Here is a 72,089-nt window from a genome sequence, read left to right on the forward strand (position 1 = left end):
GCACGCAAGGTCCCCCTGCTCAAGCCAGCGCATGTCCAGGCCCGTCTGAAGTTTGCCAATGACCATCTGGATGATCCAGAGGAGGAATGGGAGAAGGTCATGTGATCTGATGAGACAAAAATAGAGCTTTTTGGTCTAAACTCCACTCGCCGTGTTTGGAGGAAAAAGAAGGATGAGTACAACCCCAAGAACACCATCCCAACCGTGAAGCATGGAGGTGGAAACATCATTCTTTGGGGATACTTTTCTGCAAAGGGGACAGGACGACTGCACCGTATTGAGGGGAGGATGGATGGGGCAATGTATCGCGAGATCTTGGCCAACAACCTCCTTCCCTCAGTAAGAGCATTGAAGATGGGTCGTGGCTGGGTCTTCCAGCATGACAACGACCCGAAACACACAGCCAGGGCAACTAAGGAGTGGCTCCGTAAGAAGCATCTCAAGGTCCTGGAGTGGCCTAGCCAGTCTCCAGACCTGAACCCAATAGAAAATCTTTGGAGGGAGCTGAAAGTCCGTATTGCCCAGCGACAGCCCCGAAACCTGAAGGATCTGGAGAAGGTCTGTATGGAGGAGTGGGCCAAAATCCCTGCTGCAGTGTGTGCAAACCTGGTCAAGAACTACAGGAAACGTATGATCTCTGTAATTGCAAACAAAGGTTTCTGTACCAAATATTAAGTTCTGCTTTTCTGATGTATCAAATACTTATGTCATGCAATAAAATGCAAATTAATTACTTAAAAATCATACAATGTGATTTTCAGGATTTTTGTTTTAGATTCCGTCTCTCACAGTTGAAGTGTACCTATGATAAAAATTACAGACCTCTACATGCTTTGTAAGTAGGAAAACCTGCAAAATCGGCAGTGTATCAAATACTTGTTCTCCCCACTGTATGTGAGAATGCTATTCATTGACTACAGCTCAATGTTCAACACCATAGTGCCCTCAAAGCTCATCAATAAGCTAAGGACCCTGGGACCTAACACCTCCCTCTGCAACTGGATCCTGGACTTCCTGACGGGTCGCCCCCAGGTGGTCGCACACATCAGCCACGCTGATCCTCATCACAGGGGCCCATCAGGGGTGCGTGCTCAGTCCCCCCCTGTACTCCTTGTTCACTCATTACTGCATGGCCAGGCATGACTCCAATACCATCATTCAATTTGCCGATGACACAACATTGGTAGGCCTGATCACCGACAACAATGAAACACCCTATAGGGAGGAGGTCAGAGACTACAGCAAAAAGAGGACAGAGCATGCCCCCATTCTCATCGAATAGGGCTGCAGTGGAGCAGGTTGAGAGCTTCAAGTTCCTTGATGTCCACATCACCAACAAACTAACATGGTCCAAGCACACCAAGACAGTCATGCAGAGGGCACGACAAAACCTATTCCCCCTCAGGAGACTGAAAATATTTGGCATGGGTCCTCAGATCCTCAAAAGGTTCTACAGCTGCACCATCGAGAGCATCCTGACTGGTTGCATCACTCCCTGATATGGCAACTACTCGGCCTCTGGCCGCAAGGCACTACAGAGGGTCGTCCAAACGGCCCAGTACATCACCGAGGCCAAGCTTCCTGCCATCCAGGACCTCTATACCAGGCAGTGTCAGAGGAAGGCCCTAACAATTGTCAAAGACTCCAGCCACCCTCGTCATAGACTGTTCTCTCTGCTACCGCACGGCCAGCGGTACCGGAGCGCCAAGTCTAGGTCCAAGAGGCTTCTAAACAGCTTCTACCCCCAAGCCATAAGACTCCTGAACATCTAGGCAAATGGCTACCCAGACTATTTGTATTGCCCCCCCCCCCCTCTCTCTCTTCACACCACTGCTACTCTCTGTTGTAATCTATGCATAGTCACTTTAACAACTCTATCTACATGTACATACTACATCAACTAACCGGTGCCCCCGCACATTGCTTCTGTATCGGTACCCCCTGTATATAGTCTCGCTATTGTTTTTTTACTGCTGCCATTTAATTACTTGTTACTTTTATCGCTTATTCTTATCCGTATTTATTTGAAACTGCATTGTTGGTTAGGGGCTTGTAAGTAAGCATTTCACTGTTAGGTCTACACCTGTTGTATTCGGCGCATGTGACTAATACAATTTGATTTGATTTGATGTGATTTGACTAAAAGTAAAGATACCTTAATAGAAAATGCTCAGACATAATTTACAAATGAAGCATGTGTGTTTAGTGAATCGGTCAGATCAGATGCAGTAAGGATGACCAGGATTTTTCTCTTGATAAATGCATGAATAGAACAATTTTCCTGTCCCGTTAAGCATTCAAAATGTAAGGAGTACTTTTGGGTGTCAGGGAAAATGTATGGAGTAAAAAGTACATTATTTTCTTTAGGAATGTAGTGAAGTAAAAGTAAAAGTTTAAAAAATATATAAATAGTCAAGTAGGTACAGATACCCCCAAAAAATACTTAAGTAGTACTTTAAAATATTTTTACTTAAGTAACCGCTGCCAAGAACATGAGTGATGTACTTGCGCGCTGTGTGAACGAGAGCACCATGGAAGTGTGCATGTTTAGGTAATGATATAACGAAGCACTATATCCACTGAAGTTCATGGAAATGTCATATTGTTATGATGAACACGTTTTCCAGCGACACGAGCAACTCTCCAAGTAATGCTGTTCATTGAAGAAACATGCACACGCACACACAACCCGCGCACATACACATGCACATGCGAACTCATGCGCACACGCACACACAGGAGAAATGTAATCCTGCCGTCACTGCCTGGACGCCCTACCCTGGGGGGTGAAATGTATAACTGCCGAGTTATCCTTCACTCAAGGGGAACAGGATGAGCTCAGACAAACTATGGAGGGCAGAATGTTGATCAGCAGTCCAACCAAGACCTGGGTTCAAATCGTATTCTTCTATTTTGAAGTACTTAAGCTGCACTTGATTGAGGTTGCCTGGCACAATGGAATCAGTGGAATAGTCCCAAAAGTGCAGCTGCAAACCCCGCTCATCGGGCATTCCAGGTAGGGCTCAATCAAACAATAAGTGAATACGAAAAATACTATTTGAACCCAGGTCTGAATGGGATGGATTGGGATGGGACAGAATGTTTTAACAGGACAGTAGCCCCAGTTGCACATAAAGGCTTCTGACTGGGAACTGTAATGAGGCGGTGGCTGTGACAGCTGAGCGTCCTCAACGCTACATAGGAAAGTGCTGGACACGGGGTTACATTTCAGACACTCTTACCAGTTTGGACAGGGGGGGGGGGGGGGGTATCCACTATCCAGCGTGTATTTAAAATCTAAAAAGTAATAACAGTTGATTTAGCGACAGGAGGAAAACAGATGCAGGGGGAAATATACCTTAACTCTTTTCCATTCCTCTTTTCCATGTTTTAGATGTACTGTAGTGTTTAGAAATACCGAAGTGAGTCGGCTGGATAATTGGATTTGGATATGAACTGTACTACTGTGTGCTTGAGGCAAGAAGTTCTCCTAAATAGCGTTAGTCTATTTCCTCCTTAAAATGAATAACATGTCAAATATCAACTTTGTAAGTCACCTTGTATGGTCAAGGGTGTCTGCTACAAGAGGCAGAACAACGATAGAGGTTGCTTTCACCTAGACCTGTCAAAGTGCACCACACAGTCACATCACAGACCATGTCAATTTCATTTCCTCGTTTTAAAGTTGCTTGTTACCGGAGGAGACTAGATTCATTGTTCCTTAAAGAACTTCACAGAAAAGTGACACGTTTGTCCGTGGAAGTTAATACGTTCAAAGGACAGCAAGAAAAGAAAATGTCTGCTTCTGTCTAGTTTCCAAAAGTGGAATAATACATTTGGAGGGAAAAAAAGTATGTTGGATTGGATAACAGTAGTGTTCTGCTGACATAGCACACTCGTAAATACATTCCCTCACATGTTCTGTAGTCATGTCCAGAGCCTACAAATGGACAGATTTAGAAACCATTATGATTTAAAAAAATAAAAAAAAATAAACTGATGTGCACTTGGTGCTTTAAGGACATGATGAAAAATGGAGATGATTGACAGGTGGCCATCTTGGAAGGACATTTCTGAAAGAGTTATGTTGCAGCCCCTCCAGGCTCCAGTTATCCGTATTCATGGTCCATGGGGAGGTGTTCTGCATTGTTCCGAGGAGCTGCCTCTAGCCTGCAGACTGGCTGTTGAGGTTCAGGGTGACTGACATTGTGTCGTTAGTTATTGCATTATTCTGCATGAGCAGAAAAGCATCCAGCATCCGGACCCCTGACAGACATCATTAAGTCATTTCATACCCCCTTCTCACCCATATGCCACAATGAATCAGGGAATTAAAGACAATATTTTAGACTTGTTTTGAGGACTAACCCTGGATGTGTAGCCTAAGGAGTGATCGTTTTGAATCAGATATTATCAAACTATTACCTGTGATATAAAAATGGGATGTAGGCCTATGCTCATTCAGCCCGTGCATAAATAGCCATACTTCTCATACTTCCCATGCAATATGCATAGAAATATATAATCCAGTCCTCTTTCTTAGGCAATATCACGGCTAGCCTATACTCCTCAGCCAAGCATCTTGCTCGATGCTTTTGTGTGTTTTTCTCCACTTAGGTATCTTTTGAAACGCAACTGCAGAAAAAAGGGAGTGCAGATTGAAGCACAGCATGTGTGTTGCCGCTTGTGAGTCCGGCAGCGACTCTGCATTCTGCCTCGCACCATTTTCCCAGAGCTTGTGTCCCCTCCGCTGCTCTCTCCCTGGTGGCTCATAACGACCAATCCCCCCCCCCCCCCCCCCCCTTGGGGGACAGCAGCAGCTGCACAGAGTCACTGGGGACTTACAACTTTACAACTAGGACCCAGAAGGCCATTTTCACTCAAACCTACAGCTCTGGGTTGGGGCCATGACTGACAGTGTTTTTGTTGCAGTGGTCATTTCAACTCACTTGTGGTTTTGGATTTGTTATGTTTCAAATATCTCTGCCAAATTTTTTAAATAATGCTAACACATCTAACAGTATGTACCAGAGCTACAAAATGCACAATTAAGTATCTATTCTATTATATTCTAGCTATTATACACTACATGGCCAAAAGAATGTGGAACCCGCTTCAAATTAGTGGATTTTACTATTTCAGCCACACCCGTTGTTGACAGTTGTGAATGAAAACAAGCACACAGCCATGAAATCTCCATAGACAAACATTGGCAGTAGAATGGTACTGTACTGAAGAGCTCAATGACTTTCAACGTGGCACCGTTATAGGATGCCACCTTTCCAACAAGTCAGTTCGTCAAATTTCTGCCCTGCTAGAGCTGCCCCGGTTCATCTGTAAGTGCTGTTATTGTGGAGTGTAAACATCTAGCATAAAAATCGTCTGTCCTCAGTTGCAACACTCACTACCGAGTTCCAGACTGCCTCTGGAAGCAACGTCAGCACAAGAACTGTTCGTCAGGAGCTTCATGAAATGGGTTTCCATGGCCGAGCAGCCGCACACAAGCCTAACATCACGATGCGCAATACCAAGCGTCGTCTGGAGTGGTGTAAAGCTTGCAGCCATTGGACTCCGGAGAAGTGGAAACACGTTCTCTGGAGTGATGAATCACGCTTCACCACCTGGCAGTCCGGCGGACAAATCTGGGTTTGGCGGATGCCAAGAGAACGCTACCTGCCCAATGCATAGTGCCAACTGTAAAGTTTGGTGGAGGAGGAATAATGGACTGGGGATGTTTTTCGTGGTTCGGGCTAGGGCCCTTAGTTCCAGTGAAGGGAAATCTTAACACTACAGCATGCAATGACTTTCTAGATGATTCTGTGCTTCTAACTTTCTGACAACAGTTTGGGGAAGGCCCTTTCCTATATCAGCATGACAAAGACCCCATGCACAAAGCGAGGTCCATACAGAAATGGTTTGTTGAGATCGGTGTGGAATAACTTGACTGGCAAGCACAGAGCCCTGACTTCAACCCCATCGAACACCTTTGGGATAAATTGGAACGCCAATTTCCCAACATCATTGCCCGACCTCACTAATGCTGTTGTGGTTGAATGGAAGCAAGTGCCCGCAGCAATGTTACAAAATCTAGCAGAAAGCCTTCCCAGAAGAGGGAATGCTGTTATAGCAGCAAAGGCCGGACCAACTCCATATTAATGGCCATGATTTTTTAATGAGATGTTCGACGAGCAGGTGTCCACATACTTTTGGCCATGTAGTGTATTATATTCTACTGAAGGGTTTAGTTTGCATGTAGTCTGGCTTCAGGTTGTATATGTCAGCGATATAATACTGAAATAGTCTAAACATCAACTGAATATTAGGCTATGGGTAAAATATATACACTCGCGGTGACACTGGCATGCGTGTTGAGTGTGTGGAAACGGGCGCGACTCCCTCTCGTGGCATCGCAGTTTTTAGGCGACGCGTCACTTAATCCACTTGCTAGGGAGGAGCGCAGGGCTCAGATGCTGGGGTCCTAGGCAGGCTGAGACTCTGTCTTATGGGTTGGACTTCTTACTAAAAGAATACCAACAGTGGACTAGAATCGGACCATCCGGTGCTATGGAGCTACAAAAATATACTTACTGATACTTCATTTGAGATTTGACATTTTTACTACCTCAAAGAACTCAAAGAAAGTCCCTGGCTGGAGCAGTCTTCAGTTTAAAAAAAAAAAAGGAATAGTTGATCCTGCATTTTCAGACAGAGGGATGGTGCTGTTATTGCGCATCGGTTTTTATTTTTGTTGGGGGAAAATTACGCATTTAACAGATGAAGCAATCTAGATTACACTGGAGATGTTTATAAATTCAAGACAATTCACATATGTGAGAAGAATGTCCCATTTCATCTCGTTTTCTTTGCATACTGGAAACAAACAAAACATTATGAATACCACTTTGTTTTCCCTTGGAATCAAACTATAACATTTTCTTTATGGAGTTTCAAAATGACATATTCTAATTTGATGAACGAAAGCAATGATGGAATATATTTTGAAAAAGCTCTCAACGAATCCTTCCTGGACCAAATCTTATTCACAGACAACAGCACCAACTCCATCAGCTGCACGAACATCACACTGGACCCCCAGGTCATTACGGTCGGGGTCTTTCTATCCGTGTTCATCTTGGTGGCTATCGTTGGGAACATTTTGGTTATCCTCTCGGTGCTATGCAATAGACACTTACAGACCGTCACCAACTTCTTTATAGTCAACCTGGCCATAGCGGACTTGCTATTGAGCATTATTGTGCTGCCTTTCTCCGCGTCTTTGGAAGTGCTGGGATGCTGGGTGTTCGGCCGGGTCTTCTGCAACATCTGGGCAGCGGTGGATGTGCTCTGCTGCACCGCGTCCATCCTCAGCCTCTGTATCATCTCCATAGACAGGTACATCGGGGTCAAACACTGCCTCAAATACCCCACCATCATGACGGAGAAGAAAGCCGCTGTCATCCTGGTGGTGGTCTGGGTCTCCTCCATGGTCATCTCCATAGGACCGCTGCTGGGATGGAAGGAACCGCCGCCGACCGACGAGAGCGTCTGCAGCATCACCGAAGAACCGGGCTATGCCCTCTTCTCCTCGCTCTTTTCCTTCTACCTCCCGCTTATGGTCATCCTTGTGATGTATTTCAGGGTCTACGTGGTGGCCCGGAGGACTACCAAGAGTTTAGAAGCGGGGGTCAAACGGGAGAGAAATAAGTCGATAGAAGTGGTGCTCAGGATTCACTGTCGGAGCATGCTGGAGGATACTTCCAAGAGTAAAAACCACCCGTTCCGGAGTTCGCTGTCCGTGCGCTTGATGAAGTTCTCCCGGGAGAAGAAGGCTGCCAAAACCCTGGCGATTGTCGTCGGGATGTTCATCCTGTGTTGGCTACCGTTTTTCTTTGTTTTACCACTGGGTAAGTGTTGGTTTGCATTATCAACATTTAACTAGCAATTGATTGGGGGTTAAAGAGGTCCACAATAGAGGCTACAGTCTAATTGCTTCTCTGTTTTAACCATATGTAAAATATGTGTCTCAGAATCTGTACGTTTGTGGGTGCGCTCACTTGTGTGATCAGTAGGATTCGCTGTATTGATTGACGAGTGTGCGTTTCACTGCGAGGATGTAGCCTATACCGCGTGTCCACATCACTCAAATACGATTAAATTACTTTAAAGTTATATCTTGTTCACTGTGCTTATGTTTACATATCGAAGTGCACTATTTAGAACGTGAAACATTATTAATTAAGCAAGGATGTTTGAAATTCATCCAAGTGCATAATTATTATGAGAAGGTTGCGCGCATCGTGCAAACTTCCAATAAAATACAGTCTTTTCATTTCTGAAATTGTGAGGTATTGGTTTTTCTTTTTTTTTCTTCTCTAGAAGATCAACGTAGCATACTGAGAAAATCCACAATTACGCACAATTACGCACTACATATATTCGGTAACAATGTACTAAAAACTATCATGAAGAGTTGTAATTCTGGCATGCGGCATCATTACACATAACTATAAGTCCGATTTTTCATATGCCTATATACATGTGCAATTCATCGATGTATTGTTTGCAGTCCATAGACATAAAATGTCCTTCAAAGGCGTCATCAATTGTGCTTAAAGCCCTACTGTTTGGTAGCAGTATGTTGAAGAGCAAATACAAGCCATTCCTATTTCTTTCCTGACATAAAAGTACACAAAAAAAAACTATTTTATTTATCCTAGTGATTAAGGAGTCACATTAAAATATATAATATTCCCCACCAACATTAGACAACCATACAGAACATTTGAATTGCTTAAATAAGTACATGAAATCAATGATTACGAGAATAGTCAGATGAATTGATAACTGACACAGACATGGTGGTGTTGCAGGAAGATTGGCATGCCATGAACCAAGAGGTTGTGTGTTTAAATCCCAGGTGAGGACATGTTGAATCATAATGTATAAATGAACATGCACCATGTAATCGTGTGTCAACTATGTACGTTTAAAAAGCTGTGTGTAATCAGCTGCACAGCTGTATTTAGTTAAGATTCCCAAACAATAGTCTCTACTTGAATGAACATATGAGTTGAGAAAACATCATTTTAAATTGACAGAATTTTTGGGGACAAAGTTTTCTCAAGTTGGAGCTTAGTTTGGGCCAACGAAAAGTTTTTTAGTTCAGGTTAACACTTGGACAAGAAAAGTTGAGCAAACAGAAAAAAGGCTGTGTAACCGGTTACTTAATAATAATTAGTTGAAATAACTAGAGTTGTGGGTGTTTGTTCTACAGTGAATCTCTCTGCAACAACAGGTCAATGGAAAAAGGAGTCGAAAGGGTGTAGGAGGTGTTCAAACACAACACATAGATACACAACACATAGATACACAACACATAGATACACAACGCATAGATACACAACGCACAGATACACAACGCACAGATACACAACACAATATACTATACAGATCATCAAACAGCAAAAAAAACTATGTGCAAGAGGAAAGTGCAAGAACCGTTGTCTGATGGTGATTTGAGAAACAAACAGGTGACTTGCTCACAGAGCAGCAGACAGTCAATAAAATGCTAATGAGTTGAAAAGTGCTTTACTGGTGAAATGGGGTCAGATGTAGAGACGAGAGGCACAACAGGAGTTAATCAAATACCACCCTAATTATCTCAGGTAATAGGTTTTATAAGGAGCATCAATGAGAATGACTGGGGCATAGCGGAGCCATTTATGATAACATCCCACTGGGCAAAAACTGGTTGAATCAGCGTTGTTTCCACATCATTTCAACCCCTCCCAAAATGATGTGATGACATTGAGTCAATATGGAAAACTGATTGGATCAATGTAAAGGGCATTTCATATTTTTGTCACCCAAATTTTAACCCAAGTCCAATGACATGGTGACATTTGTTGTTGATTTCACGTTGAATTCACGTTAGTTGACAACTCAAATCAAAATTAGATGTTGAAAGACACACACACTGTACACACCAATGGCGATCAGTGCCATTTAAGATGAGGGAGGACACACCTTTCTTTTCATGAGCATGGCCTCTTACAGCATGTTGGATGGCTGTCATTCATAATCCATTCACCCAGTTCAATGTAACAGAGATAGGTTAAGGCTACTACATGATACTGACGTTTTCCCTATACCCATCATGAGGTTGCTAAAACCTAGCCTATGAATGAAAGTTTACAACCTAGGTGCACACAGGTCGAGGGAACATTTCCGAGGTGACAGAAAGTGTCATATGGACAGACAGTGACACATTCAATACTGCCTTGCACACTCTTGCCTGTATCTAGCTGATCTAGGGTGTAATCATTAGTCCAGCAGTTGCAAACAGAGAGTTTCTATTGCACAAATTCAGGAAAGTTTATCCCCGTTTCGTTCTGATTACTTCCATTTAAGAAACGTTTTTCAACAGAATATGGCTAAATGAATACACCCCTGATCACACGTAAACACTGTTCACTTTCATAGCAGCCACGTTGTATCCCTTCTCGCATCTATGCGCTCTCCTCTTACCTTTTCACTTCGTTTGTGGACTTCAATCCAAAACACATCTGCTAAGTCTATGACATTAAAATATCTATTTATTCTGTTCCGTCTGACTGCGCAATCCACTGTTTCATCAGACTAGCCAGGGAATGTATAAACTTGATCTCCACTGTAAAAAGCATCCAGACATTTTCTCACATTTCTTTTAAACTAACATTTAGTTTTCAATGGCGGAAATATGTATAAACCTTGCTGTCTGTCTCTATGACATTTACAACATTGTTTCAATATTCAAATTCTATCTCCAGCTGACCCATAGTAATGAATGTGTCGGGAGTCGAAACGAGACAGACAGGCAGGCAGCTTTTCCCAGCCAGTCAAAATCATGAATCAGCTGGCATAATTTTTATGGATATACAGTGCATTCGGAAAGTATTCAGAACCCACTTTTTCTACATCCTGCCTTATTCTGAAATTGATTAAATTGTCCCCCCCCCCCATCAATCTACACACAATAGCCCATAATGACAAAGCAATAACAGGTTTTTAGACATTTTATCAAATTCATCCCCCCCAAAAAACTTAAATATCACATTTAGATAAGTATTCAGACCCTTTACTCAGCACTTTGTTCAAGCACCTTTGGCAGCAATTACAGCCTCAAGTCTTCTTGGGTAGGACGCTACAAGCTTGCCACACCTGTATTTGGGAAGTTTCTCCTATTCTTCTAAGCAGATCCTCTCAAAATCTGTCAGGTTGGATGGGGAGAGTCGATACACAGCTATTTTCAAGTCTCTCCAGAGATGTTCGATCGAGTTCAAGTCTGGACTGTGGCACTCAAGGACATTTAGTGACTTGTCCAGAAGCAACGCCTGTGTTGTCTTGGCTGTGTGCTTAGGGTCATTGTCCTGTTGGAAAGTGAACCTTCACCCAAGTCTGAGGACCTGAGCGCACTGGAGCAGGTTTTCATCAAGGATCTCTTGGTACTTTGTTCTGTTCATCTTTCCCTCGATCCTGACTAGTCTCCTAGTCCCTGCCACTGAATAACATACCCACAGCATGATGCAACCAATACCATGCTTCACCTTAAGGATGGTGTCAGGTTTCCTCCAGATGTGACGCTTGGCATTCAGGCCAAAGATTTCAATCTTGGTTTCATCAAACCAGAGAATCTTGTTTCTCATGGCCTGAGAGTCTTTAGGTGCCTTTTGGCAAACTCCAAGCGGCCTGTCATGTGCGGAGTGGCTTCCATCTGGCCACTCTACCATAAAGGCCTGATTGGTGAAATGCTGCAGAGATGGTTGTCTTTCTGGAAAGTTCTCCCATCTCCACAGAAGAACTCTGGAGCTCTGTCAGAGTGGACATCGGGTTCTTGGTCACCTCCGTGAACAAGGCCCTTCTCCCCCGATTGTTCAGTTTGGTTGGGCGGCCAGCTCTAGGAAGAGTCTTGGTGGATCCAAGCGTCTTCCATTTAAGAAAGATGGAGACCATTGTGTTCTTGGGGACCTTCAATGCTGCAGAAATGTTTTGGTACCCTTCCCCAGATCTGTGCCACACAATCCTGTCTCTGAATTTTATGGACAATTCCTTGGACCTCATGGCTTGGTTTTTGCTTTGACATGCACTGTCAACTGTGGGACCTTATATAGACAGGTGTGTGTCTTTCCAAATCATGTCCAATCAATTGAATTTACCACAGGTGGACTCCAATCAAGTTGAAGAAACATCTCAAGGATGATCAGGATGCACCTGAGCTGAATTTCGAGTCTCATAACAAAGGGTCTGAATACGTATGTAAATAAGGTATTTCAGATTTTATTTTATTATAAATTTGCAAAAAAATCTAAAAACATGTTTTCGCTTTGTCATTATGGGGTATCGTGTGTTGATTGGTGAGGACATTTTTTAATAGATTTTTTTTTAATATAAGGCTGTAACGTAACAAAATGTGGAAAAAGTCAAGGGGTCTGAATACTTTTGGAATACACTGTATACAAAGAAATGTCAATTGAAAAAAATGTTAAATTAAACAAAGTGTAGCTAGTTTGCAGTCTTTCCAGCTTCAGTTGGAAGTGATTGTTTTATCTGTGTTGTTGGCTAGCTCCTCGGAACAACAGTGTCCTAACAAGTGAGCACATTTTCTATGCCAGGCGAAATCGCACCTCATAAACTCATTTTTATGGATGCATCCAAATAAATGTCACTAGAAAACAGCTTAAACAAATGCAAATGCAGCTCCTGTTGCTGTTATTCTGACTGCACTTTTTGAAGTGACTGCAAGTTAGTCATAGTTGGCTAGCTAGCAAACAAGGGATAAGAACGTTGCCAGCCAGTATGGCAATGGAACATTTAGAAGGAACAACTGGGTTTGCTAGCTAAGTGATTAAAATTGAAAGTGAAAAACAAAAATATGAAATCCCGCTATCTCTCTCTTGCTTTTCCTTTATGTTGGAAGAAATGTATTTGTTCAAAACTGTTAAACTATTGTCTTTCTCTCTCTTTGAGTCAACTACTCACCACATTTTATGCACTGCAGTGCTAGCTAGCTGTAGCTCATGCTTTCAGTACTAGATTCATTCTCTGATCCTTTGATTGGGTGGACAACATGTCAGTTCATGCTGCAAGAGCTCTGATAGGTTGGAGGATGTCCTCTTGAAGTTGTCATAATTACTCTGTACGTCTATGGAAGGGGGTGAGAACCATGAACCTCCTAGGTTTTGTATTGAAGTCAATGTACGCAGAAGAGAACAGAAACTGTAGACCTTCATTGCAAAACAGTGTATTTTAATCAATTATTTGATGACGTGAATATATTTAGTCTAGTTTTATCTAAAAAGGATAACTTAGAAAATGTTTTTTACTGAAATTCACTGAGGAGTACAGTCCTCCCCGTCCCCTTCTGAGGAGCCTCCACTGGTACACACACACTCTATACCTCGTCCTTTCTATTGCATTATTTACAGTATGTATCAGGAAAATCATTCAAAAGATGGCCAGCACCACTTCATTAGTTACACCCAGCGCTCAAATGTTTGGCTGCAGTTCTATACTCTTAACAACAGAACAACAGAACAAATGGACTGTGCCCCCAAGATAGACAAAAGATTTTAGAGATGGGTAATTCTAAAAGCGATATTCTGGCAAACATTGCTTTTGGAACAATGCGGGAGTTTAGTCAGGCAGGAGTTTAGAGAGGGTGGCATCTTTTAGAAGTTTGCAATAGGGCTTTCTATAATGGGAAATCCTATTCGCTCCACAGATGTTAGGTTGAAAAGGAAAGTGTGTTTAAAACCATTGGGGATTTCCATCTCAATGGACCACTGTTTGTAACATTGTTGCAAGCCACCACAGCCTTGTTTTGTATAAGCCTACACATAACATACTATGCCTACTAATCAAGTTGAGTTCCTTAGATTTCATTTCCTACAATCCCCCGGAATGTTATTGTGCGTACTTGGCTGTTGGCTGGCTGATAGCGTCTCCTGGCACGGCCCCAACCAGCACGCTCTGCTACTTGTGCCAGGCTAGCTGAGGCCCCCCCAGCCCCAGCCTTCCAACCTCCCAGCCTCTCAGTCCTCCAGCCCTCCAACCTCCAGTCCCTCAGTCCCCAGCTCCCCAATCCTGATTCAATTACGTTTAAGTTATATATCTCTTTCACTGTGCTTGTGTTGACATATTCCAAGTGCACTATTAAGAAAGTGAAATATTAAACAAGGATATTTCAATTTCATCGACACGAAAGAGTCTATTAAGAGAGATGGGTAATTCTAATTGGAGTAGTCAGGCCGCTGACCCCAGGAACACAACGGTCCACTGCCCTTATGACAGCTGTAATTGAATTCCTCCCATAGTCTCAACAACACACGCCCAACAGCCAGGATGAGGGGAATAAAAAGGAGGAGGGGGAAGGGAGGAGGTAAAGATGGCACCATTCCACACGTACAATACCCCTCTCGTTCTTTTGTTCTCCCCCCCTTCTCAAAACGTCTCTGCCTTTCCTGTTCATGTCTCTGAGTTAGCCACGCAATGGCTTGGGTAGAACGAAGTGAGAAGCATGGCTTGGTAACCTCATGATAATGCACAGAGCGAGGAAGTCAACTACCAAGACATTTCATTCAGGGCGCAACAATAAATCCACAATAAGCAACCACTGAAGGCATTGTCATCATCTTAGGCTAAAGAAATGTGGCTTTGATGATGCTCGTGACTCAATTTCTGTGGCTCCAGTCCCCATGACACATCTATTTGTGTTGGAACACAAGCTTTTAGCATTTGTCCGAACACACAAACGCACACGCAAACGCAAACGCACACGTACACAAACACACACACGTACACACATACAAACACACACACACACACACACACACACACACACACACACACACACACACACACACACACACACACACACACACACACACACACACACACACACACACACACACACACAGCCTTAAATAGTTACCAAAATCTTTCAAATGTTATCACCTCACCACTCAAATGTAGAGCGACCCTCCAATTCTAGGAATGCAGAGCAGTTCAAAAGAGATAATGTTTAACACTTCTTCTACGAGCCTTATCGCTGTAGGAATGTCCGTGTTAATGTGGTGGCGGAACTGCGACAGACTGACAGCAAGAGAAAATAATGTAATACAGTCAGCCCAACGTTTCACTTTTTCCAATAAACAAAATGTCAGTGCTGTCCATAGGTCTAATCCGAAAAAACGGAGAGAAATATAAACTTTGGGGCCGTGTGCTGTTAAAGCCGAGGAACAAAACAAAAAATGAATCTTGAGGCCGTAATGTCTCTGCCTTAAGGAGATGAACTAGTCATATATTATACGCAGTAGGCAATGTGTATAGTAATGTGACAAAAACCTTGATAATGGATACACAGGACGGCATAGCACGCTCTGAGGCATTACAAACATTAGTAATACAACTCTAACCATATACAGTACCAGTCAAAAGTTTGGACACACCTACTCATTCAAGGGTTTTTCTTTATTTTAACTATTTAACTATGAAATAACACATATGCAATCATGTAGTAACCAAAAAAGTGTTAAACAAATCAAAATATATGTTATATTTGAGATTCTTCAAAGTAGCCACCATTTGCCTTGATGAAAGCTTTGCACACTCTTGGCATTCTCTCAACCAGCTTCACCTGGAATGCTTTTCCAACAGTCTTGAAGGAGTTCCCACATATTCTGAGCACTTGTTGACTGCGTTTCCTTCACTCTGCGGTCTAACTCATCCCAAACCATCTCAATTGGGTTGAGGTCTTCACGATTATTCTACAATGTAGAAAATAGTAAAATAAAGAAAAACCCTTGAATGAGTAGGTGTCCAAACTGTTGACTGGTACTGTAGATATCCGAACTCCGTACTTTTACAAACAGAACAGACACGTTGTACGTAACCTGAAACTGTAATTACGTATCGCTTCTGATTGTTACAAAGGCATCTGATGATGGCCTCGGCACCAGTATCAAAATGTTATTGAAGACACTGATGTTGTAAGGAAGGAGGCCTTTCACTCCAAGCAAAACGAGACTACTGTATGGATTTGTCCCAAAATGGGCTCCTGAGTGGCGCAGCAGTCTAAGGCACTGCATCTCAGTGCTAAAGGCAACAGACCCTGGTTCGATTCCAGGCTGTATCACAACCAGTGATTGGGAGTCTCATAGGGCAACGCACAATTGGCCCTGCGTCGTTAGGGTTTGGTTGGGGTATGCCTTCATTGTAAATAAGAATTTGTTCTTAACTGACTTGCCTAGATAAATAAAGTTTGCGCCATCTCCTACATAGTTCACTACTTTGACCAGAGCCAAATGGGTCAAAAGTAGTACGCTATATAGGGAATAGGGTGCCATTTTGGACATACCACATGACCAAATATGTTGTTGCGCTTTTTTCGCATGATACCATTATGAATATCCCCATACCCGTGGCGGGGGAGAGGTGGGAGGGGGCAAGGGGAGCTCTGCTTTGCCAAAGGAAATAATTAGCTCAGGAAAAACAGGCCTGCACGATGTTATCTTTGAGGATTTTTTTTTTTTTCATTTCACATTCTTGATAGGTTCTGAGAATACTTTGGCCAATAGCGAGAGGGGCTTTGCCATTTGTTTCTCTCATCATCTATTTGAAAGAAGACAAATTGTGAGGGCTTGTCAAATTTAGTAGGTTGTGTCCAACAATAGGCTACCTCTGTAAGCATAGCCTTCCCCCTTAACTATATATATATATATAATTATTCTTGCGTCTGATAGGCCTACAGCAGGTTGAATATTGGACAATGTGGGTTATTGAATATTGGACAATATTCAACCTGCTGTAGGCCTATCAGACGCAATAATAATTATTCTTCCATACCTTTTTTGTACAGCCAAATGGGTGGAACACTTAGAGGATTTGTCCACTTACTCCATTTGTACAGAGACGGATCTTTCTTAGCACTTGTAAGCATTTCCGCAATCAACTCCTTTCTCCGTGGCACTCATTTGTTCACTCTGATTCATAATGGACCACTATTCCCAGAAACCAAAACTAGTAAAAACAGAAAGTTGAATCAGAAGTGTGTCCTACTATGTCCTCTTGTGCTTTTCTCAGCCACATCTCTAAAGGACATCCAACATAACTAGTCTGGAACAAGAATCTTATAACTCACCTTCAACACGCCATAAACAGACTTAAAGGGATACTTCATCCAAATGACAAAATGACACATTGGTTTCCCTACCCCGGTCTATGGACATGGAGTGCAGTGTTACCTTGTTCATAGACTACTCACAGGGATAAGAAAAACAATGTCATTTTTTATTTGGTTGACTACACCTTTAACACTCTCTTGAATGGGGCGGCAGGTAGCCTAGTGGTTAGAGCATTGGACTCGTAACTGAAAAGTTGCATGATCAAATCCCCGAACTGACAAGGTAAAAATCTGTCATTCTGCCCCTGAACAAGGCAGTTAACCCACTGTTCCCAGGCCGTCATTGAAAATAAGAATTTGTTCTTAACTAACTGAACATTTTTACAAAAATACTCTCTTGAAAACAGATACCCTATGAAGGCTTACAGAAAGCGTAAGTAAAAACCGCAAGTTAGTATTCAAAGTATCTAAGTATCATATGGCCCAGCCAGATCCATCAGCCAGACCTGTACGTGACTCACTCCAAGTGAGTGGCACCTGTCAAAGCTTGCACAACACTCATTACACTGTAGCACAGTCCTTTGTAGCCCTCTCCACTCAAGGTTTCAATTACAAAGCATTGATTCATAGAATAATGACCTTTACATTGAGTGTCGTCTTAAATTAAGTAATCCTCTCCCCCAACACTACACCGCAGTTGATTGACAGGTAGGTCATTTGCTTATTATAAATGGCTGACATACTGAATAGTTTCCAGGTAACAATTAACTTAAAACCTGCCGTTAAAATGCTTTCTAACTTTTTGTAAGCATGTATCAGCCATTATAACTGTGTCACAATGTATTATATCTGCTGGTTCTAAGTATGACAGAGTTTCTCCTGGAATTGGGAATATTACAGCTGAGATGTCACCAGCTCCTCACGCACTTGAAAGTTTACAAACCTGCATTTTTCAAAGCATTCAATTTATAGCTTAAATTGATGTATACAGGGCCTTCAGAAAGTATTCACACCCCTTGACTTTTTCTGCATTTTGTTGTGTTACGGCCTGAATTTAAAATGGAGTCAATTGAGATTGTTTGTCACTGGCCTACACACGATACCCCATAATGTCCAAGTGCAATTATGTTTTTAGAAATGTCTTGAGTCAATAAGTATTCAACCCCTTTGTTATGGCAAGCTTGAACAAGTTCAGGAGTAAACATTTGCTTAAGAAGTCACATAAGTTGCATGGGCTCACTCTGTGTGCAATAACAGTTGAACATCATTTTTGAATGACTACCTCATCTCAGTACCCCACACATACAATGATCTGTAAGGTCTATCAGTTGAGCAATGAATTTCAAACACAGATTCAACCACAAAGACCAAGGATGTTATCCAATGCCTAGTAAAGCAAGGCACCTATTGGTAGATGGGTATAAATAAAACAACCAGACATTGAATATCCCTTTGAACATGGTGAAGTTATTAATTACACTTTGGATGGTGTTGCCGGAGAGGAAGGAAACCGCTCAGAGATTTAACTGTGACTTTAAAACAGTTACAAAGTTGAATGGCTATGATAGGAGAAAACAGACGATAGATCAACAACATTGTAGTGACTCCACAATATTAACCTAATTGACAGAGTTAAAAGAAGGAAGCCTGTACAGAATACAAATATTCCAAAAAATGCATCCTGTTTGCAATAAAGCACGAAAGTAAATTCTAATTCACATTTCAGAAGGACCATAATTTAAAACAGAAGGCCAAATCTACACTGGAGTTGCTTCCCAAGAAGACAGTGAATGTTCCCGAGTGGCCTAATTACAGTTTTGACTTAATGCGGCTTGAAAATCTATGTCAAGGCTGTCTAGCAATGATCAACAACCAACTTGACAGAGCTTTAAGAATTGTAAAAAATAATTGACAAATGACAGAGTCATCCATGATTCACCAAACTATATTTTGAAAGAGGAAGCAACGTACTTTAAGCATATGTTTTAAGTTCAGTCTCCTCCATATCCACTAACTGAAGTTACTTGAAAGGATAAAAAAAAAAAATAATAGTGTAAAATGAACAGCTATACAGAAAGACTCATTGGACGCCTAATTACAGAGGAGGAACTTCTAGATGCAATTAAAGCCTTCAAGTCCGGGAAAACTCCAGGTCTGGATGGCATACCAGTTGAGGTACAGTACCAGTCAAATGTTTGGACACACCTAGAAAGAATTTATAAATATTGCACAATCCAGGATTTTGCAGCTGGTCTGTGTTTCATTTTCAATACATTTTCTAACATTTCAAAAACCTGTTTTCACATTGTCATTATGGGTTATTGTGTGTAGACGGGCGAAAAAATTATCATATTTAATCCATTTTGAATTCAGATTGTAAGACAACAAAATGTGCAATAAGTCAAGGAGTATGACTACTTTCTGAAGGCTGGGACTCTGGGAACTCTGTTAAACTGTCACGACTGAACTTTTCAAAACCATATCCTCACAAAATACTAAAACAAAACATCTTCTCGATAGAGAAGCTCCACATAAAAGAGACTCCGTAATCTCCTAAAAGCAGTTTAAGTACTATAAAGTAGTTATTCATCTCCGGCTGCTGATGTGGTCATGGCAACAGCGGCGATGTGTCAAGGCAACAAGCCAAATCAATCCAGGCACTTCCTAAGTAGCATATGACTCGTGACTACAATCGGAATTCATCGCTCAAAGTTGATGTCATTTTGCCAATTAGAATCAATACACAACTACTTTGTCCCATGATGCCTTGTGTCTGATAGTTCATTTTAATGCTGTGTTGTCGTGTTGAACCAGTCAGCAGTGAAGCCTCTGGGAAGAACAGGACCAAAGGGACATAAATCTCTCCTTCTGGCAGATGTAAATTGGCATGACTCATTCTTGAAACACGATTCCTAGCTCCGCACCAGATGAAAGCCAATGTCAAACTGGACAGATGAGGGCAGACTAGGGGAAGGAGGGTATATAGTTGTTTATATGACACACACCCCCTGCGGCAAAGTTAGAAGTGTGTGCATGTGAGTGTGAATAATGAATCTGTGTGTACTGTATACACAACAGACCTGGGTTTGAAATCTTTTCAAATACTGTGAACGTTCCCTTGAGTCTGCCTGGATTGCCAGATGGGCACACTTTAGGGACTAATTCATTGGTTACATTGCGACAGGCAAGCTCAATCACAGCAAACAGCAAACTATTGTATAGTTCCCCAAAAAACTGGCAGAAAAGAACATGCGCTGTATACAACACACTGATAGTTGTATCTTTGTTTCATCATCAGCCGTCTACATAAAGAACACAACACTAATAACGAGAGAAAACGAAGCAAGCCTCAAACAATGAACCGCCGGTTAGTTTCACTCTGTCTACATCACCCACCTAATGGTACCGAGTCTTCCTGTGGGGCCCCTCTATGGCCCTGTCTAACAACAGTACAGTAGTAGCCTAATGGGCCACATACATCCAACAACAGTACAGTATAATGGTGTCATCAGTCAGATCCCACACAGGGGGTCACACGGGGTTGTCTGGTTCTTTAAAGGGATAGTTATGTACAGTAATGCCCCAAAACTCCGGCTTGGTGGTGGCGGGTTCCTCAGAGCAACACTAGCACACCAATTACCCGTTACACACAAGCACACGCACGACACACCAATTACCCATTACACACAAGCACGCGCAGACACACCAATTACCCATTAGACACAAGCACACGCAGACACACCAATTACCCATTGCGCACACACACGTATGCACACACACACACCAATCATGTCCAAAGGAACACGCTTTCATCTCAGAGACCTGACTACCACCCAAATTACCACCATACTGGCCAAGAGAGGAGGCCTGTTGTGACCCTATGTCAGGTTGTTAAAGCCACTCCAGTGGGTGATGATGGCTGATGATAACCTCCCCTCCCTCACTACGCTACCTCCCTTCCTCTCTACTTGCAAGTGTCCCTCTCTTTTGCTATGTACATCTTTGCTACTGGTATAGTGCCTGTGAAGCCGGTGCAACGCTGACACTTGCAAGTAGACTGTGTGTGCGTGTGCGTGTGTGTGCGTGTGTGCGTGTGTGTGCGTGTGTGTGCGTGTGCGTGTGTGTGTGTTTTCCTCACAAGCATAGTAAAACAAGGAACATTTGGACAAGTGGGGACATTTCACCTGTCCCCACAAGGAAAAAGTCTATTTTAGGCTTAAGGGTTAGGGTTAGGGTCAGGGTTAGGGTTAGGGTCAGGGGTAAAAGTAAGGCGGTACGGTCCGGTACGGTGACCCGGCAAAATAAATAATGTGGGTACGTCGTAGCAGTAAAACATGAGCCTATCACAAAAATGTAAATCCAAATGTCAAGAAAACTGTAGGCTATTACATCAATTGGCTATTGCACCAATGCATAGACAACGAGGATACCGCCTACAGGGAGGAGGTCAGAGACCTAGTCGCGTGGTGCCAGGACAACAACCTCTCCCTCAATGTGATCAAGACAAAGGAGATGATTGAGGACTACAGGAAAAGGAGGACCGAGCGACGGGGCATCGACGGGGCTGTAGTAGAACAGGTTGAGAGCTTCAAGTTCCTTGGTGTCCACATCACCAACAAACTATCATGGTCCAAACACACCAAGACAGTTGTGAAGAGGGCACGACAAAGCCTATTCCCCCTCAGGAGACTGAAAATATTTGGCATGGGTCCTCAGATCCTCAAAAGGTTCTACAGCTGCACCATCGAGATCATCCTGACTAGTTGCATCATTGCCTGGTATGGCAACTGCTCGGCCTCCGACCGCAAGGCACTACAGAGGGTAGTGTGAACAGCCCAGTACATCACTGGTGCCAAGCTTCCTGCCATCCAGGTCCTCTATATCAGGCGGTGTCAGAGGAAGGCCCTAAAAATTGTCAAAGACTCCAGCCACCCTATTCATTGACTGTTCTTTCTGCTACCGCACGGCAAGCTGTACCGGAGTGCCAAGTCGAGGTCCAAGAGGCTCTTAACAGCTTCTACCCCCAAGCAAGACTCCTGAACATCTAGTCAAACGGCTACCCAGACCCCTCTTTTACCCTGCTGCTACTCTCTGTTTATAATCTATGCATAGTCACTTTAACTCTACCTACATGTACATATTACCTCAATTACCTCGACTAACCGGTGCCCCCGCACATTGACTCTGTCCCGGTACCCCCATGTATATAGCCTAGCTTGTTATTTTACTGCTGCTGTTTAATTATTTGTTAGGGTTAGAATTATGGTTCGGGGTTAGGTTTAGGGTTAGGAGTTAGGGTTAGGTTTAAAGTTTTATTTTTTTTAAATGTTAAAAATATAGAAATGTCCCTTTAAGGCTAGGTTAAGCCATAGAGATTTAGGGTTAGGGGTTAAGGGTTAAGGAAAATTGGATTTTGAACGGGAATCAGTTGTTTGGTCCACACAAGGATAGTGTGCGTGTGTGCGACGTCAGCTCCAATCTAAACTAAACTGCCCGCCGGTCCCTAAGGAGAGGGCTCAGGCCAGGGCAAGGAGAGATGAAGGAAAGGAGGGCCAGTCAACACCGTGGCGGAGATGAGATGAGATTAGGGACGTGGGGGCTGTACCAAGCGTTCCTCTCCACTGAAACATCTCTACCGAGAGTACCATTTTTTGTAGCTGTCTATGTACCTCTACAAACCAATGCTGGCACGAAGGCCACACTCAACAAGCTGTATAAGACCAAAAGCAAACAAGAAAATTCAGTTCCAGAAGCGGTGCTCCTAGTAGCCGGGGACTTTAATGCAGGAAAACTTCAATCTGTTTTACCTCATTTCTACCAGCATGTTATATGTGCAACAAGAGGGAAAAAAACTCTAGACCGCCTTTACTCCACACACAGATGCGTACAAAACTCTCCCTCGTCCTCCATTTGGCAAATCTGACCATAATTCGGATGTTGCCTGTAATCCATGGCTTCTGGTTAGGATATGTAACTATGGTCACTGTGGGGATCACGTCATCTATGCACTTATTGATGAAGCCGGTGACTGATGTGGTATACTCTTCAATGCCATCGGATAAATCCCGGAACATATTCCAGTCTGTGCTAGCAAACAGTCCTGTTGCATCCGTGTCATCTGACCACTTCCGTATTGAGCGAGTCACTGGTGCTTCCTGCTTTAGTTTTTGCTTGTAAGCAGGAATCAGGAGGATAGAGTTATGGTCAGATCTGCCAAATGGAGGACGAGGGAGAGCTTTGTATACATTTCTGTTTGTGGAATTAAGGTAATCTAGAGTTTTTCCCCTCTAGTTGCACAGGTGACATGCTGGTGTAACGGATGTGAAATGGCTAGCTAGTTAGCGGGTACGCGCTAGTAGCGTTTCAATCAGTTACGTCACTTGCTCTGAAACCTAGATGTAGTGTTGCCCCTTGCTCTGCAAGGGCCGCGGCTTTTGTGGAGCGATGGGTAACGACCGTGCTTCGTGGGCAACCGTTGTTGATGTGTGCAGAGGGTCCCTGGTTCGCGCCCGTGTCGGGGCGAGGGGACGGTTTAAAGTTATACTGTTACACTGGAAAACATTTGGTAAGACCGTTTTTCAGATTCCCTGCATTAAAATCACTGGCCCTATATAGCTGTTTATGGCACTATACTGTACATCTCGTTGAGTGCAGTCTTAGTGCCAGTATCGGCTTGTGGTGGTAAATAGACAGCTATGAAAAGAAATAGATGAAAACTCTCTAGGTAAATAGTATGGTCTGCAGCTTATCAAGAGGTATTCTAACTCAAGTGAGCAAAACCTAGAGACTTCCAGAGATCGCGCACCAGCTGTTTTTTTACAAAGAAACTTACACCTCCCGCCTTAACCTTACCTGAAGAAGCTGCCGTTCACTCTTGGCGATGCATAGAAATAACAGCTAGATGTATCTCATTTGAGGCCAATTCTCGTCATACGCACAAAATGTCAGAGTTTAAAAAATGAAGAGAGATGAAAAATGTCTCGCACAGAAGTTATCTTAAAGATGATCACAGATCCTAACGCCTCTCTCCTCTGTCCCCTCCCAGGTTCCTTCTTCCCGGCACTGAAGCCATCTGACATGGTCTTTAAGGTCATCTTCTGGCTGGGCTACTTCAACAGCTGCATTAACCCTGTCATCTACCCGTGCTCCAGCAAAGAGTTCCAGCGCGCCTTCACCCGCCTCCTCCGCTGCCAGTGCCACCGCCGCCGCCGAGTCCTGCGGCGCTTCTACGACCAGCGCTGGCGCACGGCCGTCAAGGGCCATCACCACCAGGGCATAGATGGCAGGGAAATGGGTACTATGGGTATTGGCGATGCCAGTGTGACAGACCACCGGCCGGGGTACGCCATCAACCATGAGTCGTGCGGGAGCTCGCACTACTACAAGGGCACTCAAGGACGTTCACTGAGTTTTAAAGGGTGGAGCCTGTTCTCGCCACTGCAGAAGTCATCGTTCCAGCTCAAGGAGAAGATGAACAATCTGTCCAATAAGATTAAGGGAGGCGTCACGGCCCCCTCCCTTGCGAGGACAGAGATTGACACGGTTTCCATGGGGATTTACAACGAAGTCGCCGAGCAGAGCTGCTATCAGATCTATGACCTCACAGAGTGCTACGGCCTGAAGGAGACAGACATCTAGATTCTAGAGGGACAGACAAAGGGATTGGCGAATTTGGATGGCCACTGTCATTCAATTGCTTAACCTTCTTCAACGACATTTGCAGTGACGCGGCAAGTGAAAGCGCTTGCTGGTTGCCATTGGAGTATCAACATGGGGAATGACCAATATACTTCCTTCCTTAAATCACCTAAATGGGGTTTGCCGTTGCAAAGCAGAAAGACGTAAAAGTCAAAGGAAAGTGCTCTTTTTCACTTGCACCATGGAACGGAAAGCGGAAATTCCACAAAATGTAATATCGGAACTTGGGGTTATCATGGGACCATTTGACCAGCAAATAAACAAGACTGGAGGAACATTTGTCTGCAGAGAGTTGTTTGGACATCGATCAAAGGCTTGAGTTCATTTTGTCTGGAAATGGCCCAATTTGATCCAAGCACCAAATAGCTCCAAAATATGATATCAAACTTTAATGATTGTATCGTGTTTGTTTCATTTTGTTGGATGGCGATTGAAGTGAAGTGGAATGGAACGTTATTTATTTGAGCTGCGTTAAAAAGACAAACGCAGAACAATAAGTGGGTCTGGAAAAGGCACTTTCTGGACAGGTGGCAAGATGTCAAACTGACTTCTCATTGATAGGCTGGGATCATCAGCAGCCCGTCAACTATGTCCTTTGAGCATTCTCACTCTCAAGTCCAAACAGCTCAACCCCTACAACCAGCAGCAACATCGAGACACAAGGTCACAACTCACAACCCCCATTTGACCATAACCTACAGACAAACACCCCTTTTCTAGGGTATCAGATCATCCGGCTCGACTTAACACAACGCAGCTGGGCATAGACGTGTGTTCTCTTAGAGAAAACACACATATCAAAGTGAAAGCCACTGACTTGAATGACGAAAGCATGATATGAGTAAAGATAGGGTAATGTATGGGTAATTATAATTACATATGATTCTTTTGCTAAGTGAATGAGTGAAGTGTGATGATCTGACATTAGCAGACCTCTGTGAAATTGCATTATAAAAGCGATGGGTCACATTCAGACTGGAAACAATGTATGGTGCAGTTGAATAAGTACCGTGGTGTATTTACCTTACCTGCAATCAGAGCCAGAGAGAAGAGAGGTCATTTATCTTTTGAAAGGACAAGGATTGACAGAATCCAATCCTTGAACACATTGATTAGAGTATTTGTCTGTTCTTTGCATTGCCAAAAATACGCTTTTGTTTCGTTTGTACTTGCTGATGGTTCAATGACGTCTGTCAATGTTAAGCAAAATAAAATGGGGGAAAAATACAACTTTTTTTTTTCATGTCAGTCCCAGAGGGCCTTGGTCGGTGCAGGCTTTTGTTCCAGCCTAGCACTAAAACGCTAGGCTGAAACGATTCAACGGAGCAACTGGTGAAACCTTAACTGGCTGTATCAGGTACATTGTACGGTGGCTAGGTTCGGACAAAATACCCACACAAACTACACACCACATATGCATTGTAACTACATATTGTACTGTACCTGTCATTCCCAGCAGGTGTCACTATTGGCAGCTGCTATTTACCATTTACTGAAATGCCCTACCAGCTGCATTCCCTCACAATCACAATTCAGTTATAATGTCCATGATCACATCAAAGACGTCTTCTCTGACACCATTTGAGTAATAGTAGCACTACCAGAGTAGTAAAACTACTGTACCACAGATGAGGGCATCAAAAATGGTTCCTTGCCTCTGTGTGTTACACACCGAGTGTACAAAACATTAAGAACACCTTCCTAATGTTGAGTTGGTTGTCTAGGTCTTAATTGAAAGGGGAAAAAACAAAAAGCTACAGACACTAGGACCTGCATGAATGAGTTTGACAGCCTTGATCTACACTGAGTGAAGTGGATTTAACAAGTGACATCAATAAGGGATCATATCTTTGACCTGCATTCACCTGGTCAGTCTATGTCACAGAAAGAGAAGGTGTTCCTAATGTTTTGTCAACTCAGTGTATATCCCCCCCAATAACTTTTGAGACAAAGGAAAGCACTAGACATAAATCATAGTCCTCTGTGTCCTAAACGGCACCCTATTCCTTATATAGTGCACTACTTTTGACCAGAGCCTGTATGGGGCTTAATGGGGGATAGAGTGCCATTTGGGACGTTGCCTTAAGTACTGTATGAGTCAGCCGCTGTGTGAGGGGCCTAGCCAAAATTTCTGCCAAGCTGACAATAACAAAATGGCCATACAAGCAATTACTCCAGACATCAGCTAAGAGGACTGAGAGAGGGAGAAAGAGAGACAGAGAGAGAGAAGAGAGTGAGAGGGAGTTTTCAAGTTGTATTGTCATGTGCACAAGAACAGTGAAATGCCTTCCTTGTTTTCCAAACAATGAAGTAATCAATGTCAGTAGTAATACAATTGAAGTCGGAAGTTTACATACACTTAGGTTGAAGTCATTAAAACTTGTTTTTCAACCACTCCACAAATTTCTTGTTAACAAACTACAGTTTTGGCAAGTCGGTTAGGACATCTACTTTGTGCATGACACAAGTCATTTTTTCAACAATTGTTTACAGACAGATTATTTCACTTATAATTCACTGTATCACAATTCCAGTGGGTCAGAAGTTTACATACACTGAGTTGACTGTGCCTTTAAACAGCTTGGAAAATTCCAGAAAATGATGTCATGGCTTGACATAATTTGAGTCAATTGGAGGTGTATCTGTGGATGTATTTCAAGGCCTACCTGCAAACTCAGAACATCTTTGCTTGACATCATGGGAAAATCAAAAGAAATCAGCCAAGACCTCAGAAAAAAAATTGTAGACCTCCACAAGTCTGGTTCATCCTTGGGAGCAATTTCCAAACGCATGACGGTACCACGTTCATCTGTACAAACAATAGTATGCAAGTGTAAACACCATGGGACCGCGCAGCCGTCATAGCGCTCAGGAAGGAGACACGTTCATTCATTTTAATCCCACTTTGTAGTGCAACAAAATTTGAAAAAATTCAAGAGGGGTGAATACTTATCAAATAAAATAACATTTATTTATATAGCCCTTCTTACATCAGCTGAAATATTAAAGTGCTGTACAGAAACCCAGCCTAGACCCCCAAACAGCAAGCAATGCAGGTGTAGATGCAGGAACAACTCCCTAGAAAGGCCAAAACCTAGGAAGAAACCTAGAGAGGAACCAGGCTATGAGGGATGGCCAGTCCTCTACTGGCTGTGCCGGGTGGAGATTATAACAGAACACGGCCAAGATGTTCAAATGTTCATAAATGACCAGCATGGTCAAATAATAATAATCACAGTAGTTGTCGAGGGTGCAACAAGTCAGCACCTCAGGAGTAAATGTCAGTTGGCTTTTCATAACCGATCACTGAGAGTATCTCTACCGCTCCTGCTGTCTCTAGAGAGTTGAAAACAGCAGGTCTGGGACAGGTAGCACGTCCGGTGAACAGGTCAGGGTTCCATAGCCGCAGGCAGAACAGTTGAAACTCGAGCAGCAGCACGGCCAGGTGGACTGGGGACAGCAAGGAGTCATCATGCCAGGTAGTCCTGAGGCATGGTCCTAGGGCTCAGGTCCTCCGAGAGAGAGAAAGAAATAAAGACAGAAAGAGAGAATTAGAGAGAGCATAATTAAATTCACACAGGACACGGGATAAGACAGGAGAAATACTCCAGATATAACAGACTGACCCTAGCCCCCCGACGCATAAACTACTGCAGCATAAATACTGGAGGCTGAGACAGGAGAGGTCAGGAGACACTGTGGCCCCATCCGATGATACCCCCGGACAGGGCCAAAGAGGCAGGATATAACCCCACCCACTTTGCCAAAGCACAGCCCCCACACCACTAGAGGGATATCTTCAACCACCAACTTACCATCCTGTGACAAGGCCGAGTATAGCCCACAAAGATCTCCGCCACGGCACAACCCAAGGGGGGTGCCAACCCAGACAGGAAGACCACGTCAGCGACTCAACCCACTCAAGTGACGCACCCCTCCTAGGGACGGCATGGAAGAGCACCAGTAAGCCAGTGACTCAGCCCCTGTAATAGGGTTAGAGGCAGAGAATCCCAGTGGAGAGAGGGAAACCGGCCAGGCAGAGACAGCAAGGGCGGTTCGTTGCTCCATAGCCTTTCCGTTCACCATCACACTCCTGGGCCAGACTACACTCAATCATATGACCCACTGAAGAGATGAGTCTTCAGTAAAGACTTAAAGGTTGAGACCGAGTCTGCGTCTCTCACATGGGTAGACAGACCATTCCATAAAAATGGAGCTCTATAGGAGAAAGCCCTGCCTCCAGCTGTTTGCTTAGAAATTCTAGGGACAATTAGGAGGTCTGCGTCTTGTGACCGTAGCGTACGTGTAGGTATGTACGGCAGGACCAAATCGGAATTATAGGTAGGAGCAAGCCTATGTAATGCTTTGTAGGTTAGCAGTAAAACAATGAAATCAGCCCTTGCCTTAACAGGAAGCCAGTGTAGGGAGGCTAGCACTGGAGTAATATGATAACAAAAAATTGGGGTATAGTCAGGATTCTAGCAGCCGTGTTTAGCACTAACTGAAGTTTATTTAGTGCTTTATCCGGGTAGCCAGAAAGTAGAGCATTGCAGTAGTCTAACCTAGAAGTAACAAAAGCATGGATTCATTTTTCTGCATCATTTTTGGACAGAAAGTTTCTGATTTTTGCATTGTTACGTAGATGGAAAAAAGCTGTCCTTGAAACAGTCAAAAGAGAGATCAGGGTCCAGAGTAACACCGAGGTCCTTCACAGTTTTATTTGAGATGACTGTACAAACATCAAGATTAATTGTCAGATTCAACAGAAGATCTCTTTGTTTCTTGGGACCTAGAACTAGCATCTCTGTTTTGTCCGAATTTAAAAGTAGAACATTTGCCGCCATCCACTTCCTTATGTCTGAAACACATGCTTCTAGCGAGGGCAATTTTGGGGCTTCACCATGTTTCATTGAAATGTACAGCTGTGTGTCATCGGCATAGCAGTGAAAGTTAACATTATGTTTTCGAATGACATCCCCAAGAGGTAAAATATATAGTGAAAACAATAGTGGTCCTAAAATGGAACCTTGAGGAACACCGAAATTTACAGTTGATTTGTCAGAGGACAAATTGATCTCTTTCCGACAGATAAGATCTAAACCAGGCCAGAACTTGTCCGTGTAGACCAATTTGGGTTTCCAATCTCTCCAAAAGAATGTGGGGATCGATGGTATCAAAAGCAGCACTAAGGTCTAGGAGCACGAGGACAGATGCAGAGCCTCGGTCTGACGCCATTAAAAGGTAATTTACCACCTTCACAAGTCTCAGTGCTATGATGGGGTCTAAAACCAGACTGAAGCATTTCGTATACATTGTTTGTCTTCAGGAAGGCAGTGAGTTGCTGCGCAACAGCTTTTTAAAAAATTTTAGAGAGGAATGTAAGATTCGATATAGGCCGATAGTTTTTTATATTTTCTGGGTCAAGGTTTGGCTTTTTCAAGAGAGGCTTTATTATTGCCACTTTTAGTGAGTTTGGTACACATCCGGTGGATCGAGAGCCGTTTATTATGTTCAACATAGGAGGGCCAAGCACAGGAAGCAGCTCTTTCAGTGGTTAAGTTGGAATAGGGTCCAGTATGCAGCTTGAAGGTTTAGAGGCCATGGTTATTTTCATCATTGTGTCAAGAGATGTAATACTAAAACACTTGAGTGTCTCCCTTGATCCTAGGTCCTGGCAGAGTTGTGCAGACTCAGGACAACTGAGCTTTGGAGGAATACTGTCACGACTTCGACCGAGGCAGGCTCTCCTTCCCGTTCGGGTGGCGTTCGGCGGTCGTCGTCACCGGCCTATTAGCTGCCACTGATCCTTTTCTCCCCCTCCCTATGTGTTTATTGGGCGCACCTGTTTTGTATGAGGGTTAATTAGTTGGGCTTATTTAATCAGCCGGCATACACGTTTCTTTGTGCGGGATTGTTTGTTTGTAAGTGGTGGTGTTTGTTTCGTGCATCGTGTTTGCTGTACTGTTTTCGTATTCCCCGTGTCTGGGGTTGTTTAAGTGGTCACCCAGTGTGTTAGTTGGGTGGCCTAGTTTTCTACATGTTCATTAAAGAACATTTGGTTATTGCACCTGCTGTTGCCTGCGCTTGACTTCCACTCCGACACCCAGGCCTTACAAATACGCAGATTTAAAGAGGAGTCCGTAATTTGTTTTCTAATGATCATGATCTTTTCCTCGAAGAAGTTCATGAATTTATTACTGCTGAAGTGAAAGCCTTCCTCTCTTGGGGAATGCTGCTTTTTAGTTAGCTTTGCGACAGTATCAAAAATAAATTTAGGATTGTTCTTATTTTCCTCAATTAAGTTGGAAAAATAGGATGATCGAGCAGCAGTGAGGGCTCTTCGATACTGCACGGTACTGTCTTTCCAAGCTAGTCGGAAGACTTCCAGTTTGGTGTGGCGCCATTTTCGTTCCAATTTTCTGGAAGCTTGCTTCAGAGCTCGGGTATTTTCTGTATACCAGGGAGCTAGTTTCTTATGACAAATGTTTTTAGTTTTTAGGGGTGCAACTACATCTAGGGTATGACGCAAGGTTAAATTGAGTTCCTCAGTTAGGTGGTTAACTGATTTTTGTCCTCTGACGTCCTTGGGTAGTCAGAGGGAGTCTGGAAGGGCATCAAGGAATCTTTGGGTTGTCTGAGAATTTATAGCATGACTTTTGATGCTCATTGGTTGGGGTCTGAGCAGATTATTTGTTGCGATTGCAAATGTAATAAAATGGTGGTCCGATAGTCCAGGATTATGAGGAAAAACATTAAGATCCACAACATTTATTCCATGGGACAAAACTAGGTCCAGAGTATGACTGTGGCAGTGAGTAGGTCCAGAGACGATGAGTCGATGATGGCCTTTTGGAGTGGGTCTGTGGACTTTTCCATGTGAATATTAAAGTCACCAAAAATTTGAATATTATCTGCTATGACTACAAGGTCCGATAGGAATTCAGGGAACTCAGTGAGGAACGCTGTATGTGACACACACTGTAGTAGAATAAACAACATGGATGCCCAACGAAATCTTGGTTATCTCGCCTAAAACACTGCATGTGTGATAAAATGGTAACTTTGCCCCAAGTCTAATCCATCAGAGTCTTTAAGCCCTGTCTAAGCCATTCAGGCTTAGATTGTTTTAAGAAGGTCATACCAAGGATTATTTTGCTATTTGATTTTGAAATGTAAGACCCTTTGAAGTATAAAAAAAAAATTCAACAAATTATTTGATTAAAAAATATTTTTGGCCTTACTGCTATTAGCCCATACAAACACATTGAATAAAATATTCTCTACATGGAACAACAGATATTCCAAAAATATATCAAAAGGAAGTCTGGGGAAGGGTACCAAAAATTTCTGCAGCATTTAAGGTCCCCAAGAACACAGTGGCCACCATCATTCTTATATAGAAGAAGTTAAGAACCACCATGTATCTTGCTAGAGCTGGCCGCCCGGCCAAACTGAGCAATCGGGGGAGAAGGGCCTTGGTCAGGGAGGTGACAAAGAACCTGATGGTCACTCTGACAGAGCTCCAGTGTTCCTCTGTGGAGATGGGAGAACCTTCTAGAAGGACAACCATCTCAGCAGCACTCCACCAATCAGGCCAGACGGAAGTCACTCCTCAGTAAAAGGCACGTCACGTCTGTAAGCGTCACGTCTGGAGGAAACCTGACACCATCCCTACGGTGAAGCATGGTGGTGGCAGCATCATGCTGTGGGGATGTTTTTCAGCGGCAGGGACTGGGAGACTAGTCAGTACCGAGGGAAAGATGAACGGAGGAAAGTACAGAGAAAATCCTTGATGAAAACCTGCTCCAGAGCACTCAGGACCGCAGACTTGGGTGAAGGTTCACCTTCCAACAGGACAACGACCCTAAGCAAACAGCCAAGACAATGCAGGAGTGGCTTCGGGACAAGTCTCTGAATGTCCTTGGGTGGCCCAGCCAAAGCCTGGACTTGAACCCAATCGAACATCTCTGGAGAGACCTGAAAATGGCTGTGCAGCAACTCTCCCCATCCAACCTGACAGAGCTTGAGAGGATCTGCAGAGAAGAATGGAAGAAACTCCCCAAATACAGGTGTGTCAAGATTGAAGCGTCATCCCAAGAAGACTCAAGACAGTAATCGCTGCCAAAGGTGCTTCAACAAAGTGCTGAGTAAAGGGTCTGAATACTTATGTAAATGTCATATTTCAGTTTTTATTTTTTATGAATTAGCGAACATTTCTAAAAACCTGTTTTTGCTTTGTCGTTATGGGTTACTGTCTTTAGATAGATGAGGGCAAAAAAACATCTTGATCCATTTTAGTATAAGCCTGTAACAACACAGAAATGTGGAAAGTCAAGGGGTCTGAATACTTTCCTAAAGCACTGTACATGTCCATGGTGCAATCAAATTTCGAAACCCCCCTCGTTATAAACTCCCTAGTAATGCCTCAGGATTTAGTAAGACTTTACACAGGACTTTACTGACAAACTGAACTGGTGCAACACAACTGCGGTGTAGGATGGTAACCTACAGTGTTATAACATGAACTATTACCCAGCCGATAAAGTTCGTCACCCATCAGAGCTTGTTTTGATGTTTCTTGCAGACTAAAACAGCCAAAACAAGTGATGCTCTATGAGCTGTGAGAACACATCTGCCGTACTCATCAAACAGCCTATATAACCTTTTGCAGGGAGAGGTTTATTTTTCCTTTTTCTCTTCCAAATCACCAATCCCATGCAGGGTGGACTGTTGTTATCACAATAATCATCCAAGCAAGGGCAGATTGGGAAGTCCAGGAGGACACGTGTTTTAACGCCTCTCAACGGCTTCCCGTTGTGATGAAACAGGGTAGGGTCCTTTTAGGGCAAGTTATAAGAACAAATATTCGAATAATGAACTGTTTGATCATTTTCGAGTGAGAAGGTAAACCGTATGGAGTTACACATCGGATTCTGTATAGGTAAACATGGGAAATGTGTATTCCTCTTCTTCTCCTTATCTCGTCTCCCTCACACAAACCAGCTCTCAAGACTCTTTGCCTCAGATGAAGGATTGAGAAACAAATCTGAAAAATATGTGTGTGCATGTGTGTGTGTGTGTGTGTGTGTGTGTGTGTGTGTGTGTGTGTGTGTGTGTTCCTGTTTGCGTGCATGTGTTCTTCCTGTTGCACCTCCAGATGACTAATCCACCTGAGGTGTGTGTGAGCGGTGAATCTCTCTGGGCGTAAACACAAAGCACTCAGCATGACAAAGCTATGCTTCAAGTCACACTCTGTTACCCTATCTGTCTCTCCAGTCCCCCTGGTTCTGCCATAAATAGCAAACTTAACATGTGTAAATATTTGTATGAACAAAACAAGTTTCAACAACTGAGACATGAACTGAACAAGTTCCACAGACATGTGACTAACATAAATTGAATAATGTGTCCCTGAACAAACGGGGGGTCAAAATCAAAGTAACAGTCAGTATCTGGTGTGTCCACCAGCTGCATTAAGTACTGCAGTGCATCTCCTCCTCATGGACGGCACCAGATATGCCAGTTCTTGCTGTGAGATGTTACCCCACTCTTCCACCAAGGCACCTGCAAGTTCCCGGACATTTCTGGGTGGAATGGCCCGAGCCCTCACCCTCCGATCCAACTGGTCCCAGACGTGCTCAATGGGATTGAGATCCGGGCTCTTCGCTGGCCATGGCAGAACACTGACATTCCTGTCTTGCAGGAAATCACGCACAGAACGAGCAGTATGACTGGTGGCATTGTCATGCTGGAGGGTCATATCAGAATGAGCCTGCAGGAAGGGTACTACATGAGGGAGGAGGATGTCTTCCCTGTAACGCACAGCACTGAGATTGCCTGCAATGACAACAAGCTCAGTCCGATGATGCTGTGACACACCGCCTCAGACCATGACGGACCCTCCACCTCCAAATCGATCCCACTCCAGAGTACAGGCCTCGGTGTAACGCTCATTCCTTCGCCGATAAACACGAATCCAACCATCACCCCTGTTGAGACGAAACCGCGACTCGTCAGTGAAGAGACATTTTTGCCAGTCCTGTCTGGTCCAGCGACGGTGGGTTTGTGCCCATAGGCAACGTTGTTGCCGGTGATGTCTGGTCCAGCCTCTCTCAGCCTATTGCGGACAGGGATTGTGCATTCCTGGTGTAACTCAGGCAGTTGTTGTTGCCATCCTGTACCTGTCCCGCAGGTGTGATGTTCGGATGTACCGATCCTGTGCAGGTGTTGTTACACGTGGTCTGCCAATGTGAGGACGATCAGCTATCCGTCCTGTCTCCCATGTAGCGCTGTCTTAGGCGTCTCACAGTACGGACATTGCAATCTTTCTTTTGGTGTTTTTCAGAGTCAGTAGAAAGGCCTCTTTAGTGTCCAAAGTTTTCATAACTGTGACCTTAATTGCCTACAGTCTGTAAGCTGTTAGTGTCTTAATGACCGTTCCACAGGTGCATGTTCATTAATTGTTTATGGTTCATTGAACAAGCATGGGAAACAGTGTTTAAACCCTTTACAATGAAGATCTGTGAAGTTATTTGGATTTTTACGAATTATCTTTGAAAGACAGAGTGCTGAAAAGGGGACGTTTCTTTTTTTGCTGAGTTTATATATCTCGTGAAATTCAAGTAAATGTTCACAAAATCATATCATTCGGTAACCTGCTTGAAGGATATTTTTTGTCTTGGCCTGGTTTTCAATGTTGTCCAGGTTCTGATTTGGTTGTGGTTCATTTGGTCTCCTAAAGAAAGTGGAGACTCACTTTGTTAAAATAGAGAGTGGAGAGAACATTTGGGAGATGTGTTAGCTTTTTTGCACAAAGTACATAGAAGTACACCGGTGGAATTATCTTTCTCATCTCGTGCTATTCCCTCTTTTCCTTCTTCACATTGTTATTCACTGACACCCACTCCTTCTCTTACTTAATCTCTCCTTTACCCCTCTCCTCTCTTTCTCTTTCTCTCATCTCTTCCCCCACTATCCTTCTCTTCCTCTCTCTCCTTGGCACGAACCCAAAGTCCATTCTCTCCCTTATTATTCTTACTTGGCATGGCCGGACTGGCTGGTGCCAGTGCTTGACCCTGTCTGTCCAGTCACAGGCAGTGATCATTTCATAAGCACCATTTAATCAAAACATAACCATATTTCAGCTTCTATTTTCGCCCCGGCTATTTCCTCTTACAAATATGTCCTGAGAGGCAATCTAAACCCAAGTGTTTATACCGTGTGTGTGTGAATGTGTGTGTGCATGTTTGCATGCGTGCGTGCTCGCGTGTGTGTGTGTGCATACTGCTTTATTACAGCAATCAGTTTGAAACTAGTTTGTAATGGGTCCACACTTGGCAGGGGACACATCGCACATTCATGGCAAAGTCATACAGAGACCATCCTCTTATTATAAACAAGTTGAGCCCAATTACTTCTGTGTGCTCCTCTCTTCTCTAATCAACACGATAGTCGGTAGTCAGAAGCACTCTATGCAAACAGAGTGTGGACAGTATCCTCATTATAAGGTGACTATGTAAGATGATTAAAAGCCTTCTTTCATCAGAGTTGTGTACAAGGTTATTATTGTAAACTAAAAATGAAACGAAAACAATAAATAATTAACAAACCCATTATCTTTGACTCCAAAACAAAATAAAATAAAAATCACCATGAATTATGTTTAGCTTACTTTGGCCAAAAACCGAAAGGGGGTTTCGAGCTTTTGGGGTGTTTTCAAGCAACTGAATCTGGCGGGTTAATGCGGCCAGGAGATGGCGATGTCTCAAAAAAGGCCTAGCTTGTGCATCACTATCACTTGCTAAAATGTTTTTTTTTTTTTTACGTCTAGGAGACTAACTTAATTCTTCTTACATAAAAGCATTGGATTGGTGTAAAAATGGGTGAGAGAGAGTTTCCTTCCACCATCTATTTGTTTTGCACCAGCCTCAGCGCTATTCCTTTCAAATCCAAGTCCCATTAAGATTAATCCCAAATGCGCAAATTTTGCCTTTGTTAGCCAATATAGAAACACCGGGAGAAACTCCCAGTGCATTGGCTTAATCTACCAACTACTTTCCCCCTAACCTTCCCTGTTACACTAGGAGACTACAAGCACAGAGCCACACCACTTAGTTGTGTGATTTGATGACGACAAATACTTTACTCAAGGTCAATCCCATAGAATCCTCTGGTCAGCCCCACTAAGGCTAACTTTGAATCGTTGATGTACCAGGCTTATATGCACTTGCCTGAGGACGAGGTTACAATAAGATTGACTTTATAATTTAAACTTAACCTAAACCTTAGCTCTCAAGAACCCAAGGACAGACAGCCATAGGGCTCTCATTTGAACAATTTACCACAGCGGGGCCAACCTGTACAATTGTACAGACGCTGTGCCTACAAGTTAATAATCACTGCGTTTAATAGGGAAACCTCAGAAACTCTACTTTCATATCACCCCCCCCAAAAAATGTACAAATACAAAAGGTACACTTACTGTGTGTCATTTTAACATGGATTTCCATTGATGTTTTTTGATTTGCACTTCCTGAGCTAATGGAAACTTGGGAGGGAACCCCCAAAAAATGTCGACTCAAAGCTCAACAAAAAAAAACGGTGGAAATCTGTGGTAAAACTGTAAGCGTATCTTTTTAATTTGTAAAGTTATTTTGGATGATAATCAAGTTGGTGTTGAAGGTTTCCAAAACCGTATCGCAATCAAGGGTCAATTGTTTCTAGATAGAGCCGTCACACTTGAACAAATCACCTCAGCTAACTGAAACTAAACTGAATTCAAAACAAAATCGAAGAACTAATAGAAATAAAAAACAAATATAAAAACACAAAAGTGTAATAACCTTGGTTGTGTACATTCTTATACCCCATACATCAATCATCATAGAAAACCCAAACACTTAATCGAGCGACCAATTCAGACAAGCAGACATGAATATTTATTTTGGATCGCTGAGATTTTTGAAATGCAAAAGAAGAACCAGACATTATATTTATTTACACACTAGAACAACATTTGCTGAAGAGTATTCACTTCTTTATTTTTTACATGTATTTTCTTTCTCTCTTTTTTAAAATTTTTAACGACTACCAAAATACAATGTTTATTTGCACCCTGTCATTTGAGGGTTTTGCAGTTCAATCTTGTGTTTATTTCAGTTTTGTACGTCTCAGAAATGCACAGATTGTTTTAAACGTCAATGCTTTCATCAGTCAGTGGCTTAATCCTCTTTAATATAACAATAACAACTTAATCCCTTCAAGTGTTCTCTACCTGTACACAATTAGCCGGTAATTTTAAAAGTCTCCTATTGGTTGTCTGTGTGTCCCATTGCCCTCTTTCTTGGCATGTGATAGGTCGATGTCACATCCATGTGTGGAGTGTTGCAATTCTTGTCTCCTATTGGTTGACCTTGCGTTCGTTGCTCTCTTTTGATAAGTCCAGACCCGGTGAGGAGCTCGACAGACATATCCGACATCCCATAATCATCATAAACGCTCTACGGAAGGATCTATTGAAGAACCCATACAAGAATGGGTTAAGCGACGAGTTAACGTACCCCAGCCACAGGAAAAACTCCCACACCTCCACCGCTGTGCTGTAGTCGATGAAGGGATCCACGATGTTGACGGTGAAGAAGGGAAGCCAGAAGAGGAGAAAGACCCCCATGATGATCCCCAGGGTCTTAGCCGCCTTCCTCTCCCTCCTCATGGCGTTGCGGTGCCTTTGCTTCTTGCTGGAGTCCTTGCCCACCCCGGCCGAAAACTGGCTCTCCATGGCGCTGATCTGCATGGCCTGCCGCTTGGCCGCCTTGTAGATCTTCCAGTAGGCCGCTAGCATGACGCCCATGGGCAGGTAGAAGGCCACCAGGGAGGCCATGACGGCGTAGACGCGGTTGACCAGGAAGACGCAGGCGTCCTCGGGCGGCATGGGCACCATGTCCACCCCGGCCTTGTGGAGGCCCAGCATGATGGGGCCAAAGGAGATGAGCAACGGGACGGCCCAACAGACCACGATCAGGAAGGCTACCCGGCCCTGGGACATTTTCAGGTGGTAGACCAAGGGGTTACACACGGCGTAGTAGCGGTCGAAGGCGATGCAGCTGAGGTGGAAGATGGATGCGGTGCACAGCATGACGTCCAGGCTGGAGTGGACCCGGCAGAAGAGTGCGCCGAAGAGCCAGCAGCCCTCTACGGTGCGCACCATGCTGTAGGGCATGACCACCAACCCCACCAGGCAGTCGGCCACCGCCAAGGACATGACGAACGAGTTGGTGGGCGACTGCAGCTGCTTGTAGTACGCGATGGCCAGGACCACCAGGAAGTTGCCCACCACCGTGCACACGATGCCCGCTGTAAAGAAGGCATACAGGATCACCCGGGATGCCTGGTGCCTTGACGACGTAGCGCAGAAGTTCTCCAGGGACCCTTAGAGAGAAGAAAGGTTGGCATCACCATCCAGATCCTCTGGCCATCCCAAACTGGTATTATCCATGGCTTGGTCTTGTTCTGTCAAAATACACACAACATCCATGATGTTAATAAACGTTTTGGCATGATTTAGCAGTAGGGTGAGACATTTCCAAAACAGAAAATATACCCCCTGTGAGAAATCTGTACACTCAAACAATCTTACCAATACAAACAAACCACCCAGAATTGTGCTGGTTCTGCTTAATCCATCCCTCTCCGAGGCACTTCATTGTTAGTTAAACCTCGAACTGTGTGTTTTAGCCTGACACGTAGCTAAATCAGTGTTTGATGAGATCACACAGCCAGGAACCTTGGCGGAAGAAGCTAATAGTTCTGGTGCCGGTTTCGGGTTCCTATCTAGACTGCGATCTCCCTGGTGGGCTAACTGAGGAAAACCAGATGCTCTCTCGAGTTTATCTACAAGCCTCACCAGCGCAAAGGAAATTACAAATGAACGATGCTGGCAAAACTTATCAGAAACAATCAAACAGTGAGACACCTCCCAGTAAACATGCCCACATTGGCATGATATCCCCCATGTATGCTGCCAACATTGGGTCAATGCGCCTTTGCTATTTAATAGGAATGTATTTATTTATTTATTTATTACAATATAATTAAATGCATCATTTCAGTGGGTCATTTTCCGCAACAACTAAGAGCGTTGAAGCACGAGGCACAACTTATCTTCTGTTTTGGTGCCCTGGCTACCACGGTGTGAACAGCATGAAGCGAACCCAGGCACATGTGCAGACACTGTGTGTGACTGTGAGAGCAAATTCTTGCATCTCGCTCACCTCATTATCTGCGATGCTGCTCGTGGAAAAGTAATTTAGCTGAGTCTACCTTTAAGCTTCTCGTATATCATATGCACTAATTGAATTTTTTTTTTAATAAGACGACTTCATCGTTGGCAGTGTACAAGATTTAAACAATTTAAAATGTTCATCACACAACACAACACTTAAACTTTAACGACACTCTCAGTAACGGTTGCACAACAAGAACTCAGTGCAAACCACGCCCCCAAATATTCTAATGTGCCCCCGCCTCTAGCTGGGCTTGGTTTAGGCTGGCCCGTGTTGGGCTGGTGTGGACTGGCCCGTGTTGGGCTGGTGTGGGATTGCCTTAGGCTAGCTCGTGCTGGGCTGGTGTGAGCTTGGTGTGGGCTTGGTGTGTGCTAGCCCGTGCTCACCTTGCCCAAAGAAGACACACATGGGGCCAATGGGGTCATGTTTGCTGGGATGATGCCTGTGTGGGACTCAGAGGCGGCCATTTTGGAAAATGGTCAAGCACAATGCAAAAGAAAGCACTTTGGTGACTTTGTTTGACACTTTGTTTGACCTTCCCTGGGCTCCCTTTTCCCCAGTGGAACCTTCAAGAATATTCCACTGTGGATACAGCTGTCATCAGTCCTGTTGGAGTGGAACTATCCAGGAAACACAGTGACAGATAGACAGGCATACCATTGTACACCTTTCAACTGAACCCTTTGGGGACCTATGTAACCGTGGCACAAAGCAGTCTACTCCTTTCTCTCCTAAACGTAAGTGATATTTGCAGGGTGTTCTGGGGATTTCCTATCTGGCAGGTTGGTAGAGTAGGTTGTTAGTGGTCAAGTATGGTGTCCATATTCGGATAGATACCTGTCCACAAAGCTGTCCTAATATGTACACTATATTCCTGAGAAGGGCTGATTGAAAGCAGGGTTAGCACTGCTTTGCTGTTGCAGTGATAATGTCTGATGCGTTAGACATTATCATGCACAGTGAACATAATATTACTCAGATGGGCGTTTGGTACGCAACTCATGGAGTTACTGTGGTATGAGAGCAGCAGCTGGAGGTGCTCATTGTTTTCGGAGACTAAAACAGAGGAAGCATAGAGAAATGGTTCTAGTTCGGTGAGAATGCTTTTTTTAATTAACACCAAAGGGACTGTAGTGTTGTAGGGGTCCGAGTGAAGCAACATCCCCTGCTCCTGTCAGTCATACTAACATGTCAAAACAAAGGCCTTCATCGTTGTCATCACCGTCGTCTTTATCGCTGTCACGATCCTTGTGAATATTGTTGCCACTACTACCATCATCATCATCCTTCTCATCACCATCAACCACGCTGTCATTCCTATTCTGGTCATCATTGGTCATCGTCGTTGTCATCCTTCTCACGAGCAGAATTCATGCTTTTACAAGAGACAAAAGAGCAGGAAGGAACGCCATTCCTCTCATCTTATGACAGTTGACCTGATTCTATCAGAAAGTTCTCACCTTTCCTTATTTATACTTAAACCCACACTGCATTTGTAAATCAAGCAACTACTTATATTGGCTCGGCAATGCGACAGAATATAAATAAAGTTCTCAGCCTGACACAGATAATATCTTGTCTCAATTGTCACCATATTCCCTATACGACTTTTGACTAGAGGGTATAAAGGGTATAGGGCGCTATTTGGGACGCACACAGAGAATGTCGGTGGGACAAGTAATGGGACAAGCAGGTCGATTTGGACTGTCCCAGACTCCACATTTACGGAAAAGTTCTATCTCAATCAGTAAATCAGTGGGTCAAATCAATGACGCTTCGCTGAAAAAAAAATGGAAATAAGTTATAGTTTTACCCTCTTATTCCAGAGGTATTAGTGCTTAAATAACCACACCTACCCCTGAGCAAAACATCTCCACTAAACTCGATATGTTGTCTCTTTCCAGTGCACATGATCGATCTTTGGAGTTTTGGACGTTGGTTCAAAGGATCAAGGGGGATGAATCTCGGTCAATGCGATTACAGAAATATGTTATGTTCTCCCAACTTCACAGACAGACAGACTCCACACAGTGCACACACACACACACACACATGCACCACCCTGTGTCACCACACACCCCACCCCTCACACAAACACCTTCAACACACAGTATGAGTACAAGCTATAATAATAACTCTACCGAGTGCACATAGGGTTGCTTGTTGCTCCTGGTCTTCTAAGAAGGGGGTGTGTGAACAGACACAGACAGACGAACAGGCATAACACCGCTCCCACTACTGAGTGGTCAAGAGGGGAGGTCAGAACATCAGGACACATCGGAACAGAACAGGAGCCGGGAATGTGTGTGGGTGGGTGCGTTTCTGCGAGTCTTTCTGTGAGGTTGGAAGAACGTGTGAAGAAACGTCAAAAAAGAAACGTCCTCTCACCGTCACCTGCGTTTATTTTCAGCAAAAATATTTGTATGAACATAAAAACATTCAACAACGAAGACATAAACTGAACAAGTCCCACAGATATGTGACTAAGAGAAATTGAATAACGTGTCCCTGATCAAAGGGGGGGGTCAAAATCAAAAGTAACAGTCAGTATCTGGTGTGGCCACCAGCTGCATTAAGTACTGCAGTGCATCTCCTCCATGTAAACTGCACCAGATTTGCCAGTTCTTGCTGTGAGATATTACCCCACTCTTTCACCAAGGCACCTGCAAGTTCCCGGACATTTCTGGGGGGAATGGCCCTAGCCCTCACCCTCCGATCCAACAGGTCCCAGACGTGCTCAATGGGATTGAGATCCGGGCTCTTCGCTGGCCATGGCAGAACACTGACATTCCTGTCTTGCAGGAAATCAGGCACAGAACGAGCAGTATGGCTGGTGGCATTGTCATGCTGGAGGGTCATGTCAGGATGAGCCTGCAGGAAGGGTACCACATGAGGGAGGAGGATGTCTTCCCTGTAATGCACAGCATTGAGATTGCCTGCATTGACAACAAGCTGCAATGACAACAAGCTTAGTGACACACCGCCCCAGACCATGACAGACCCTCCACCTCACAATCGATTCCGCTCCAGAGTACAGGCCTCGGTGTAGCACTCATTCCTGCGACGATAAACGCAAATCCGACCATCACCTCTGGTGAGACAAACCGTGACTCGTCAGTGAAGAGCCATTTTTGCCAGTCCTGTCTGGTCCAGCGACGGTGGGTTTGTGCCCATAGGCAACATTGTTGCCGGTGATGTCTGGTGAGGACCTGCCTTACAACAGGCCTACAAGCCCTCAGTCCAGCGTCTCTTAGCCTATTGCGGACAGTTTGAGCACTGATGGAGGGATTGTGCGTTCCTGGTGTAACTCGGGCAGCTGTTGTTGCCATCCTGTACCTGTCCCGCAGGTGTGATGTTCGAATGTACCGATCCTGTGCAGGTGTTGTTACACGTGGTCTGCCACTGCGAGGACGATCAGCTGTCCGTCATGTCTCCCATGTAGTGCTTTCTTAGGCGTCTCACAGTACGGACATTGCAATTTATTGCCCTGGCCACATCTGCAGTCCTCATGCCTCCTTGCAGCATGCCTAAGGCACGTTCACGCAGATGAGCAGGGACCCTTGGCATCTTTCTTTTGGTGTTTTTCAGAGTCAGTAGAAAGGCATCTTTAGTGTCCTAAGTTTTCATAACTGTGACCTTAATTGCCTACCGTCTGTAAGCTGTCTTAACGACCGTTCCACAGGTGCATGTTCATTAATTGTTTATGGGTCATTGAACAAGCGTGGGAAACAGTGTTTAAACCCTTTACAATGATGATCTGGATTTTTACGATTATCTTTGAAAGACAGTTTTCTGAAAAAGGGACGTTTCTTTTTTTGCTAAGTTTATTATGGATGAACATCTATTTGTGACTCGTGGTTACAGGGTTAAAACAGAAACTGAGTCATTGAACACTGGTCACTTTAATAATGTGTACCTACTGTTTTATACACTTTATATGTATATACTTTATTCTAGTCATGGCTCATCCTATATAACTACTGCTGTACCCACCTTTTCTATTCATTTACTGTCCATACTGTCTATACACACCATTCTATACATATACACATACACTCTGACATTGCTTAATCTGATATGTCTTTCTTTTTTTTGGGGGGGGGGGGATTATGTGTATAGTTTTTTTTATTGTTTTATTTTATTACTGAACTGTTGGAGCGAGAAACACAAGCATGTCACTGCACCTGCGATAACATCTGCAAATCTGTGTAGGCGACCAATAAACTTTGATTTGTTTTCAAAAGAGTTACATTTAGGTATTCATTCTGAGTGGTGAAAAAGTTAGTGCTATGGTTTGGGGAAGGCTTAAATCAAAATAACTAAAAACGAGGCGCTGTTACCATCAACTATCATCAAGTATTCTCGCGGCTTGCTAGAACATTGTGAACCGCGGTGGTATGGTGTTCCATGCAGCGCTCAGAACGAGTTGGCGCCCATTGCTGGGAAATCTCTCTCTATTTTTTTTGAGTGCCCGAAGAAGGCATATATCGATGTTCTCAGGACCGTATCAGACTCCAAAATCGCAGTGTGTTTGTAGTAATCAGGCTGGTCTTCCTGTCTGTCGAGTGTTGTGTCCATATATCTGCATCATTTGAGAAACACTTGTGATGACCCTCCCACTCTGTCCGCTTCGTGACACACTGCAGAGAAGATTCGATGCAACGTTGCGAGCAACCACCAACATTACACATTCACTTTCCATGATCAGAGGAGTGCAACACTCAATTAGTCTATATAAAACCCATAATAGCCTGAAGCTCAATAAAATCCATTGGAGTGGACAGCACATAGCTCCCCACTCACATCCCTCTGGGATGAGAAGCCGATGTTGGATGTCCTCTATTTGTTTAGCTTCTATCTCTTATCTAATCCTTACTAATGACTGACACTGATCACTTCCTGTTCATCCCTTTTTAATCCATCCACACATTCAAAAGCAGAGGGATTGTGGTGTTGCAGTTGTTCATTAGGGTACAGCGTTTCAAAAGATTGTGCGACAGAAAAAGGAAACGTATCGTCCCATTTCAGCCAGGTTTCTTCCGTTTTGTGCCTTGTGAATAAGACCTTGGAGTGGAGTTAGCCTATTATTGCACTTTTGAGGCATGTTATTTTTGTACGAGCACTCCTATGGCATTTTCCAAAATAAACCGATTAGGGGAGTCAATCTTAATGATTTGCTCTGCCAGTAGACTTGCCAAGTATGTTTTGACTTCACTTTCTATTGGGAGTGAGGTTTTTTTCCAAATTGTCTAGCAGTATATTTATCATTACTGTACTGTAAATCCACAATTTATCATTTTGAGAGTATCACTTGATATCTTTATGTCAGAAGGGTAGCATGTGGGTTTAGTAATAATTGAAAATGATTCATTCAAATGAATCATAGTTTGACTCCTGGCCGGTTTCTACGAGTTTTATTACATTCATAGCTGACAGATTTATCACAGATTAAAAATGCTGGATGTTCACCAGGGATCAATTCACATGTATGGCTGTGGATTGTGTAATTCATTGAGGAAATGTCGAAACTGATATTGATTTAAACTGGGACTGGACTAAATGTGACAATATAGAAAATAATATTGTCAAAGAGTGCTCTGCTCCAATACGGCATGGTATGCCACAGTGAGAAAAAGACAGTGAGCCTTAGCAAGACAATGGCAAAGCACACATTACACATGCCTAACCAATGTCATACACTTTAACCAATGTGAAAAACAGTTAGTGAAAAAAGAGCTAGTGATGGTGTTATCAAATGTGTAAAAAAGCTGTCAACTGTAACTTTGCGCATTCATCCAAATGTATATGAATTTGCCAGATTTAACCAGCCGGCTCATTTTAATCTGCAGTCATAATAGAGTTAAATTATTCAGATACCATCTGTTGTCATTAGAGACGAATTTCAATTCATCCAACTCTTGATTGGAATACATTTTATCTACAAAAGAATGCCTGGCACAAACACCTTTTTAGAAAAGAGGAAAAGCTTGAAAACACAGTGAGGGACGATAGTACTCACCTGTGAGTGAGATGGTTGGTCGTCCGTCCAGACAGGTGTCTGGTTCCTTTCTTATCTCTCATCTCTCACCGTGATGAAGGGATGAGGAGATGCAGAGGAGTGTATCGCTCTAAGGATAAGGCGTGATGCGCTAATCAGGGTAAACTAAGACAGTCCCCTGTCATCGTACACAAAAGGGTGGATGGGTAACGGAAGGCAGGTGGGAGGGGGGGACGCAGGGTTGGGCATTGTGATGCTAATACTGACACTCGTCTCTCACTTTCATCCCTCTGTTAAAGACAACTTTGCTACATCCCTGATTCTATCACCTTGATTCTACCAGATGAGGCAAGTCTGCCACGTTACATGTGAACGACTCACATACTGTACAAGACTACTACCCACAAGACTATATTAGCTCACAGAGTTAAAGCCAAGGCATTAGCTCTGGGAGCTAATGCAAGTCTTCAGGTCTCAGGCAAGGTTACACTTCACTTGAGCGTAGTTCCGAACCACCCTGTTACAAGAGCACAAATGCATAGTGGGTGACTACCTGAGTATCTGATAGGTACCTACCATCCCTGCTGTCCTCCCACCACTAGACAAAGGCTACGTTCCAAATCGCATCCTATTACCTATACAGTACACTACCTTTGACTAGGGCCCGGGTCAAAAGCAGTGCACTATTTAGGGAATAGGGTGCCTTTGGTATGCAGCCTGGCTCTCACGCTCTTCTTTCATCTCCCCAGTAATGCATTAAAGTGGAGCCAATTTTCCCACCCCTATTCTACATACCTGGGTTCTCTATCTCAGCCAGGGACGTGGACCGCTTTCTGTCTCTCAAGTGTAGCATGGTGGATGTATTTGAATTCATTAACCATGCTGAGAGTTTTTAATTAAGCAGGGATAAAAGGCTTTTTCCCCCCGCTTTCCTGACTAGTGTTTTTTCAGACCAGTCATTCATATGTGTAATGTGAGTGTTTCCCTCTGCAGAGGAGAGGAAAGGTGAGGGAGAGGAGGAGCGACAGTCGGCGGGCACATCTGTTGCTTTTGGAAAGGGAGGACGTGGTTGGATTCTTCGGCGATGGGCGATTTGTTATGTTCACTCAAGGGGGTTTAATTGGCCTGGCTGTTTAATCGAGAACATGATCACTCATATTATTATAGGAAGAGGCAGCATGAGGTTTATGGTGGGGAAGAATGTTTTGATGTTGTCAAATGTGCAACTGATGTAACAGAGGCGAGTTGGTGGAGTGAACCATGCTCAAGTAACCTTACCTTGCTTTGGCTAAAAGGCTTATGTGCTCTACTGGTGCGCAGGAGATCTGGGTTCAAATCTTGGTCACTTGTAATGATGTACAGTAACTGCATGGAATTTTGTGCCTCAAGATGGGGCCTTTTTCACAACAATGGCACCTAATTGTTTCTGTGAGTCCCAGAAAAAGCACTCACAGCCAAACACAAAATCCTCTCAACCCTTGTCCCCAAAAGAACTGCCCCAAAATGACCTAGAATTGTTAAAGGTCCATCAGTTATCTGCCACAAGAGATTGATGGCTTACAGTGGAGTTCTGTAGAATCTGTTTTCTTCCAAACACTTTGAATATTTGATTTAAACTGCCTCGAGTGCAGGATGGGAAGGGACTTTGCACTTTTGGGACTATTCCAAAAGTGCTCAATCAAACTCTCATGAAAGAAAACAAGTACGATTTCAACCCAGGTCAAATTGTGTCTGACTGTTACTCGAGGCAGGGACAGGGCACCGTGACCCAGTCTAACATATGGAAATGTTTTATGATGGTCATACCAAGGATCATTTAGCTATTTGATTTTGAATTTTAAGAAGAAAAAAAATATCCAAAAATTATTGGATGAAAAATGTAATTTGGCATTTCTGTTATTAGTCAATAGAATAACAGATTCAATACATGGAACTTCAGATAATCCCCCCAAAAATGAAAAGTAAGTTTGTTCTGAAGTGTCTGTCCTATATCTGAGAGATATAAGAAAGATCAGGATTATTTATCCCCTTATTTTAGGCACTGAACAATCTCCATACATGCTTCCATTCATTTTTTTTTTTACTGGTATCGGGACCTTCAGACGAATCTTGTGAGAGTTGTGGAGAACACCATCATGTTCGTGAGCGTCTCACTGTCCACAGAGGGGTCATATTAGTGTGTAGGCCAAACCGTTCAGACGCCACAGACAGAAGTTGGCAGAAGAGGCTGCACCGACTTCAGACGAGTCTTGTGAGGCTTGAGGGTATCCTAGAGCAAAACGGAGAAGGCCATCTTGTTTGTGAGAGTCTCGTGGTCAATACTTTGTAGGTCAAACCGTTTCGGACGCTACAGACATTTTTGTGAGAAGATATCTCAAGGTCTGACAAACATGCTCTAGCTCTGCCAACTTTCACCACAGATGTAAAAGGGCGTTATCGGCGGATGTGGAGGATTGAGACCCAGCCCATGCAAAACAGGGTAAACTGTGGCCTTACTGGTTGTCTTACTAGCCTTAGGAAAAACCTATGAAAAATCGTTCTCACTACAGTATTATAGAATAACCATAAGAGCCTGAGAAAATATAGGTATAATACACATTTTAAAGTGGAGCACTAAATCCATCTCAGCCCTGTGCGTAATTATACTTTCATATCCTGTTTCACTGCTATTGCTATGGAGACCAATTCAATATTCATGAGTTTGTTTATTGGGGATTAATTCGTCCTCATCTGCGTTCTCTTTAATGAAGTCGGGATGCTTTAAAATAGACATTTGTGTGTATTAAAACGCAATGTTCTACTTTAAAGTATCTAAATCAATAATTGAATGATACTCAACTGAAAGGAAGTGCTGCATGCAGACTACACCGCAGGTTCCTTTGATACACTTCCATAATAGGTCTTCCATGTACTTATTATTAATAGTTTTATTAGGTCTGTGTCCCGAATGGCACCCCACGTAGTGCACTACTTTGGACCAGAGTCCTATGGGTATGTAGGGAATAATGTGTGATTTCGGCAGGACACTAGATGTACTGTACCAGCCGACACCTAATGCGTTTGAAACGTCAACTCCAGACTAAAAACCTGTCTTGAATCATGGATAACAGAAGACTGGTCCTCGTCAATAGTCGGTGCAATAATGTTCCCTATTAACATACTGTAAATATTTTGAAGAACACACATCAAATAACACATATTATAGGGGGGTAAATGTTTAATAAAACATTTATGAAATTTTTTTGAGAAATGTTTAATAAAGGTTTGAGACCAGACCAGAACAGTAGAGGAGCAGAGAAAGAGAGGCCACCTTTAAATAGTCACACTGAGGGGGAACGCAGTGCTTTAAGAAATACAAAGCCTGGCATTTTAGATCAATAAAAGAACCTTAGACTATGACACACTGGGACCACCTTTTCAATGGACAATCTTCAAGCATGCAGAGCAACCTTTAAAGCCATCTGTTATGAGTCAATCTTGTAAGGGTTTTAACTTTTATCGGTCTCTCATTTGTCCCACCTCCCTCACTGTACTTAGGACAGCGTTTCCCAAAATGAGACCCCAAGGGGTGCACGTTTTGGTTTTTGCTCGAACACTACACAGCTGATTCAAATCATCAAAGCTTGATGAGTTCATTATCAGCTAGGGCAAAAACCAAAAGGTGCACCCCTTGGGGTCCCCAGGACCGAGTTTGGGAAACGCTGACTTAAGAGTCTAGTTGCATCAGTAGGACTATGATTGCGTTCCAAATGGCACTATATTCCCTTTCAAGTGCACTACTTCTGATTCCTTATACGGTGCTTCCAATTTATAGGCTGAGGTAATAGGGTGCCATTTGGAAAGCAGCCCATTTCAGGGAAGGCAATCACAAGAAAGGAGGACCAGGAAGTAAAAGTTTACAAGTCATTTCCCCTTTAGAAATGGTCTATGGACGTCACATAGCAGCTGGCATCATCTTAACTTGCCATAGTAATCAATATAGCATCCGGCTGCTATCCAAAATGCAAGCCAAATCTAGTGTAAAACTAAACGTTTCACAGTGCATGCCAATTCTAATCGTTGTTTTCCCAGTATGCATACCCTAACTATTGGCAAGCTCAAAACCTCCTGGCTGATCTGTTTAAATTTCCCATAGATCTACTTTAAAATGACTAATTTTTTTGCCAGTCACTCGTTTCCTGGGAAGACATGAGTCTTGAAAGGTGATGCATGGTCGGATGAAACCACGTTGACAGAAACCAAAATAACACGGGACAGGAACAAAGTCCTTCATTTTGTTTCGCCACATTGAACCCAGCAGCGAAGGCCAAGAGAGAAGAATGTCGCATCAAAAGAAGTTAATTTCCACAACTGTAATTTGAAACAACATTAAGATCCAATCTTCAAAGCCATTTCTTGGCGGTAATTAAGAGACTGCATTCTCCAGACCTTTTAGTAGTGGCCCTAATGGCCAAGCTGGTCCTAGGTGGGTACTTGAGAGGAGAGTAGGGGAGTGTGTGTGTGTGTGTGTGTGTGTGTGTGTGTGTGTGTGTGTGTGTGTGTGTGTGTGTGTGTGTGTGTGTGTGTGTGTGTGTGTGTGTGTGTGTGTGTGTGTGTGTGTGTGTGTGTGTGTGTGTGTGTACGCGCGCTTTCGGTCAATAGCCTGAATGGCCTGCTATTGTCAAGTCTAATTTAGTCCTTCTAACGATTGATCTCTCCTAAACGATCTGCCACTGAGTCAAAACAATGATAAAGAATGTTTTTTTTTCCATTAAAATGTGCTGACATAGGCTGCACCCCTTTAGAAAGTGAACTAAGCTGAACAAGCTTGTCTCTCTGGTACAGTGAAATGACCATTATCACTGCTCAATAAAAGAGTTCCATTAGTTGCTTAATCTATCCAAATTGGTTGTAAACAAATAAAGAAACGCTGTGAGAAATGTAGTGGATCACATAACATAAATGTTCCACTCTACTAGAGTCTGACAATCATTTGTGAAATAGTGATTTAATTTTTTTTTTTCTTTTTTTTAAATGTATCATGCCCTTGTAAAGTATTGTGAACACACAAAGCAGCGAGCGTGATTGTTTTTTTTGGTGCTTATATAAGATTTAAAAAACATTTACTGTATATATATATATATATATATATATATATATATATATATATATATATATATATATATATACAGTATACATAAAAGGTAGAAATATATAAAACCTCTAGTGAATAGAGTTGGCTCTTTAAAGGTGAACCAATAAATAAGAAGCCATAAGAAAAAACATAAAGGCAGAGAAAATACTGTACATTACACAACATCCAAGAATTGGAATGGTGATAACGTTGATATTACATCAGTTTTTTGAAGAATATGCATTCGCTCAGTGATCCTTGACATTGTACTCAAACTACAAATCGCAACCACAAAAAAAATTAAAATAAACTTACAGTACATACAAATGTATGAGATTTTGTTTTTACTTCTGAGAGACGGACCAAATCAAATGACAGAAAACATAAATTGGTCTTCTCCCAAAAGCCAGAATGTCCTGAAAAGCCCCTTCTCCTGCAATAAAACAAAGAGGGGGAACATGTATAGAGTGGACAAACTTAGAAATTGCCTTCTATAGAAAAAACTGTGTTTAATGCAGCCAAACTTATTTTTATCCCATGCTCCAGCTGTGGCCAATCAACCAAAATGGCCGCTACTTTACAAGAATGTTGTACACTTGATATGCTTTTGTGTATCCTCCTTAATAGATACAAATGAGAGGAGATAGGGGTCATACAAAAAGCAGTAACCCATTTGTTTAAGTTGGATTTATCTTCTCCATCTACAGAATGATCTGCCTAGCCCTAGTGGAATTAGTCTACTTCTATATGCATTGTTAACCTGAACCTATCATGACACTAGGCGAGACCTAAATGCAGACATAGGAGGCAGATGGTTGGAGTTTAAGATGTTTAATAAATCCAAAGGGAATAGGTAAGATAATGGTTGTGGACAGGCAAGTCCAAGTGGTACAGAGTGGCAGGCAGGCAGGCTCGAGGTCAGGCAGGTGGGTACAGAGTCCAGAACAGGCAAGGGTCAAAACCGGGAAGACTAGAAAAAGGAGAAAAGGCAAAGCAGGAAAATGGGGAAAAAAACACTGGTAGGCTTGAACATACAAGACGAACTGGCACAGAGAGACAGGAAACACAGGGATAAATACACTGGGGAAAACAAGCGACACCTGGAGGGGGTGGAGACAATAACGAGGACAGGTGAAACAGGTCAGGGTGTGACAGTACACCCCCCCACCCCCAGGGGCGCCACCTGGCGTCCTGCCTGGACGCATACCTGGTTGACCGTGACCGGGGTGTCGGCGGTGGAAGTCGGCGATGAGGGCTGGATCCAGGATGTCTCTAGCGGGAACCCAGCATCTCTCCTCCAGGCTGTAACCCTCCCAGTCAACCAGGTACTGGAAACCCCTGCCCCGTGGTCGAACACCCAGGAGACGTCTCACCGTGTATGCCGGATGGCCATCAATGACACGGGGGGGGGGGGGGGCTGGGGACAGGAGACAGAAGACAAAGAACTGTGAGACATGGGTTTAATTCTAGACACATGGGACGTAGGGTGAATACAGAGGGTACGGGGTAACAAGAGACGAACAGCAGTGGAACTCAGGACTCTGGAAATGGGAAAAGGACCAATGAAACGAGGGGACAGTTTGCGGGACTCTACCCGAAGAGGCAGGTCCCGTGTGGACACCCATACCCTCTGCCCAATGCGGTAGTGGGGAACTGGAGTTCGGCGACGGTCCGCTTGTCGATGATGCCTGGAGTTGGTCTTGAGAATAGCCGCCCTGGCTCTTCTCCAGGTACGTCGACAGCGGCGGACAAACATCTGGGCCGAGGGTACGCTACCCTCCTGCTCTTGTTCAGGGAAGAGTGGAGGCTGATACCCCATGGAGCACTCGAAAGGGGAGAGTCCCGTCGCAGAACTGGGAAGAGTGTTCCGGGCATACTCCACCCAGACCAGTTGACGGCTCCAGGTTGGTTGAGACCAAGCACCTTAAGGTGGTCTCCAGGTCTTGGTTGGCTCGCTCCGACTGACCGTTAGTTTGGGGATGGAATCCGGATGACAGGCTGGCCGACGACCCAATAAGGGTGCAGAATGCCTTCCAGAACTGAGCCGAGAACCCCGATCGGAGACAATGTCTACAGGGAGTCCATGGATCCGGAAGACATGCTGCACCATAAGCTGGGCCGTCTCCTTGGCAGAAGGTAGTTTTGGGGAGAGGGATGAAATGGGTGGCCTTGGAGAACCGGTCGACTACCGTCAGAATGACAGTGTTTCCATCAGACAGAGGGAGCCCAGTGACAAAGTCCAGAGATATATGAGACCAGGGGCGATGAGGAATCAGAAGTGGCTGCAGGAGGCCAGAAGGAGCTTGCCGTAGATTCTTGTTATGAGCACACACAGTGCATGCGGTGACGTAGGCAGAGACGTCAGGGACCATTGTGGGCCATTCCAGGACCGGACTGGATTAGGGACAAACAGCCGGTTAGCCGGGCCCCCTTCAGGTCCAGGCTGGGAGTGTTGTGCCTCGCGGACCAAGACAATACCCCAATCCACAGTGGCAGCAAGGCATGAGGTAGGGAGAATGGTTTCAAAGGTTGAGGGTGTGGTATAGGAACTGTATAGGTGGGAGAGGGCGTCAAGGCTTCACATTTTTAGACCCTGGGCAGTAGGAGATGGTGAACTTAAATCTGGTGAACAGGAGGTCCCACCGGGCCTGCCTGGAGTTGAGGCGCTTGGCTGTATGGAGATATTCCGGGTTTTTATGGTCGGTCCAGACCAGGAATGGCTGTTCTGCTCCTTCCAGCCAGTGCCTCCACTTTTCCAACGCTATCTTCACCGCCAGAAGTTCTCAGGTGCCAACGTCGTAGTTCCTTTCAGCAGGATTGAGACGATGGGACAGGAAGGCACAGGGATGAAGCTTCTGGTCCTGGGCAGATCGCTGGGACAGGATGGCCCCCACTCCAACATCCGAAGCATCCACTTCCACCACAAATTGACGCGAGGGGTCCGGATGGATGAGGATGGATGCTGTTGTGAATCGATGCTTCAGGTCCACAAAGGCTTTGTCGACAGCTGGAGACCATTTGAATGGTACCTTGGGAGAGGCGAGTGCCGAGAGGGGGACCGCCAGTGTGCTGTAGTCCTGAATGAAACAGCGGTAGAAGTTTGCAAAACATAAGAAACCGTTGCAACTGCACCCTGGACATTGGTTGAGGCCAATCCACCTTTCCAGGATCCATCTGAACATTGCCCTCAGCGAGGACATATCCCAGAAAGGTGATAGTGGAGCAGTGGAACTCACACTTCTCGGCTTTCACAAACAGTTGGTTCTCCATGAGGCGCTGAAGAACATGTTCTTGTGCAGATCGGGGAAAAAACAGGATGTCGCCAAGGTACACAAACACAAAATGGTTTAGCACGTCATTGACCAAAGCCTGGAAAACAGCGGGGGGCATTGGTGAATCCAAATGGCATGACCCTGTACTCATAATGTCCACTGGCCGTGTTGAAGGCTGTCTTCCACTCAACCCCCTCGCGTAGCCGAACCAGGTGGTAGGCATTTCGAAGGTCCAACTTGGAGAATATGGTGGCCCCCTAGAGAGGTTCAAACGCCGAGGAGAGGAGAGGTAGGGGGTAATGATTCTTGACAGTAATGTCATTAAGTCCCCGGTAGTCAATGCACGGACACAGGGTCTTGTCCTTCTTCTCCACAAAGAAAAACCCGGTGCCAGCAGGAGATTCAGACGGATGGATGGCCCCAGTGGCCAGAGACGACTCTATGTACTCCTCCATAGCTTTGGTCTCTGGTCCGGACAGAGAATACAATCGACCCCGAGGTGGTGTAGTGCCTGGGAGAAGATCAATGGCACAATCATAAGGACGGTGCGGGGGAAGGGAAGTAGCACGTGCCTTGCTGAACACTTCCAGGAGGTCATGGTATTCTGTGGGGATAGCAGAGACATCCACAGTCTTGCTAACATCCTGAGGAAGATGACTTGAGGAAGGCTGTGCTGCTTGAAGGCAGTGGGAATGGCAAAAAGGACTCCAACCCAGGATGGAGCTTGTGGTCCAGTCAATCACAGGATTGTGCTTTTGAAGCCAGGAAAATCCCAACACAACCAGGACATTGGGAGATGTAATGAGGAGGAACTGTATAGTCTCACTGTGGTTACCAGAAACCCGTAATTGAATGGGCACAGTACAATTGGTGACTTCCCCTATAGCGCGGCCATCCAGTGCCCTAGCATCCATGGGCACAGAGAGAGGCTGAGTGGGAATACCAAGCTCCGAGGCTATCGTGGCATCCATAAGATTTTCATCAGCCCCAGAGTCAATGAGCACTCGGAGACGTAGATTGGTCTCCCCACAGCACAAGAGCAAAAAGGGCTGTGCGGATGATGGGAATTAGGGAACTCCCAGTCTGACTCACCATGGTACTGGTACCCACTAAAGACAAGGGTTTCCTAATAGGGTAGATAGCTAAAAAATGTCCTGTCCCTCCACAGTACAGACAACAGTTACTGTTCATCCTCCGTGAGCGCTCCCAAACTGATAGCCTAGTTCTTCCCAACTGCACAGGCTCAGGAGTATCCAACTCACCCGTCGTAGATTCACGAGAGAGCTCGTGTGGCTTCGACTCCTCTCCGAAGAGCTGCCTTCGGAAACTTCCGGATTCCATAGGAGGTGAACGCTCCATATCGGGTGCACGAGTGTGCCCGAGACCAGATCTCCTCTCACTCTTGCATTCCCATAGGCGTCCATCAATTTTGAAACGATAAGGGAGTCGAGGTCCACCGGCAGTTCCCGAGCAGCTCATCCTTTACCTCCTCAGATAATCCGTGCAGAAAACTTTCGAGAAGAGACTCTGGATTCCAGGCACTCTCGGTGGCCAACGTGCAAAAGTCCACCGCGTAGTCTGCCACACTACGGGAGTTTTGACTTAAGTCAAGCAGTTTTCTGGCTGCCTTTCTCCCGGATACCGGCGACTCAAAAACTTCTCTCACCTCTGCCATAAATTCCTCCAAATGACCGCAAATGGCAGATTGCTGTTCCCAAACTGCCGTAGTCCAGGAGAACGCCCTTTCCGACATTAGCGTAATTATATACGCTATCTTCGATCGGTCTGAAGAAAACGAAGATGGCTGTAGCTCAAAAATAAGCGAGCACTGAGAAAGAAAACCTCGGCAGGTACCAGGATTCCCTGAATATCGCTCTGGAGGAGGTGTCGGGGAGTCGGGTAGGCTGTACAAACTCACCATAGATAAGGAAAAAATGTATGATTGGGTGATTGGGTTTTTTCAGAGGTAGCAGATAGTCTTTGAGCTAACTCCCTGATTTGCTCCATAATAGCCTTTAACCCATGGTCGTTGCATTCCGTCAAGGAACTGAGCCCTTCCAAAAGGCTCTGTAGCAACTCCTGATGTCTCCCAACGGTGGCTCCCTGCAGGGAGACAGTGTGGCGAAGCTGTTCCAAGTCTGCTGGGTCTGTCATGGCCAGTTCGTACTATCATGACACTAGGCTAGACCCAAATGCAGACAGAAGGCAGATGGTTGGAGTTTAAGATGTTTAATAAATTCAAAGGGAATAGGCAAGAGAATGGTCGTGGACAGGCAAAAGGTCATAACCAGATCAGCGTCCAGGAGGTACAGAGTGGCAGGCAGGCTCGAGGTCAGCGCAGGCAGAATGGTCTGGCAGGCGGGTACAGAGTCCAGAACAGGCAGAACCGGGGGGACTAGAAAAAGGAGAAAAGGCAAAGCAGGAAACCGGGAAAAACCGCTGGAAGGCTTGAACAGCGACACCTGGAGGGGGTGGCGACAATAACGAGGACAGGTGAAACAGGTCAGGGTGTGACAGAACCAGTGCATATACCTAAAGCCACCTCACCAAGCTATAAGGGAAACATTAGTAACAGGTTATTACATCAGAGTTTTTAGAATTATCTCCCCTCACTTGGACACATTCCCAGGTTATACCACTAATTATATAAGATAAAGTATGATAAGATGTACTTCAATGTCCATTAACTCACAGGAAATGTGTCTTGTGCTCACAAGTCACAAGCTAAAAAGACAACCCATTATGGTGTTTTTGAAACCATAATTTAATTTTGCTGATGTCAGAGATAGTAGTTCAGAGGTTGGACTAAGTGCAGGATGTTGTGGGTGTGTAAGAGAAGACGGACAATTCCTTCGACCTCATGACTTGGTTTTTGCTCTGACATGCACTGTCAACTGTGGGAACCTTATAGACAGGTTGTGCCTTTCCAAATCATGTCCAATCAATTGCATTTACCACAGGTGGACTCCAATCAAGTTGTAGAAACATCTCAAAGATGATCAATGGAAACAGGATGCACCTGCGTTCAATTTTGAGTCTCAAAGCAAAGGGTCTGAATACTTAAGGTATTTCTGTTTTTTTATGTGGAATAAATTTGCAAAAAAATCTAAAAACCTGTTTTCGCTTTGTCATTATGGGGTATTGTGTGTAGATTGATGACGATTTTTATTTCTTTAATCCATTTTAGAATAAGGCTGTAACGTAACAAAGTGGGAAAAGGGAAGGGGTCTGAATACTTTCTGAATGCATTGTACACGCATGCACACACAAAAACATGCACACGTACAGTATGCACACAGACAAACACACACAAACAAACACACACAAAGGCACAGATGAAGGCACGCTCATAGGCACAGGCGCACACACTATGGGAAAGGGTATTAGTTGGATGCTCAAAGGAAGTGTGGTTGGATGTCACCTGGATATGCGTGTGAATTTGACATGTCTCCCATTCCTCTCCACCTCCCCTCTCCTTATCTGTCGCTCCCCACGCTACCTTCTTTCATTTTCAGCACGCCCCCAGCAGAGCATCCACACCCTCTGGACACTCTGCCCTGTCCGTGTGGGGCCTGAGGGGGCTACTTCCGCCCCCCCACACCCACCCCGGCCTTGACCCCTTCCCACTATGTCTGGGGGGGAGAGAGAAAGAGAGAGACTGTAGAATAAGACAGTGAGGAGGAGAGAACACACCCCAGAGCAGCGAGGTATGGGGGTCTCTCTCTTACATACCTTTTTCCTTGAGGGTGTTGTTGGGGATGTGGAAAGGGCCGCTGCGGTACACCACCTCCTGAACGATAATGCCAAAACTGTAGACATCCCCCTTCTGGGTGCCAGAGGAGGGCATGCTGTCCCTCAGCAGTTCCGGGGCCCTCCACAGCAAGGCTGGGAAGAGAGAGAGGCTTAATGTATGAAAAGCTCATATCGTTAGTTATGCTGTTTATAACTCTGTATCTGTAATCTCTTTCTCTCGGTCTCTCTTTCTCCCTCTTCTCCTTTCTTCTTTCTCGCCCCTCTCGCTGTACCCTCCCTTTTTAGGAAGGTTTTCCAGAAATCCTGATTGGAAGATTCTGGACTTGCTGCCTATTCCCTCCTGATTCAGGGAAACTGGTAAAAATCTGGAAAACCTGAGTAAGTTACCGGCAAATTTTTGCAACCCTACACTCACATGTCCAGTGTTCATTGGACCAGCCCTCCTCGTCCTGGTTGGGGGGTCTTCTGAGGAGACTGAGGCCATGGTCGGTCACCTTTAAGACAGTTAAATGACAACAGGTGACCAGGGGGCTGCGGTGCAGGTAGTCCATCCTCTAGAGCAGATGCGCACACACACACACACACATTTCAGTTTGACAGAACCAATTCCCCCACAGACTGGAATTGCACTGATATGAACTTCCACTCCAGTTTTGTCTGCCTTGTATCCCGCTCATAGATACAGCCATAGACATGATGTAACTCATACGCCATGAACAATCTAGAGATGTGAGAAAATGTACCTTGACGACGCCCAGCATCGGGGAGAACTTGAAGCTCCAGTCAAGCTTAACGGAACCATTCTTCAAAATGTCTTGGAGTTTGGGAGGTGCAATTGGACTTTATTTATCTTGTGACGTATCGAAGAAGCAGTGAAGATAGGGTTATGTGCGTTTACAGCAGTGGTGTGTGTGTGTGTGTGTGTGTGTGTGTGTGTGTGTGTGTGTGTGTGTGTGTGCGTGCGTGCGTGCGTGCGTGCGTGCGTGCGTGCGTGCGTGCGTGCGTGCGTTACATGCAGGCTCCCTTTGGGACAATGCTTAGTCAGCAGAAAGAGCTGTGGAGGCTCCAGACAAGCACCAATGAAGCTGCAGATGTTTGGGTGGCTCAAATCTCTACACTGTACACGTGCGCCCGCGCGTGTGTGTGCGAGAGAGAGAGAGGAGTTCATACAAAACACATATGACAAAATTCTAAACGTACAGAATTCATAACATGCACATTAAGCACTCCACATCTCTACGAACACTCGATAACAGACACAAACACTTCCTCTACAACGAGGAGGGCCTCACCTGTTTCAGTTCAGTGAGCAGCTCTCTGTTCAGACGCACACTCTTCTCTTCTTCACATTCAGCAGTCGCACAGAACAGATGTTCTCCCTAAAGAAACCGGGGGGAAGACAGAGCCAAAACATTTTTTTTAAATAAGTAAAATTACCCAAAGCCCCATGATGATGATGATGATGACGAAGCCTGGCTTCTAATCTAAGGGAAGACCAAATCATAAAATATATTGTATATTTGAGATGATTCAAATAGCCATCATTTGCCTTGATGACAACTTTGCACACTCTTGGCATAGTCCTAGAGTTTGCAGCCAGGAAAAACTCTAGGCCCAAGTTATATTCTCCCTCTCACCTCTCTCTCCCCCTCCAGTCACGAAAAACTCAAGGCCCTAAATGCAACATTGTAAAAGTAAAGTGTTGCCAAGAAGGACAACCAATCAGAAGTTCAAACTTAAAGGCCCAAATACAACATCATACATCATACGTCAACATCATATCAATAAGGACAAGCAATTCTCACTTTATAGACGGCCGTTCTGTGGGAGGATGTTCTGTCCTTCATATTTCCCAGGATGGATGCACTACTTTATCATGTACTTTATTATGAGCTACAGTGTGTCTCTCTCTCTCTCTCTCTCTCTCTCATATACTTAAAATGTATGCATCCATAACTGTAAGTTGCTTTTATTAGTTGATCCTTGTCAGAGTCATCAAACTGAATAGTTTGTTGTTTCTCCTTAGTTGTGGCTTTCATTACGATCGTACCCTTTCTTTCAATTTTCGCCTAAAATGACATACCCAAATCTAACTGCCTGTAGCTCAGGACCTGAAGCAAGGATATGCATATTCTTGCTACCATTTGAAAGGAACACTTTGAAGTTTGTGGAAATGTGAAATTAATGTAGAAAAATATAACACATTAGATCTGGTAAAAGATGATACCACTAGATGGCAGCAGTGTGTGTGCAAAGTTTCAGATTGATCCAGTGAAGCATTGCAATACTGGACAATATTTTGATCAAGTCTGCCCAAATGTGCCGAATTGGTCAATTGATACATTTTGAAGTACATAACTATAGAGAACATATACAAATGATCTGGTAATACAAAATGTAAGTTTACACACTCCCAGGAATGTAATACATGATGGATCATTAGCTTATACAAATCAAATCAAATCCAAGTTTATTTGTCACGTGCGCCGAATACAACAGGTGAAATGCTTACTTACAGGCTCTAACCAATAGTGCAAAAAAGGTGTTAGGTGAACAATAGGTAAGTAAAGAAATAAAACAACAATAAAAAGACAGGCTATATACAGTAGCGAGGCTATAAAAGTAGCGAGGCTACATACAGACACCGGTTAGTCAGGCTGATTGAGGTAGTATGTACATGTAGATATGGTTAATGTGACTATGCATATATGATGAACAGAGAGTAGCAGTAGCGTAAAAGAGGGGTTGGCGGGTGGTGGGTGGCGGGTGGCGGGACACAATGCAGATGGCCCGGTTAGCCAATGTGCGGGAGCACTGGTTGGTCGGACCAATTGAGGTAGTATGTACATGAATGTATAGTTAAAGTGACTACACTACACTAACTTTCATACATCTAGATGGCCGAGCGGGGTGTGTGAGGAGCCAGAAACAGCAGGGGTTCAAACTGTAGAACCCAGTTCCTACATTTGAATATAAAAATGGATTTTATCAAACAAAACTATACTATGCTACATTTTATCTCTGGGACCCTCAGAATGACAAACCAGAGCAAGATTACTGAATGTAAGTACATTATTTACATACAGAGGTGAATGTATCAAACCAGTTGCCGTGTTAAAGTTTTTTGTTGTTGTGCACTCTCCTCAAACAATAGCATGGTATTTTTTTCACTGTAATATCTACTGTAAATTTAACAGTGCAGTTATATTAACAAGAATTTAAGCTGTCTGCCCATATAAGACATGTCTATGTCCTGGAAAGTTTGCTGTTACTTACAACTGTCATGCTAATCACATTAGCGCACGTTAGCTCAACCGTCCCGGTATAGGGACACCCATGTAGAGTTAAACAACAAAAAAACAGGGTATATTAACTGAGAGGAGTGGGTGCGCAAAGTTGAGTACCAATTCATAATGGTAAAGGTAGTATGGTCATGGCAAAATGGAAAATGTATAATGATGAAATGATGCTGTAAAAGAAAGTAGAGGAATAGAAAAATGAAGTGCTTGCCTCAGTACGGTCGTAACGCTGCAGTTCTTGGGAAAGGAGAGTAAGGTGGTACGGTAGAGAATACAGGCTTTGGAGGGGGTTTGTCATCAACCAAAGGTAATGTGCAACGTCATCAACTGTGCAGTCAAGCATCAGATGTTAGCTGATACGTTAAACAGAGATCTGGCAGTGTATTCAGCCTGGAACGTGGCCAGTGACTCACACTCCTCCTCCCCTGCCTCACCTTTCCTGCCGAGGACAAGCTATGCTCCATCAGGGTGACATCACTGGCGCTCACCCTCCATAGGATCACAGATACCTTCTTCTGGAGGATGTGCTTCCTGTGTCACAAGAGAAGCACTTCCTGGGTCAATAACATCATGATGACCTACTGCACTTAGCCTGAACTTAACACGACATGGGGAACAACATTGAATTGGGTTTCTCTTGAGAAACTCTGCAGGTTTTCTATTGTATGTAAACAGTCCCAAGCAACGTCAACGCCTGTTCCAAGGGGGTTCAGTGCATATGTAATTGTTGGAATTTCCACTCTGTCACACATGCACATGTTTGTGCCTGGGTCACAACACTGGCGCCTGTTCAATGGGGGTTTTATACACAATGTCAAATGTATTTCAACTACTTCATTTACAGGTAGGGGAACACAATTGTCAATTCTTGTTTTCATGCTTTTAGATCATTTTAGTGTCTGCAACAGTACTGCAGACCTATTGTATGGGACTTAGACGCAATTTCAAATCTACAAACTTGCTCTACATAATAAACAATGTCAGAACGTGTTTCATCTGTTGTGAAGACAATGCCTACACGTCAGCTGCAGATAGGGCCTTCACAGTAGTACAGTGTACCATTCTCTTTCTCTCTCTCTCTGTGTGTGTGTGTGTGTACCTGTAGAGAAGACAAATGATAAGTGTCCCGATGGCCAGGAAAACACCAATGGTTCCCACAGGTTCCCCTATAGCAAACCGCCTCTCTGCAACACAAATACGCGTATACACTGTAGCATAAGCTTCGATGACAGGTCAACAATGTCAAATGGTACTGCCCGAAATATGCGGCGGCATAGACTATTTTCAAACAAACCTTTTATTAAACACTGATTTTATTGCTTTTCATGACTCATTCGGAAAATAGATTTGCTCATCTCAATATAAACTCCTGAATAAATAAAGGAGAAATAAATGAATAATGTACTGCGTATCTAATGTAGTAGATTACACGTTCTAATCTGTATCATCCTTTTAAGGGGATTCATTTATCAACACACGCACAAAAGTGTTATTTTCATAAGCAGGTGGCCAAACTAAACTTTCTCATTTGCATTCTTGCATCTCTTCCACACGAATCCCGTCTTAACACTAATTAAAAAGTATATATAATAAAGCCCAAACATCAATAAGTTCCACACATTCTTCTAGGGGCCATATGTACGAGTCCGTCTGCCAAAGCAAGCTAGAAGCAACGGCAAAGAAAACATTTTCGGACAATATATCAAATCCATCCAGAGAGAATTCCAGATAGAACACAATTGATAACAGAGCATACAAACCTTGGTTCCTTCTCAAATGGCACCCTATTCCCTTCACAGTGCACTACTTTTGACCAGGACTGTGTACGGAATAGGGTGCCATTTGTAACGTAACCCGTTACATAACCCCGGGTTACGTTATGAGGTAGACTGAGGTCCACCTAGGTAGCTGAGGGGACTTTAATAAAACGGCATTAAAATAAGTAATATTTCAGTGGGGGGGGGGAATAACGATTTCCTTTCGTCCTGCAGGCATAAGTGAATAATTCAATGTGTAACTGTTTTTGGGAGTCAATTCATGTTCTCTCTGGTTCTCCCTCTCTCTGACGCACTCCTTTCTCTTTCTCCCTCCTTGCTTGTGTTAATCTTGGGGGAGACAGTGCCGGTACCGAGGTTGATGGAGTTGGGTGACCTATGGTGTAGCCGGAGCAATCAGGTCCATACACAGCATATCAGAGAGCAGAGAAGTGGGACAGACAGCAACAGAACAGACACAGCTTTAGAGGATATATGGGGCTCTGGCCCCCCCTGTTGGTGTGGCATCACACTGCAAGTGCTGTCGAGTGACAATACTTACATGACATATACGGACATACAAGCCTGGAGAGGACAGACCACAATGCCTGCTGCCTGCTGTTTTTCATCAAGTAAACAAATTAACTAATCAAATTCATGTATTTTGATGAATGAATAAAGATCGGAAATAAATTATGACTAATTAAATTATAAATGTATATCATGAGACCAATGATGTATATATACACTAGATGGCTGATAGGAGGTGATGTGTTGAAGCCACTTTGCCTCCATCTTGGCACTCCCCCGCCGTTGCAAAAAATATTTTTGGAAGCTATAGAAATGCATTTATTAATGTCTACATTCGTTTTTGTCACATTTATTATATTACAGACACTTTAATGCATACTTTTAAATTATATTACGTGAGCTAAACATAAAAATAGAAACATATACACAACATTTTCCTTATTTAAAGTACACTGCTCAAAAAAATAAAGGGAACACTTAAACAACACAATGTAACTCCAAATCAATCACACTTCTGTGAAATCAAACTGTCCACTTAGGAAGCAACACTGATTGACAATAAATTTCACATGCTGTTGTGCAAATGGAATAGACAAAAGGTGGAAATTATAGGCAATTAGCAAGACACCCCCAATAAAGGAGTGATTCTGCAGGTGGTGACCACAGACCACTTCTCAGCTCCTATGCTTCCTGGCTGATGTTTTGGTCACTTTTGAATGCTGGCGGTGCTTTCACTCTAGTGGTAGCATGAGACGGAGTCTACAACCCACACAAGTGGCTCAGGTAGTGCAGCTCATCCAGGATGGCACATCAATGCGAGCTGTGGCAAGAAGGTTTGCTGTGTCTGTCAGCGTAGTGTCCAGAGCATGGAGGCGCTACCAGGAGACAGGCCAGTACATCAGGAGACGTGGAGGAGGCCGTAGGAGGTCAACAACCCAGCAGCAGGACCGCTACCTCCGCCTTTGTGCAAGGAGGAGCACTGCCAGAGCCCTGCAAAATGACCTCCAGCAGGCCACAAATGTGCATGTGTCTGCTCAAACGGTCAGAAACAGGCCCGACGTCCACAGGTGGGGGTTGTGCTTACAGCCCAACACCGTGCAGAACGTTTGGCATTTGCCAGAGAACACCAAGATTGGCAAATTCGCCACTGGCGCCCTGTGCTCTTCACAGATGAAAGCAGGTTCACACTGAGCACATGTGACAGACGTGACAGAGTCTGGAGACGCCGTGGAGAACGTTCTGCTGCCTGCAACATCCTCCAGCATGACCGGTTTGGCGGTGGGTCAGTCATGGTGTGGGGTGGCATTTCTTTGGGGGGCCGCACAGCCCTCCATGTGCTCGCCAGAGGTAGCCTGACTGCCATTAGGTACCGAGATGAGATCCTCAGACCCCTTGTGAGACCATATGCTGGTGCGGTTGGCCCTGGGTTCCTCCTAATGCAAGACAATGCTAGACCTCATGTGGCTGGAGTGTGTCAGCAGTTCCTGCAAGAGGAAGGCATTGATGCTATGGACTGGCCCGCCCGTTCCCCAGACCTGAATCCAATTGAGCACATCTGGGACATCATGTCTCGCTCCATCCACCAACGCCACGTTGCACCACAGACTGTCCAGCAGTTGCCGCCACCTCATCAGGAGCATGCCCAGGCGTTGTAGGGAGGTCATACAGGCACGTGGAGGCCACACAAACTACTGAGCCTCATTTTGACTTGTTTTAAGGACATTACATCAAAGTTGGATCAGCCTGTAGTGTGGTTTTCCACTTTAATTTTGAGTGTGACTCCAAATCCAGACCTCCATGGGTTGATAAATTTGATTTCCATTGATAATTTTTGTGTGATTTTGTTGTCAGCACATCCAACTATGTAAAGAAAAAAGTATTTAATAAGAATATTTCATTCATTCAGATCTAGGATGTGTTATTTTAGTGTTCCCTTTATTTTTTTTAGCAGTGTATATCTTTTTTTATTTCTAATCGTACTGTCCCCACTACAACATCAAAATACTTAAATACATTTTGTCCTTGAAACATTTAATTAAAATACTATAGAATTCCATTAATTCCTATGGATGACTGTACCTACTGGGGGCGTGCCAATATGGCCGACCGATGGCTTCAAAGCCTCTCAATGGCACATATCATCCGCAGTCCAGGGTTTATATACATCATTGCATTAGACTGACAAAAAGTATTACCAGAAAGCATGGGACAAAACTTCACCAGCAGCTGCATTTTTGGGCATATCTACCTAACCCAAGCAGGTCTGTTAAGGGTCAGCTATCAACCCAACACAACATTATCATCTGAGTACTGCAGAGACTAAGTGGGGTGTGTCCTTTGGTGGAGTCTTCTTCCTCCCTCCTGGTCAGTAGACTTGGACCCCCTCCACTGGCTCATAAGCCTTATTCGTACCAAAGTAATAGGCGATAACCTACCAGGGGAGAAGATACCATGACCATCTATGGTTACTTAACATTTTTGGCACATTAAAGGCTGTGTGTTGAACGCAGCCCATTTCAAGGATGTCAGTTACAGGAAGGAGGGCCAGGAAGTTGAAGTTTACAAGTGATTTTCCTTTAAAAAATGGTCTATGGATGTAGTTGCTGGCATGATTTTAACTTGCCATAGTAATCAAGATAGCATCCAGCTGCTTTCCAAAATACAAGCCAGATCTACTGTAATACCGAATGTCTTACAGTGCATGCTAATGATCATTATTGTTTTCCCGGTATGCATGCCCTCATTTTACTGCCACATCACTCGTTTGCTGGGAAGACATGAGTCGGGAAAGGTGATGAATGGTCGGATGAAAGCACGTTGACAGAAACCAAAATAACATGGGAAGAAAGTCCTTCATTTTGTTTTGAAACCAGCAGCAAGGTGCCACAGAGAAGAATGTTGCAACAAAATAAGTGTATAAATAACTATATCTTCAGAGCCATTTCAAGGCGATAACTAAAAGACTGCACTCTCCAGAGCTTTTAGTAGTGGCCCTGATTGCCAAGCTACTCCTAGGTGGGTATTTGATAGAAGAGTAAGGGAGAGTGTGTGTGTGTGTGTGTGTGTGTGTGTGTGTGTGTGTGTGTGTGTGTGTGTGTGTGTGTGTGTGTGTGTGTTTTGCATTGCATGTCCACCTCTCTCTCTTTCTCTCTCTCTCTCTCTCCCAGGAGTCTGCCCGTCATGTCGCCCTTTTGCGTACTGCAAGTGGGAGTCGGCCATCCCTAACAACGGGGCCTCTGCCACTCTGCAACTCTGTTGTTCTTTTTTTATTACCGCACCTGGGTTCAAGTAGTATTTGTCTGAGCATTTGATTAAGCCTGCCTGCAGTGCCAGTTGGGCATGGTTGGAGATTGCGGGACTATTTACGTGTGCGTGTGTGTGTGCATGTGTGGGTGGGTGGGTGTTCATGATCAGAAATACACTGAAATCAGACAACTGAAATGTGGGCCAAGGAGACAGATTCGGGTTGAAAGGCAAAACGACAATAAATACAGTGGCAGGGCATTAAATCAGCACAGTAATTGTTCAGGAGACTGTTGACATGGGCGTTTTACTTTTGGACAGGCAGTGATAAAAGGAATGGCTTAAGATGTGAACACTGAAAACAGAGTGTTGGAAAGCAGGGAGGGAGGGAGGGAGAGAGAGAGAGTGCAAGAGATATATTGCAGAGAGAGAGAGAGAGAGAGAGATAGAGAGAGAGAGAGAGAGAGAGAGAGAGAGAGAGAGAGAGAGAGAGAGATAAATTATTAGATATATTTTTTTCAATAGAGAAATAGGCAGACAGAGGGACAGAGGTATGGCAAGATAAAGATGGAGAGAGAGAGAGCGGGGTGTAAGAGACAGAAGGACTGAAAGACAGCCTGGCAAAGTGATAGAAATAGACAGAAAGAAAGTGTTAGAGAGAGAGTGATAGAAAGAAAAGTGAGCAAGTGACAGAGAGAAAGAGTGACAGTGTATTAGCGTCTGACTTTGAGCTCCCTGTCGTTGTCTCCGCTGTCCGTTGTCTCCGCCCTTGATGCGTTTCGTCATATAGGCAGACTCCCCGTCTCCATTGGCGTCCATGGTAACGTCCAGAAAACAAACACGTGGGCTAACCACACCTGAAGTGTCATTATGTCTTAAACACAGTCATATACAGGTAACTGCCAAAATAAAGGAAACACCAACATAGAGTCTTAATAAGGCATTGGGCCAAAATAATAGGCTACTGGTTATTTTTATACAAGACCCAAAGCATGATGGAATGGAAATTGCTTAATTAACTCAGGAACCACACCTGTGTTGAAGCAATTGCTTTCAATATACTTTGTATTCCTCATCTACTCAAGTTTTTTTCTTTGTTTTTGCAATTACCTGTACATCTCTCTGTGAGGTAATGAAGCTGCCTTATTGGCCGGGTCTCCATTGAAAAATAGGGATTTTGACCTCAATGGGACTGCTGTGCAAAACATAAAAAATAAAGTGAAATAATTGTATTTTATAAATGAAACACAATTACTCTTGTAAATAACTGTAAATAATATCTGTATATAATCTCAATGACCTTTAACTGCAACCATTAACCATTAAAGATATAACTACCTACCTGATAACATACAGGTGAAATGAATAATACAAAATGGCTGACCTGTGAAGGTTCGGTTCCACATCTTGCGAGTTATGGTGAACCCATCGTATGGGTCTCCGCGTTCCGCCAGGGTTTCATTCAGAGCCTGAGCGTACAGCCATACAGAGTCATGGGCTATGGCTGCCAGGACCGACACCTGCCATTGGACAAACAGTTAAGAAACAGAGAGTTACATATACTGTATATACACTCTTTAAAAAAAGGGTTCCAAAAGGACTCTTCGCTGTCCCAATAGGAGAACCCATTTTGGAAGGGTTCTACCTGGAATCAAAAAAGGTTCTTCAAAGGGTTCTCCTACAGGGACAGCCGAAGCACTCTTTTAGGTTCTAGATTGCACCTTTTTTTCGAAGAGTGTACAGTATTTATACAGTTAAACATAGTAGCTAAGTACCAGGCCCGGGTTCAAAATAGTATTTGGAAATCGGTCAAATCTTTTAGCTGTGCTTAATTGAGCTTGCCTGGCACAATGGAACCAATGAAATAGTCCCAAAAGTACAAAGGCCACCCCATCTGGCACTCCAGACAGGGTCAATCGACAGGTGTGTGTGTGTTTTATAGCATACCTTTTCGTTGGGTGTGTAGATATAGCCTAAGTCCTCTCTGGATCTGCGGTTGACGTCGTTGGATAAGTTCCAGTACCTCTGGTCGTTGGGTTTGTACAGAGAGAGTAGAAACAGAGCCTGGTAGGCCTGCTTAGCCACGGAGTCATCCACATCTCCTACAACACATCAACACCATTCATTGATTCGTCCTAAGGTTATAAAATCCCAGTAGCATTCCCAAAATTCCCATGTAGTATTGTATTGTATTGTAGGGTGCCAATTGGGACACACCCTACCTCTTTTCCACTACATGATTATTGCTTGGATTACTTTTGAATTCAAAAAAGTTTGCGAAAATAATAGATTGACACTTTTCTGTTTTCGCAATGACATTCAATTCAGAATTGAAAAAAGGTGCAAGTTTAAGTTTGTTCCACCTGAGTGAATCTCACCGTAAGTCAGAGACCACTATGATGACACACCAAATATGTTTAATGGACCCTTTTTGTCTTCTTCTAATGCCTCTTAAAGCAGTACAAAAGTAACAGAAAGTAATCAAATTATGTTACAGAATTTCGAGTAATCCAAAGGTTAAGTGATTGATTACAATTTTGAACAGGTAACTAGTAACTGTAACTGATTACATTTAGAAAGTAACCTGCCCAACCCTGAGATTGTTAATTTTTAATAAATTAAGTTGTTCAGGTTTACTTCCTCCTTGGGGCTACAGTTTAGCAGTCTCAACTGGGATGTTACATTGAATTTAATAGATTTCTCCAAGTGCAGTTTCAAACAATTCCCTTTTTAAGAATGGTTGTTTTCTCATTTGTCTTATTTCACAGGGGATTTGGGAAGTAAAATAGCCAAAAGGTTTATGAAAAACACAAGATATATATATGAAAGAAAATAAAAAAAATATTATTGACTAAAGTCCCCCTATCTATGAACTGTGAGAAAACAGGATCGTGGGAAATGGCTTGAAGCTCCAACCAGGCTGAAAGCCAAAGGAGGCCTATCGCTACTGCAAATAGACTCAACACCACTCGTCTGTATGAGAAATAAAGACAAATTATATCTGCTCAGCCTGAAGATGGAAGTTTAAGTAAAGAGTAGCTTCCTCTTAGAAAAACACTTATGTTTATATTGAGGACTGGACCCAAGTCAGTGTTGTAGCAATTATTCAGAAGTCAATGTTAAAACAACATGGTAGCACGTCATTCATGGTGGCGATGTTCCAGTGAGAAACTGGATTAAGAAACATCAAAATATTGAATTGTCACATTGGGTAGATAAGATTAAATTACAGGGGCCAGAGTTCCTGACGCGGATTAAACCTACTTCTGGACCTAAAAGCACTGAGCACAAAATCCCTGCAGGGGTTATACTTGAATCTTATCTCTAAAGATAATGATCACACAATAAGGCCCTCTGGAAAGTGTCCCCTTACATGCACAAACACACACTTCGGTTTTTTCCTATCCAACAGTTCCATCAGTAGGCTTGATTAGACTCTAACCTTCCATCCCCTTTCAGTCTCACCTTTGACCTCTGACTCAATAATGACAATCTCACCCCCTTAACCCTAACCCCTGACACGAGTTGGTCATTAGTCAGATATCGGTCAGCCATTTACTCTCCGTCACTGTTGATATTGCATGTGTGCCTGCAACTGCGTGAGTGAGGGTAAAAAGCGTGAGAGAAAGCGTGCGAGCGAGTAATGTGTCAGTAGGCCTACTATAGAGAGGTGTTGATGTGGTTCTAGGTGACCTTCCATTACTATCAGGTCATGGACTGTTGCTTTGCTGCAGTGATTTATTGTCAACAAGATCATGACAGGCATTAGTGCTGGTGGCTGCTGAGCTAAATGGTGGAGTTGGATTTTTTTTTAAATTGCCAATGTCATAACATACAGTTGAAGTCGGAAGTTTACATACACCTTAGCCAAATACGGTTCAACTCAGTATTTCACAATTCCTGACATTTAATCCTCGTAAAAAATGCCCTGTCTTAGGTCAGTTAGGATCACCACTTTATTTTAAGAATGTGAAATTATTTCTTTCAGCTTTTATTTCTTTCATCCCATTCCCAGTGGGTCAGAAGTTTACATACACTCAATTAGTATTTGGTAGCATTGCCTTTAAATTGTTTAACTTGGGTCAAACGTTTCGGGTAGCCTTCCACAAGCTTCCCACAATAAGTTGGGTGAATTTTGGCCCATTCCTCCTGACAGAGCTGGTGTAACTGAGTCAGGTTTGTAGGCCTCCTTGCTCGCACACGCTTTTCAGTTCTGCCCACAAATGTTCTATAGGATCAACCAGACTTGGCTGATTTCTTTTGATTTTCCCACGATGTCAAGCAAAGATGCACTGAGTTTGAAGGTAGGCCTGGAAATACGTCCAACGGTACACCTCCAATTGACTCAATTGATGTCAGCCTATCAGAAGCTTCTAAAGCCATGACATCAAGGCACAGTCAACATAGTATGTAAACTTCTGACCCACTGGAATTGTGATACAGTGAATTATAAGTGAAATAATCTGTCTGTAAACAATTGTTGGAAAAATGACTTGTGTCATGCACAAAGTAGATGTCCTGACCGACTTGCCAAAACTATAGTTTGTTAACAAGAAACTTGTGGAATGGTTGAAAAACTAGTTTTAATGACTCCAACCTAAGTGTATGTAAACTTCCGACTTCAACTGTAGCATGACATAACATGTCCTAACTTCAGGGCTCTACGCTAACTTTTTTCCCAAGGAGTACATGCGCTCCTAAATGAAACAATGTAGGAGCACACAAAGAAATTTAGGAGCACAGTGAAAAATGCAACAGAGTTTATTAACAAACAATTTATTACATACATATTTATACTGCGTGTGTGAGTGTGAGTGCGTGTACTAAGGGACACACATCTGTGGAACAGCACATACCACCAAAATCACCCGTTGACCCATGCCTACTAGACTCAAAGGATATCAGTTGTCCAGCTGCTTTTGTATGTTGGCCGTCTGGAACGCTTAAAGGTCAGCCAGCTGTCCACGGCAGGAGTGGGATCCAACTCCT

At 43.8% G+C, this 72,089-nt stretch overlaps 1 protein-coding gene, 1 long non-coding RNA gene and 2 pseudogenes across 2 annotated transcripts; 1 reads left to right on the plus strand and 3 right to left on the minus strand.

The window, feature by feature from the left end:
* Positions 1 to 6,461: 6,461 nt before the first annotated feature.
* LOC139566862 (alpha-1A adrenergic receptor-like) lies at positions 6,462 to 27,353 on the plus strand. Its single transcript, XM_071388185.1, has 2 exons — positions 6,462 to 7,904; positions 24,204 to 27,353. The coding sequence occupies exons 1-2, from the start codon at positions 6,953 to 6,955 to the stop codon at positions 24,794 to 24,796; spliced, it is 1,545 nt and encodes a 514-aa protein (XP_071244286.1). The 5' UTR covers positions 6,462 to 6,952; the 3' UTR covers positions 24,797 to 27,353.
* A 10,422-nt stretch (positions 27,354 to 37,775) lies between these two features.
* On the minus strand, positions 37,776 to 39,522 carry LOC139566840 (5-hydroxytryptamine receptor 4 pseudogene; annotated as a pseudogene).
* Positions 39,523 to 52,063: 12,541 nt separating this feature from the next.
* Positions 52,064 to 52,640, minus strand: LOC139566928 (uncharacterized). The gene is made up of 2 exons (XR_011673186.1): positions 52,456 to 52,640; positions 52,064 to 52,218 (listed from the first exon to the last, which is right to left on the minus strand). It is a non-coding gene; the product is annotated as an uncharacterized lncRNA (long non-coding RNA).
* A 5,391-nt stretch (positions 52,641 to 58,031) lies between these two features.
* Positions 58,032 to 60,120, minus strand: LOC139566664 (atrial natriuretic peptide receptor 2-like; annotated as a pseudogene).
* Between the last annotated feature and the right edge of the window lie 11,969 nt (positions 60,121 to 72,089).

This window comes from Salvelinus alpinus, chromosome 39 (assembly GCF_045679555.1).
Source record: "Salvelinus alpinus chromosome 39, SLU_Salpinus.1, whole genome shotgun sequence".
NCBI classification, from domain to species: domain Eukaryota; kingdom Metazoa; phylum Chordata; class Actinopteri; order Salmoniformes; family Salmonidae; genus Salvelinus; species Salvelinus alpinus.

Bases quoted from the DNA above. Each gene is read 5' to 3' on its own strand.
- LOC139566862 (XM_071388185.1), top strand. From the start codon at position 6,953: ATGACATATTCTAATTTGATGAACGAAAGCAATGATGGAATATATTTT. The intron at 7,905-24,203 runs GTAAGTGTTGGT...GTCCCCTCCCAG, and splicing joins TTTCTTTGTTTTACCACTGG to GTTCCTTCTTCCCGGCACTG.